General features: G+C 42.4%; 1 protein-coding gene across 2 annotated transcripts; it reads left to right on the plus strand.

The window, feature by feature from the left end:
• Positions 1-29,722: 29,722 nt before the first annotated feature.
• gal3st2 (galactose-3-O-sulfotransferase 2) lies at positions 29,723-55,386 on the plus strand. 2 transcript variants are annotated; one of them, XM_034097864.1, is made up of 5 exons: positions 29,723-29,800; positions 43,995-44,099; positions 46,489-47,131; positions 49,162-50,185; positions 55,368-55,386. In XM_034097864.1, exons 1-4 carry the CDS (start codon positions 29,745-29,747, stop codon positions 50,158-50,160), a joined length of 1,803 nt encoding a protein of 600 aa, XP_033953755.1. In that variant the 5' UTR covers positions 29,723-29,744; the 3' UTR covers positions 50,161-50,185; positions 55,368-55,386. The 2 variants fall into 2 exon arrangements, with proteins under 2 accessions (XP_033953755.1, XP_033953754.1); XM_034097863.2 differs by lacking the exon at positions 55,368-55,386 and having other exon boundaries at positions 49,162-50,857.
• The last annotated feature ends 16,703 nt before the right edge of the window (positions 55,387-72,089 follow it).

Raw genomic sequence — 72,089 nt, forward strand, 5'->3', positions numbered from 1 at the left:
TGCGATAAATGATAATATTGTCGGCACCATTGTAAGACCATTTTAGACCACTGACATAATGATAATATATAATAATAATTCAACGCCATCCTTTCAAACATAACTTTGTTATGAAATGTGAAATAATATTAAAATATATAAATGATATATAATAAATAAAACAAATACATTTAATTATAACAAATTAATTAAAATCACACACATTTCATTTCAAACCTTTATTTATACAGATAAATCCCATTGAGATCATTGATCTCTTTTTCAAGGGAGACCTGCTCAAGTAGTTCCACATGAAACATAAAAACATAAATAGAACAACAAAAGGACATCATACAGCATCATTTACATAATTATCCACATACACAGGTACCAACAGCTTTCGATTGACTAGCATCCAACCGAGCTTTAAAAACATTTAGTGGCACCAGATTGTTCAGTTTCCATTTAATTTGCAGACTATTCCAAGACAGAGGAGCTGCGCATCTAAAAGCTGTCTTCCCTAAGACAGTCCTAGCAGTTGGCACATTTAATAAAACCACAGCATTCGAGCCACTTACAATTTTCCGTGAGATCAGGGAGCAGATATAAGATGGAAGTTTCCCTAATATGGCTTTGTATATAAAAATGTACCAGTGACTGAGCCTCCGTACAGTTAGTGAAAGCAAACCAGCCCTTGCATACAGGGTACAGTGATGGGTTAATGCTTTACAGTTTGTCACAAATGTCAGTGCACTGTGATACGCAGCATCTAACTTGACCAGGCAATTGGCAGGTGCATTCATATACATCAAATCACCATAGTCCAGCACAGGTAAAACGGTCACAGTGACTAGCCTTTTCCTGGCCTCAAGCGAGAAACAGGACTTGTTCCTGTAGAAGAAACCTAGTCTAACCCTCAGCTTTTTAAGCAGGTTATTGACATGAAGTTTAAAAGTGAGACAATCATCAAGCCAGATACCAAGGTATTTGTAACAGGTAACCACTTCAAGTTTTATTCCTTGCGTAGTTACAATATCTAAAACAGGCTCTGGTGTCTTTTTAGCTTTAGAAAAGAGCATTACCTTGGTTTTATCCACATTTAAAAGAAGCTTTAGTTCAGAGAGCTGAGTCTGAAGTGTTAAAAACAGCCTGTAATTTAACACCAGCCTCCTTAATGGAGGGACCTGCACAGTACATCACAGTATCATCCGCATAAAAATGTAAAGTAGCTTCATCCACATTTTCACCTAAACTGTTGATGTAGATCGAGAATAAAAGTGGACCTAAAACAGAACCTTGGGGAACACCATTTGCAATGTTCAACCACTCAGAAGACAGCCCATCAAAATGAATACATTGGGACCTTTCAGAGAGGTAGTTTACAAACCACCCCACTGCATGGCTGGACATGCCAATACTGGCTAGCCTCTGCTTTAAGATGCGATGATCGACGGTGTCAAACACTTTTGAAAGGTCAATAAATAGAGCTGCACAACTCTGCTTATTATGTAAAATACTCGCCACATCATTCACCACTTTCATTGTGGCAGTGATGGTGCTGTGTTGCTTTCTGAAGCCTGACTGATGTTTAGACAGGATGTCATTTGTACATAAAAACACCTTTACCTGTTCACTCACTAAGCGTTCAAGAACCTTAGCCAGAACTGACAACTTAGAGATTGGCCTATAGTTATTTAATAAGGTGGCCTCCCCTCCTTTTAGCAAAGGCAGGACATACGCTGACTTCCATACTTTTGGAATTGTGTTTGAGCTGAGGGAGAGGTTAAAAAGAGTAGTGAGAGGTGGAGCAATAAAATCTGCAGCTATCTTTAAAAAGAAAGTTTCTACGTTGTCCAGGCCAGCCGGTTTCTTAGGATCTAACTTGGTTAAAGCTTCACGAACAACATCAACAGTAAAAGGGGTAAAACTAAAAGGGTTTTCTAACACACGTTTTTCAGAGTCACATACTGCAGTGTTCACAGAAGCAGAGTTAGTGACGGAATCAAATAGAGAACCACAGGACACAAAATGCTCATTAAAGCAATTTAGCATAGTAGCCCTGTCCGATATAGTGCCAGATGCTGTGGTAATGCACGGAGGTAGCTCATTACGGATATCGCCGGTGGATAACGATTTAATGGCTTTCCAACATTTTCCAGGATTATTCAGATTCTTTGTGGTTACTGACAGATAGTACTTTGATTTGCGATGTGAAGCTATTCCTTAGCTGCCTAAAACACAGCCATTCTACCTCTGAGCCTGATTTCCTAGCCTTTTCCCAGGCCTTGTTTCTCTCATGAAGGAGACTGGACAGATTAGCAGAAAACCAAGGATTGTCTCGTCCCTTTACTCTAAATTTACGCAGGGGTGCATGTCTATCAATGATCTCCATAAAACCAAGATAAAAATAAGACCATGTGGTTTCTACATCAGCACACAGATCGATTTTACCCCGATCAAAATCAAACAGATCATGCACAAAACCCTGCTCCACAAAATGTTTTTTGTCTCTCTTAATGAAAATGCAAGGTTTAACCTTTTGGACCTTAGTGTCCCTAATTGTGGCTACAACACAGTGATCGCTCAGATCATTTGCAAATACTCCCACAGATGAATATTAATGGGGAACATTAGTTAAAATTAGGTCAATTAGGGAGGATTTATTAGGGAACTTAATGTTAGGGCGAGTCGGACTGTCAACAATCTGAGTAACATTTAAAGAGATACAAAGGTTTTTAAAATCCTCTGACACTGCAGTTAACCAGTCCCAGTTAACATCTCCAAGTAGCACTATTTCCTTGTAGTCTAGTTGTGATAAAAGATTTGCAAGTGAAGACAAGGAGTCTTTGACAGCTGAGGGGGGTCTGTAACAACTCACTACCATGACCTGTTGACCCTTTGCCACTTCTATATTTATGGCTAAAAATTCAAATTGCTTACTGATAGATTTGGAAACTAATGTGGTTACACTGAACTTATTCTTAACATAAATGGCAACGCCACCACCTTTATTAGGCCGGTCGGTACGATACACATTAAAACCATTTAAGGCAATGTCAGAGGCCAAAATAGAAAACAAAAAAGACAAACATATTTTGTCAAGCAGATTGTCTGTGACAAGGCAACCGGTAATTGTTTGAGCAACACATCCGAACCTTTGCAGGGGATGCCCACTGCGGGTGGCAGAACAGACCTTAATCCAGTAGACTCCTCAGAATGACTAGAGATCTTCTCATAGTCCAAAACAGTTAACAGGCACAGCAGAATCCCGATATGGGCCATTTTCCCAGACCAGCACACAGTATCCGCAATGTTCCTGGAGCAAAATCAGCACAGCAGCAAAGGACAGGCGAAAACAGCAGCGTGGAAGCGCTCCGGTCCCTCCGTGGTATCCCCGGGGTGAAAGCAGACCTCTGCAACAGCAGAACCGGGACAGGTGGAAAGCAGGCCCCAGCCGTGGTAAAATCCTCCTCCGCACAGCAGCACACGCCCGGTGGAAGCAGGCCAAGCCCGAAGCGTGGATCCACTCCGTCTCTCCGCGACGACTCCGGGGTAAAAACCTCTCCAGTACAGCTGTATTCTACAGGTGGGAGCAGGCCTCCGTAGATCGCAGATCGAAGGCAGCAACAGGTGGAGCCGCTCCGTCTCTTCGCGACGAGCAGGCCTCCGTAAATCGCAGATCGCATGCAGCAACAGGTGGAGCCGCTCCGTCTCTTCGCGACGAGCAGGCCTCAAATCGCAGATCGCATGCAGCAACAGGTGGAGCCGCTCCGTCTCTTCGCAACGTCTCCGGAGGAAAAACACCTCAGTACAGCCGTACTCGACAGGTGGGAGTAGGCCTCCGCAGATCGCAGACAACTAAAACTACTACTTGTATAAGCAGGGATGGCTAAAAGTTTGTAAGCAGGAGAGCTAGATGCTAACAGATAAGTGCGAGCCTGTAGAAATTGCGACTGCCTCCAATGACAGCACTGCCTCCAATGTTTAGAAAAAAGGTGACACAACCAAAACAATCAATTAAATAGACTCAGGCTGGAAAACAGAGCTCTCTCTCTCATATATATATAAATACATAAATACATATGAGCACACATTGTCTCCCAAGAAAAAAAACCCTCCTTAAAACAACAGTCAAGTGTACAGTCCACTGTCCATACAAAGACCCAGATGCCTCAACAGGCCATATCCAAATCTGTATTTCAAAGATTTTGAGCCCGTGTTTGCTCCCAGCTGGGAAAACAGAATGGGTAGGTTGTGTTTCAGGTGCAGTTTAAAGTTGGTCGTATTGCTAGCTTTTGTTGCTACCTTTTTAAAACAAATGCAACACACCCATTCAAGTCTGTAGGTTCGCCTCGTTGAAATATTCCCACACCGGAGATGTGGTTTTGCAACCACTTCCATCCATCCATCCATCCATCCATCCATCCATCCATCCATCTTCTCCCGTTTATCCGTGGTCGGGTCGCGGGGGTAGCAGTTCCAGCAGAGAGCCCCAAACGTTCCTTTCCCTGGCGACATCAACCAGCTCTGACTGGGGGATCCCAAGGCGCTCCCAGGCCAGAGAAGATATATAATCCCTCCACCTGGTCCTAGGTCTACCCCTTGGTCTCTTCCCAGCTGGACGTGCCTGGAACACCTCCCTAGGGAGGCGCCCAGGTGGCATCCTAACTAGGTGCCCGAACCACCTCAACTGGCTCCTTTCGACGCGAAGGAGGAGCGGTTCAACTCCGAGTCCCTCCCGGATGACCGAACTTCTCACCTTATCCCTAAGGGAGACACCAGCCACCCTGCGGAGAAAACCCATCTCGACCGCTTGTATCCGCAATCTCGTTCTTTCGGTCATGACCCATCCTTCATGACCATAGGTGAGGGTAGGAACGAAAATGGCCCGGTAGACAGAGAGCTTTGCCTTCTGGCTCAGCTCCCTTTTCGTCACAACGGTGCGGTAAAGCGACTGCAGTACCGCTCCCGCTGCTCCGATTCTCCAGCCCATCTCACGCTCCATTGTTCCCTCACTCGAGAACAAGCCCCCGAGATACTTGAACTCCTTCACTTGGGGTAAGGACTCATTCCCTACTTGGAGTGGACAGTCCATCAGTTTCCTGCTGAGAACCATGGCCTCAGATTTGGAGGTGCTGATCCTCATCCCAGCCGCTTCACACTCGGTTGCGAACCGATTCAGTGAGTGCTGAAGGTCGCAGACCGATGAAGCCATTAGAACCACATCATCTGCAAAAAGCAGTGATGCAATCCTTAGTCCACCGAACTGCAGACCCCCTCCCCCACGACTTCGCCTAGAAATCCGATCCATGTATATTACAAACAGGATTGGTGACAAAGCGCAGCCCTGGCGGAGGCCAACCCTCACCGGAAATGGGTCCGACTTACTGCCGAGGACCCGGACACAGCTCTCGCTTTGGGAGTACAGAGATTGGATGGCCCTGAGTAGAGACCCCCTCACCCCATACTCCCGCAGCACCTCCCACAGTAACTTCCTGGGAACTCGGTCATACGCCTTCTCCAAGTCTACAAAACACATGTAGACCGGATAAGCGTACTCCCAGGCCCCCTCCCGGATCCTTGCGAGAGTAAAAAGCTGATCCGTCGTTCCACGACCAGGACGGAATCCGCATTGTTCCTCCTCAATCTGAGGTTCGACAATCGGCCTGACCCTCCTTTCGAGTACCTTAGAGTAAACTTTCCCGGGGAGGCTGAGTAGTGTGATGCCTCTATAATTGGCACACACCCTCTGATCCCCCTTTTTGAAAAGGGGAACCACCATTGCAACCACTTCCATTTAACTTCAAATTCCCCTCGAGTAAGTCACACGTTGTCTCTTGCTTGTCTCTATATTATTAATGTGGCTGCTACACTGCTGCACACGGAGTTTCCTGACTTGGCTGTGTCATGGGCTGTGTGTAAGCCCCGCCCCTCGCAGCGCGCTAGGCTGGCCAACACGTTCTCACTCCCAACCCGTCACATGTTGACGGACAGTCAGGGCCCCTCTCCGTCATTCTATTACGCACAGGGTACCCCTTGAGAGTCAGTTTTCAATGGGCAGGGCGTCCCATAGACCTTCATCGACCTCCCATAGCATTGATAATAGACGCCATGAGAACGATCCCCGGCAAATGCTCTACCACGACGGTCGGTTGTTATTGTCAATATTAATATAATAATAATTTATTTTTTAATAGTCACACTCGATTTCGCCGATTGTCTTGTTGCCCCAGCTGGTTGACACCTCTTTTAGCAGAAACAAAGGCTACATTAATGTAGGCTATTAAATCAATGTTAATCCATGTGTGTGGTTGCCAGGCAATGCAATAATTTACAAACTCTTCAACTACAACCTAATTATATTTAAAAACATTTTAGAAGGCCTCACGAAATACTTTAATGTAAATTAAAATGTAAATGTGAAGGGATGTGTGTAATGTGGTGATTGACATTATTCACCCACGGATCTATGGGTTGGGGTATTGTTCCGCACAGACATTTTAGTTAACCGGACTTCCTGTTGATGTCAAATCCGAAAACATTTAAAAAAAATAAAATAATACTTTATTCCGAGTTTGCTTGCTTTTCTCTTCAGAGGTCATCACATAACGGCATTGTAATACACGGTTCGGCTGCATTAAATATTACATATCTGCTGTAGTTCGCTATTTATAGAACCCTGCTGAGAAGACTTCTAGACAGACAGGAATAGCTGCCGCCAAAACTGAATATGTGACGTGGATCATAAATATATCAGAAATTAAACTAAATCTTCAATTTCTCTTCACAATATAAGTCTCCTTGCAGTATCAATACTAATTCAGCTGACTTTTATATTTGATCCAATCGGTATATTGGTATATTTACACCATAACGGACCACAGCTGATAGAAAGGGACACCTGGTGGTTAAAGCAAGTTATTGAAATTTATCATTTTTATTATTAGCTATTAATAGGAGACACAGACAGACAAACTAATAAGGCTTTATTTAAACATTAAAGAATACTTTAGGTTAAGGTCTTATTTTGAATAAGAAAAAAGCTTTGGGGGTATAAATATTAAGCCTGACAAAGTACTAATATATTGCTTTCCTTCAATGTTAACTACTGTATGTTTAAGCACTTATTTTTAACTGATATTATACATATGCATTATACTCTTATAAGATGTATGTAGATAGTATAAGAAATGTGCAGAATACGGCAGTTTAATGGTGGAGGTATACACATATTGATAGATGTCTTGTAATGCACTGTTGAGGAACCTGTGATCCAAGTTCTTCATCTCCAACCTTGTCAGGTATTGAATATTCAATAAATAAAGAACACAGAATTATTAAATATAAAACACAGAATTTGTGTGATTATACTAAATGATTTACAAATAAACACCACTGCATATTTACAACTGTTACACATGCTGATGTAACGCAAATGTTTCCAACTTGGGATCAATAAAGTATATCTTATCTTAAGATGATTGATGGCTACTGCCATATTTGCAAAATGTGCCTCTGAACTTTGACAAGTGCATGTTTCAGGCTTATCAATTAACAACAGGAGGGGTCACATACATAAGACCAGCTGTTAAATAAAGCTCTTCTGACCTTAGCTGGCATGTGGGTATATAGTAATGCTGCCCATTATGGGCACACGCAATTTCCACCCATTTATTAATGATATGTTTTAAATTTGAGTGTTTCCTATCCCCTAAACCTCCAGGGATGTACACAGTTTAATACTGGCAACTTCTTATTATGGGAAATACGAAAACGTCTTTTAAAACTACAACTCCCAGTAGAGACGTGCCATAGAGAACATGTTGCGAAACACAATAGCCAGCATGTGTAGTTCTGGGGACGGGGTGGGGGAGGGGGGGACAGGGTGGACCCGTTCAAATCCAGTTTTGGACAGTCTGCCGTGGTTCCATCCCATTTCAAGTGCTGTTCGACGCTCGGCGTAACCCTCGACGCAACCCTCGGCGCACACTCAAACATCCAATCACAGAGCTTGAGGACTATCACAGGGTTTGTCAAGCGAATACTTACTTCCGGGTGTAAAATTCTCTAAAGCAACTACTATGAGCTTCTCTGACCCTCGGTCCTGACGGACTCCAACTTGTGTTTATTAATCAAACAAATAAATAAACACAAGGATAATTATGTGTTATTGTTGAGTAAATAACAGTGTGTGGTTTAGAAAAGAATACAAAAAAAACAATGAAACAATACATATTTCAGTTTTCTGAGCCCCTACTCTCCCCCTAACTGACGGCAACAAAAGTCCTACATTATTCAATTAAAATAAAGAAGTAAACACAATAAGTGTGTGTAGTAACTCACAGGAGGCTTCTTGTGAGCATAGAGGAGTTTATTGGTTTCTGGTAGAACCGAACTGCGACTCAGGTTCACCACATACTTAGCATGACAAACTAGTCCACAGTTATTCTTCTATGCTTATTGAACCGCAACAACTTCAATGTCGCAGTGCCAGCTAGTGGACTGGTGAACTAACATGCAATATATATGTGACCTTACAACATCCCCTTCCCCTCAAGCAGGTTATATACATCCAACATGAACATTGTAACACTCTAACATTTTAGTTTTTTTTAAACCTAACAGGTGACTCACAACAGTATTATCTATTCCCTTCTTAGCTCAGCTGGAAGTCTTTGAGGTAATTGGGTAACTTAGTCTCTCTTTTTGACTGTCTCTTCCCTGGACTTGTATTTTCCACAGTACCATGGACCCTCTCTGCTGCTGCAGCTTCTGTAGCTGCTGGCTCTTCCAACTCGTTCCCACTGAGCACCACATTCTCAACGTCCTGCCATGTCTCTCCTTTTTCGGCTGCCTGACTTAGCTGAGTCGAGTCAGTCTGTTGTCTTTCATGGTCTTTTTCTGGTCTTTGGTGGTGAGCATGAATCTGGTCCACATGTCTCCTGACTACTCTCCCATCACCCAGCATCACTGTATATGACACTGGCCCTGTCACTGACTCTATGATTGCTGGAATCCACTTGGGTCCAAGACTGAAGTTTCTCGTCAGCACTGAGTCTCCTGTTTTGAACCACCACCCCTTTGCCTTTTTGTCATGATCTCTTATTTGTCTTTCCTGTTTTTCTTTCACCTTCATGCACATATCTGGATGAATTGAATCCAAACAGCAACGCAGCTCTGCTGGTGACAGACCTGTTGTAGCCTGAGGAGTCACACAATAACTAAATAACACTCTGGCTACCTTGGCTGTCAGTGTGCCTTCTGGAAATGTTTTCATCATCCTTTTAAATGTCTGTACCCCTCTCTCTGCTAACCCGTTACTGGAGGCATGATAGGGTGCTGAGGTCACATGACGGATACCATTTCTTTTAAGAAAATCTTTGAACTCTGTGCTGATGAAACAGGTGCCATTATCAGACACCAACAATTCAGGCAGTCCATGGTTACTGAAACTGGTACGCAGGCACTCAATTGTAGTGGCTGAAGTTGCAGAATTGACTGGAACCACATCCATCCATTTTGAGTGTGCATCGATGAGCACAAAAAACATCTTCCCCATGAATGGCCCAGCATAATCCACATGAATACGACTCCAGGGCTTATCAGGCCAATCCAAGTGGTGTAACGGAGCAGGTGCCAGAACATTTCGGTGCTCTTGACATGTTATACAGGACTTGACAGTATCCTCTACATCCTTGTCGAGCTTTGGCCACCATACATAGCTCCTATCCAGTGCTTTCATCCTGGACACCTGGGCACAATAACTCTTGCGCCCCACAACACACACCCATTTTGGATACTGAGTTCATGTTTCCTCGATGCATAAGGGCCAAACTCAATCTCTTTTAATTCTGATGACCATCCTCTGTGTACCAATTCCCGCACCCGTGAGAGTACTGGATCCTTGTCTGTCCATACTTTCACTTCGTCAGCAGTCACAAGTGTGATGTCAGAACCCTCCAGCATGAGAACCCTCTCTTCTGGCCTGCCCAGGTCAGGTTTCTCTGGTAGGGGCAGGCGGCTCAGTGCGTCTGCATTGTTGTGGTACTTCCCTTCTTTGTACACTATGGTGTATTCATAGGCTCTCAAGGTCACGGCCCAACGTTGGATCCTCGGTGATGCCATTTGGGGTACTGCTCGTATCTCACTGAAAATTGATAACAGGGGCTTGTGATCCGTCACAATAGTAAACTTCCGTCCATAGATGTACTTGTGGAAGCGTTTTATTCCAAAAATAACTTTCCTTGTCAAGTTGTGAGTAGTTTTTTTTTTCTGCAGCATTTAATGTCTGTGATGTAAATTCAATGGGTCTTGCAGTTCCATCTGGCATGCGATGTGAGAGCACAACACCTAATCCATATGGTGATGCGTCACATGATAGCACAATGTCCTTCTCTGGGTCATAATGCACCACCACTTCAGTTGACTGCATCATGTCTTTTGACTTTTCAAACGCTGTCTGTTGTGCATCTTCCCACTGCCACTTTGTGTCTTTTTTTAGCAGTTTGTGCACTGGAGCAAGGATGGTTGACAGACTGGGCAGGAACTTGTTATACTAGTTTAACAGTAGATATGCTTTGAGCTCTGTCACAGCCAACTCCCACCTGTCGAGTACGGCTGTACTGTGGTGTTTTTCCTCCGGAGACGTCGCGAAGAGACGGAGCGGCTCCACCTGTTGCTGCCTGCGATCTGCGGAGGCCTGCTCGTCGCGAAGAGACGGAGCGGCTCCACCTGTTTGCTGCCTGCGATCTGCGATCTACGGAGGCCTGCTCCCACCTGTAGAGTACGGCTGCACTGGAGAGGTTTTTACCCCGGAGTCGTCGCGGAGAGACGGAGTGGATCCACGCTTCGGGCTTGGCCTGCTTCCACCGGGCGTGTGCTGCTGTACGCAGGAGGATTTTACCACCGCTGGGGCCTGCTTTTCACCTGTCCTGGTTCTGCTGTCGCAGAGGCCTGCTTTCACCCCGGGGATACCACGCTGCTGCTTTCGTCTGTCCTTTGCTGCTGTGCTGATTTTGCTCCAGGAACATCGCGGTTTCTGTGTGCTGGTCTGGGAAAATGGCCCATATCGGGATTCTGCTGTGCCTGTTAACTGTTTTGGACTATGAGAAGATCTCTAGTCATTCTGAGGAGTCTACTGGATTCAGGTTTGTTCTGCCACCCGCAGTGGGCATCCCCTGCAAAGGTTCAGATGTGTTACACAAACAATTACCGGTTGCCTTGTCACAGACAATCTGCTCGACAAAATATGTTTGTCTTTTTTGTTTTCCTGCGATGATGGTTCTTCAGGACTGCTTCTTAAGCTCTAATCACACTCTCGCAGACTTTTCCGGTGATTCTAAATTAGATGACAATGTATGTGTGTTGCTTAAGAGGAAAAGATGCCTGTTTTTGTTGTTGTTATTACAGTCAGGAAATGTACAACCTAACTCTGGTCCGCCCAGTAGAAGTAGTCAGATCGCTACTCCTGCTGATTTTAAAGCTAGGTCTGGGTTGGGTTTCATCCACTTGAATGTGCGCAGTCTGTTAGGTAAACTAGATTTTGTCCGTATCTGGGCGAGCTCGACTGACGCTGACGTCATTGTTTTATCAGAAACATGGCTAAACAAATCTATTTTGGCCTCTGACATTGCCTTAAATGGTTCTAATGTGTATCGTACCGACCGGCCTAATAAAGGTGGTGGCGTTGCCATTTATGTTAAGAATAAGTTCAGTGTATCCTAGGGGTGTAACGGTACACGTGTGTACCGAAGTGTACCGAACGAATATAACGTTAAACGTAAAAAAATGAGAACGTGAACAACTTCTTGGAAGTAATCTCAGGTGCTGCATCGCAGCATTCAGAGTAATTTGCTCCCATTGTGTTCAACGCGTCATAGAGCGAGAAAGTCATTTCATTGGACGAGCTGGTCACAGGGATGCGTTCAAATGTAGTCAGTAATTTGAGAAACTATCAAAATGGCGAACGCAGATAAAGTTGAGCTCGAAAATCCTCCAGCATCATTGAAGTCTCCGGTTTGGGAACATTTTGGTTTCGCAGTTATGTACAAGGATGACGGACAAAGACAGGTGGACCGAACCAAAGTTGTTTGTCGGCATTGTTAAACTAAAATTGGTTACGCGGCTGGCAATACATCAAACTTGCACACTCATTTGAAAAGGCATCACCCGAACGTGAATATCACCGGTACCAAAAGACTGAAGTGCAAACCCAACTCCCACTAGCATTTAAGCCTCCACCACTCGCAAAAACTTCAGACCGAGCCAAAGTTATTACAAACGGCAAATATCCTTATGTTGCCATGTTAGCAAAGCGCTACCTGGCTGTATCTGCTACCTCTGTCCCTAGCGAGAGGGTGTTCTCCACAGCAGGAGACGTTGCTAGTGCCAGCAGATCTGCCCTTTCGGCAAGCAATGTGGACAAGTTCATCTTTCTTTAAAAAAACATGAAAATACAATGACAAACAAGTCCTAATGTCAAACTGGCTGCTTAGGTACTAGTACAGTACAGTTCAAACACAGATTATTTCAGTTCATCGAAAAGCTGCACCTTAATGTTTATTTTATTATATTTTATATTTATTTGAGTGAATATTCATAGTTTAATAATAATTAAAAACACAAAACTAATAGTTTATGTTTTGTGAGTACTAGTACAGTAAAGTTCAAATACAGATTATTTCAGTTCATCGAAATGCTGCACCTTAATGTTCATTTTATTATATTTTGTATGTATTTGAGTGAATACATTATTCACAGTTTAATAATAATTTAAAAAAAATATGTTGTGTTTTGTGATAATTTTTTCTCCTGTACCGAAAACGTACCGAACCGTGACCTAAAAAACGAGGTATGTACCGAACCGAAATGTTTGTGAACCGTTACACCCCTAGTGTATCCACATTAGTTTCCAAATCTATCAGTAAGCAGTTTGAATTTTTAGCCTTAAATATAGAAGTGGCAAAGGGTCAACAGGTTATTGTAGTGAGTTGTTACAGACCCCCCTCCGCTGTCAAAGACTCCTTGTCTTCGCTAGCAAATCTTTTATCGCAACTAGACTACAAGGAAATAGTGCTACTTGGAGATTTTAACTGGGACTGGTTAACTGCAGTGTCAGAGGATTTTAAAAACCTTTGTATCTCTTTAAATGTTACTCAGATTGTTGACAGTCCTACTCGCCCTAATATTAAGTCCCCAAATAAATCCTCCCTAATTGATCTCATTCTAACTAATATTCCCTATAAATACTCAGCTGTGGGAGTATTTGCGAATGATCTGAGTGACCACTGTGTTGTAGCCACAATTAGGGACACAAAAGTCCAAAAGGTTAAACCTCGTATTATCATCAAGAGACATAACACATTTTGTGGAGCAGGGTTTTGTACATGATCTGTTTGGGTTTGATTGGGGGAAAATCGATTTGTGTGCTGATGTTGAGACTGCATGGTCTTATTTTTATCTTGGTTTTATGGAAATTATAGATAGACATGCACCCCTGCGTACATTTAGAGTGAAGGGACGAGACAATCCTTGGTTTTCTGCTGAATTATCTAGTCTCCTTCATGAGAGAAACAAGGCCTGGGCAAAGGCTAGGAAATCAGGCTCAGAGGTAGAATGGCTGTGTTTTAGGCAGGTAAGAAATAGCTTCACTTCACATGTCAAAAGTGCTAAATCTAAGTATTAAATGTCAGTTACCACAAAGAACCTGAACAACCCGAGAAAATTCTGGAAAGCCATAAAATCGATATCCACCGTTGATATCCGTAATGAGCTACCTCCGTGCCTTCCCACAGCATCTGGCCCTATATCGGACAGGGCTACTATGTTAAATTGTTTTAATGAGCATTTTGTGTCCTGTGGCTCTCTTTTTCACTCTGTTTCTAATTCTGCTTCTGTGAACACCACAGCCGGCCCTCGAACAATGTGGTCTGGAAAACCCTTTCAGTTTTACTCCTTTTACTGTTGATGTTGTTCATGAAGTCTTAACCAAGCTAGATCCTAAAAAGCCGGCTGGTCCGGACAACGTAGAACCTTTCTTTTTAAAGATAGCTGCAGATTTTATTGATCCACCTCTTACTACTCTTTTTAACCTCTCCCTCAGCTCGAACAAAATCCCAAAAGTATGGAAGTCAGCTTATGTCCTGCCACTACTAAAAGGAGGGGAGGCCACCTTATTAAACAATTATAGACCCATCTCTAAATTGTCAGTTCTGGCTAAGGTTCTTGAATGCCTAGTGAGTGAACAAGTAAAGGAGTTTTTATGTACAAATGACATCCTGTCTAAACATCAGTCAGGCTTCAGAAAGCAACACAGCACCATCACTGCCACAATGAAAGTGGTAAATGATATTACGAGTATTTTAGATAATAAGCAGAGTTGTGCAGCTCTATTTGTTGACCTATCCAAAGCTTTTGACACCGTCGATCATCGCATTTTGAAGCAGAGGCTAGCCAGTATTGGCATATCCAGCCATGCAGTGGGGTGGTTTGTGAACTACCTCTCTGAAAGGTCCCAATGTGTTCAGTTTGATGGGCTGTCTTCTGAGTGGTTAAACATCAATAATGGTGTACCACAAGGTTCAGTTTTAGGTCCACTATTATTCTCTATCTATATTATTAGTTTAGGTGAAAATGTCGAAGGAGCAACCTTACATTTTTATGCGGACGATACCGTTATGTACTGTGCAGGTCCCTCGATTAACGAGGCTGTTGTTAAATTACAGGCTGTTTTTAACATTATTCAGACTCAGCTCTCTGAGCTTAAGCTTCTTTTAATTGTTGAGAAAACCAAGGTAATGCTCTTTTCTAAAGCTAAAGCTAAAAATACACCGGAGACTGCTTTGGATATTGTAACTACGCAAGGAATACAACTTGAAGTGGTTACCTGTTACAAATACCTGGGTATCTGGCTTGATGATTGTCTCACTTTTAAATGTCATGTAAATAACCTGCTTAAAAAGCTGAGGGTTAGGCTAGGTTTCTTCTACAGGAACAAGTCCTGTTTCTCGCTTGAGGCCAGGAAAAGGCTAGTCACTGTGACCTTTTTACCTGTGCTGGACTATGGTGATTTGTTATATATGAATGCACCTGCCAATTACCTGAGCAAGTTAGATGCTGCGTATCACAGTGCACTGAGATTTTTGACAAATTGTAAAGCACTTACGCATCACTGTACCCTGTATACCAAGGCGGTTATGCCATCACTTACCGTACGGAGGCTCAGTCACTGGTACTTTCTCATTTACAAAGCCATGTTGGATAAACTACCATCTTATATCTGCTCCCTGATCTCTCTGCGAATTGAAAGTACTTATTGCCTGAGATCGCATGCTGTGGTTTTATTAAATGTGCCAAGTGCTAGGACTGTCTTAGGGAAGAAAGCTTTTAGATGTGCAGCTCCACTAACATGGAACAGTCTGCAAAAAGAATGGAAAATGACCAAGCTATTACCACTACATGTTTTGAAAGCTCGGTTGGATGCCACAAAATCAGATGCTGTTGGTACCTGCACATGTGGTTAGATATGTAAATTGTAATCCCTGTACATTTTGCTGTATGATGTCCTTTTGTTGTTCTGTTGTTTATGTTTTTATGTCTTCTTGTGGAACCTACTGCTGCAGGTCTCCCTTGAAAAAGAGATCATACGATTATACTGGAGCACCAACTAACGTTCATGACTTCAGCATGGGACTTCAAACAACAACAAACCACGGTGAACAATAGTCAAACATGAATGAACAAGCTGATGAGACCGCTTTGGTCGGCCCCGTGGATGGGACATTTTGTTTTAAAAGAGCACGGTTGTGTGCAAATTATGCAAAAAAGAATTTGCATATCACCGCAGCACATCAAGCCTAACGTATCCCCTACAATTTATGCAAAGCATGTAGCAGCTAGCGTGGACGTTAGCCCGACTCCGAGTGCAAGGAACCACACTCTGACCCAACCCACACTCAACCAGATGACTGGTTTCAGGGCCAGGATAAGTCAGTCCACGTCTGAGAAAATAACCAACTCACTGGATTGCACTCGACTGTAGACCACTTGGAGTAGAATCCATGTGAAAATTGCTTCTCACTGTTCTCAGGTGAAATATGTATATTTGATTAAAAATGCGATTAATTTCGAAGTCTCTAATTAATTAGATTAATTTTTTTAATCGAGTCCCGGCTCTAATTATAATATACAGTATATGCATCATGTCAGGGCAACAGACTTTATCCAATCCACTGCTCTGAGTAAGCCTACTTTGCTCAAGTTTCTTATGTTGTGGGTGAATATAAAATATTAGAATATCCCATCTAACGGTTTTAAATGATTGTTAATACATACATTTTAAATCCAAATTTCAGTATGGTATTTGTTGCTTGCACCTGCCCCAGTAAGAAGTAAACAATTGTACCAAGACTGAAAACCCGGAGTTAACCCTGAATTTACTTCACTAACACAAATAATATATGACAAATAAAACCAAAAGGTATAGGCAGGAGAACTTATCATATATTTTTGTAATTCGTTTTAAGCTGAAGGTGATTGCAATTAAATTCGGAGGATACAGTATAGGTTTAATCCTAAACAGTAAAACCCTGTTTAGCCAAAACACCACCTGCCTCACTGTGTTCCCATGCGTCTACAAACACACACACACACACACACACACACACACACACACACACACACACACACACACACACACACACACACACACACACACACACACACACACACACACACACACACACACACACACACACACACACACACACACACACACACACACACACACACACACACACACACACACACACACACACACACACACACACACACACACACACACACACACCTCACCTACGTTCTCTGCCTTACGGTTGTACACAATGCCATCCTCTTTGGGCAAGAGTGGAAAGAAGTGAGTGTGTGTGTTTGGAGGATTTACACAATGCCATGTTCACCCTTTTGAGGGTGACTGGTGCAGGCTCGTTTTACCTCTCTGTTCACTGAGACAAAGAAGCTTTTGTGGCCCAAAACCCCCTGAAACCTCACAGTCTCCGAGTCTTTACCCAGCCCCCCTTACAACAGCACAAGGGAGGCACAGACAGCAGATTATATGGGTGGGCTTGGCACCAGGAAAAACATCTTATACAAAAAGGCTATACTGCTCTGCACAGAAAGGGGCACTTTCTATGACCAGGACTCAAATACCATGGGAGCACTGGCCTGAGACTCCACTGCTGCATTGTTTCAGACTGTGTATCGGACAGGTTGAGGATCAAGTTGGTGTTAATGGAGGATTTATGAACATGTCAATATTCATTGTCATTTATATATCTTCTTAATGGCAAATAAGAGCGCACATCCTTTTAAAAATGTATTTGAGACATTTAGAAGAGCAGAATCCTCTAGGCAGTCCTTCTTTATACCCAATATTTGGGACATCATTTACAGTTTTGGTGGCCAATCTTTTTCTATAAACTGACCACCTCACATCTCCTAAACTCTATAGATTATTAACACACCATTTAAACCATGTTAATTACTCTGGTGAAGTGTTCCATAGCCCTGTTAACATGCTTAGTTCCTTGGGGCTTACATTAATGATGGAATCATGCTGGGACCCTATTATTCCCTCATTCCTTTCCTTTTTTTGTGCATCATGTGCAGGTTTTTTTTGCTGTAAAACAACCTGGCCACAGATTAACTTGATGTTCATTGATTACTGCACAGTTGGTACACTTGCATTGCATTCCTATGGCCTTTCCGATCAAGCTATTTTGGCACTGGCTCCCTAGAGCTCAAATCAAGTAAAGACAATGGTTCTGGTCTACGGGCAGTGGAGGCAAGTACAAGCTATTGCCATAGCTTTGTTACATTACATTTTATTTGGCTGATGCTTTCATTCAAAGCAATTTACAGTAAGTGCAATAAACCACTTAGATACAACTTCAGAACAACAACAAATAGGCAGGTATTTTCTGTTAAGCCAAACTGTTGTAAGTGTTGGCAATTCAGTTTCAAAGTGATAAACCTTTTAAGTTTGTTCATTCTGAGTTGTGTTAGGTTTACTGGCCAAGCTACAAGCGAAAAAAAATCCCTCAGGATCATGTGGCCATCGCGGTCATCTTTCTTTTATGTTCCAATCCCATTATGTTGCAACTCCCCACTGAAGTCAGAACAGCACATCTTCAGGCTGCACTTCCTCACCCCATCTGTTTCTGAGATGTTTTACATTCTGTCTTATTTACGCTGTTATCAGTACCAATTAGTGTTGCACGGTGTACCGATAATTGAAAGGTACCGCGATACCCTGCCATTAAAAACGTTACGATTCCTCCGTTTCATTAGTATCGGTACTTTAAGAATGACGGGGAAAAGTACTCCGGTGAAAAAGCGCCGTTCTCATTCATAACACTCCGTTCGATGTCTCACTATGGGATGCGCCTCATCGCGGAGCAAACAGAAGCATCAATCTCATTACGCCAATCCTGATTGGCTGGTGATCTTGACGTCAGAGTCAGGGGAAATCACCCCCTATAAGTAGCTTGCGCCACAACGCATGCGTCATTCAAACACCTCTTCTCGCTTCAGAGCACATCTCTACAGTAGCCGGGCAAGCTTCACTGTCCACAGACTGAACCCAAATACTTTTTCGGTCGACGGGCGCTCGCCGGCTACTCCTTCTGCTTCGCAGGAAGACGGTAGTACTAACGCTGTTAGTACTTGGAAATAAATCGACCTCGCCCTTCTCTACGAGAAAGTAAGGTAGGTCCGATTTTTTCAAGCTAGCAACACACCTGTTGCTAGCTCGCTCCCTCTCTACTGACACCACGGTAGCGAGGACGTTTTTTCTTTTTTCTTCCCCACGGAGGGGAAAAGGATTAAAAGAGGAGCATACTGCCACACCAGTCAGTATTCTCCGGGATTAAAAGACCCACACCGTCCTCTTTCCCCGGATTAAGGACAAGGTGGTAATACCTTTTTTTCCCGTCCCACCTGTCGAGAGCGGGCCCTCTCCACGCCACGAGGCGACAAAGATGGACGCCCCTCTCCCTCACACCAGAGGAGTCAGGGACTCGGTGGCTCGACTCTGCGGCTGCGGGTTGAAGATCTCGGGCACAGACACACACCGGGTCTGTTCGTCCTGCCTCGGGCTGGAACACGCCCGAGGCGCTATCGACAACCCCGGCTTCACCGTCAAGAGCCTCCGCCGACGGCTAGCGAGACAAGCTAGCCTGTCGGAACAGGACTCCCCCATGTCCATGGACCCGCCTGCCGGCAGTCAAGACACGGGGGCGTCTGCCACAGAGAGCGAACTCCTCTCCGTGTCGGTCTGGGGCTCATCGTCAGCGATGGCATCAGAACCGGGATCCCGAGCCCTGACAGGCCGGGACCCGGTGACGACAAGACACGCGGTTCCCGCGCTTTACCAAGCTGGGGCTCCCGGTTGGACCTCACCATGGTCTCACCCGCGGAGGATGTCCTCGAGTTGGACTATGAGGAGGACGAGGAGGGGGATGCCCTGGCGTTCCTCCTGTCCGAGTCGGATGACCAAGAAGAGGACACCTTCATGTCATCGGCCCAGGCTGCAAAGTCCAGTCCGGGCTTTACACACATATATGGACAGATCAAAAGAGCTTCGTCTTAATGACCAACTCTTCGTGTCTTGGGCTAACCCTCACAAGGGTAAGCCTGTTACTAAGCAACGGCTCTCCCACTGGATTGTGGAGGCAATTGCTTTGGCCTATACGAGTCAGAATTTGCAAGCACCTTCGGGTCTGCGGGCTCACTCGACTCGGGGCCTGGCTACATCCTGGGCTTTGTTCAAGGGTGTTTCCATCCAAGACATCTGTGCAGCGGCAAGCTGGTCTTCGCCGCTCACTTTTGTCCGCTTTTATAGGCTAGACGTCTCCGCTCCAAGCGTGGCCCGAGCAGTGCTGGGCACCTTGTTGAGTCGGGACTCCACCTGTTAAATTCTGAGATCTGGGGTTACGTAAGTGACCTATAGTTTTAATAAGAGCCATGTGTGTTCAGCGCTCTGCTTCCACTCCCTGCACTGCAGCCGTGCCTGCAGTGCCTCCCCTCTCTCGTGCACGCGCTAGCTGCCAGAGCATGTGAGAAAAGGAGAAGCATGGCTGCAAGTGGGAGTGCAACTGCCGCTGCGCCTCGGCTTGTTGACAAAAAAGACGCCAGAAGCGAAATTTGGAAGTATTTGAGCTATATCTCTGACAGTGAGGGCAAGCCTACGGACACCACGAGGCCTGTCTGTTAGACATGTTTTAGATCCCTGTACACCAAGGGAGCCAACACATCAGACTTGGCTAAGCACCTCGCCGACCGGCATTCAGAGCTGTTTAAAGAATTTAAAGACAGACAGGTTATCGAATGTGATAGATAACATAATTACATCATGCTCAAGCCCATGCCCTCAAATCTAAGTCAAACAAGTGTAATTTATTTTGTGACAAACGAACGTTTTCGTAGTTTGTCACAAGGCAATTAATGGCAATGATATGGCAATGATAATATGGCTATCTTTTTAGCTAACTTACCAATGTGGCTAACATCTGCAATGTACATTTTGTCAATAATTTTAATATTACCGTACTATTACATGTTAATAAAATATAAAGTTAACTATCAAAGAAATCACATAAAATCAAGTATAAGACCATGTTGTAAGAAAACACTTACAGATAAACTACAATTCTATTCATCATGAAAATAATAAAAGCAAATGAACCAGCAAAAAAAGTGTTAACTGTTAAGATAAATACTAGGGCCGGGACTTTAACGCATTCATTAAGATTAATTAATTACACAAAAATTAACGCGTTAAAAAAATTAACGCATTTTAATCGCACTTTAATCGCATTTATTTTTGCACAGCGGAACGTTTCTCACTGGATGAGTTTCAGGCGTACCGATTATACTGGAGCACCAACTAACGTTCATGACTTCAGCATGGGACTTCAAACAACAACAAACCACGGTGAACAATAGTCAAATATGAACGAACAAGCTGATGAGACCGCTTTGGTCGGCCCCGTGGATGGGAAATTTTGTTTTAAAAAACGGACGGATGGAAGCGTCGATAAGAGCACGGTTGCGTGCAAATTATGCAAAAAAGAATTTGCATATCACCGCAGCACATCAAGCCTAAAGTATCACCTAAATGCAATGCATGTAGCAGCTAGCGTGGACGTTAGCCCGACTCCGAGTGCAAGGAACCACACCCTGACCCAACCCACACTCAACTAGATGACTGGTTTCAGGGCCAGGATAAGTAAGTCCACGTCTGAGAAAATAACCAACTCCCTGGCTCACTGGATTGCACTCGACTGTAGACCACTTGGAGTCAAATCCATGTGAAAATTGCTTCTCACTGTTCTCAGGTCAAATATGTATATTTGATTAAAAATGCGATTAATTTCGATTAATTAATTACAAAGCCTCTAATTAATTAGATTAATTTTTTTAATAGAGTCCCGGCTCTAATAAATACTGAATCATTTATTCATTTTTTACTGTACCAACCCTACAACCCAAAATATCTTTAATAGTAAGTATTGGTTCCAAGTAAACAGTTATTTTACATTCTATGATAGTTTCTAAATGTGTTAGTTTTTTCCTACTAAATGTCCCATTTCCTAAATATCCACTGGCCCTCACTGCTCCTAATCTGGGTGGTTGGTTGACATACATTGCATTTATTTAAGTGTTATCATTCAGCCAGCAACCTATTTGCATTTATCCATGTGAAAGTAAAATAAGTCAAACTTTAGGAAGTCTGTATACAGTCTGCTTTACTGCTGAGCAGACTGCTTAGTGAAGCTAAATTCAGTAATTAGTCATGACTGAAAAAAAAAGGCTATTTCTGGGGAATGAGCCTACAGGGACACATTTATTTTGAAAATGGTTTTCACTGACTATCACAAAGAGGATGTATCACTGGGTGCCACAGACACATCCAAACAATACATCCAGGGTACTACGGTTTATAAACTAACCACAACAATGTATTTATTCTAAAGCAGGACATGCTCTTAAAAGCCAAGAGGGTAAAATAAGATTGTATACGCTAGTATTGAAGAGTCATGGAGGCTAACCATCAAACAACTCTTATACTGTACAGACCCTAGCAGACTACAATCTCTATTGTCACTGTGTAACACTTTAACTGACAGCAGAGTAGATGAGAACTCTATGTATTAAAGGTCTCCTAATATACTATTTGTAGGCATAGATTATAGGTCTCAGTACATAGGACAAAAAACATGTCTATGAAGTGTTTTGCTCAAAATACCAAACAGATCACCCATCCTAGCCATCATACCCCTATATTTCAGCCCTGATAGAGAAGTGCTAATTCTGGGTCCGTAGCTTTAAAAATAATGGAATACAAAAATAAAAGAGGGGGGGAGGGAGCTTATGTAGGATAATTATACCCAGATACTCAGCTAAATGCTGCCATGATTAAACGCCATATTATGTTAAAAACCACATCAAGGATTATTTCTGAAACAGTATGGAGCTCAAATGCTTTTCTCGCAGGTTTACCACAAGGTGAGTACCTTTTTATATCCTGCTTTTTTACACATAGGCCTAATCTCTGAGATTCCACAGATTCCAATGGTATAAGTATCATCACTGTGCGCCCAAGACTTACGGCAGCGAAAGCCAGCAAAGACAACACACAACTTCACTTTACGGGGCCAAAACGGCAAATACGTCTTACCTTTGCTGTTTTCAATGGCACTAAAATGCTGAAGGTTAATCCAATGTTTTAGCGTCCCTTTGAAATGATTGCTGATAATCCATCATAACATTTATGGCAATAAGAGTAGTTTTCATATAGAGCGCAACAAAGCTTTCGGTTTGGGCAAACTGCGTGCGCATCAATCTCAATCCTCAATGGAAATGTTTAGATGGATTTAGGAACTTCCCCTCAGTTCTATTGGCTCTAACGGTTCAAAAGAGATGCCAATCACCAACATCGACCAATGAGTTCCAGAGATATGGCAAATACACCCAAATGACCCCAGAGGTTGTTTTTTTTCTAAACCTCTCTAAAAAGGACACATTTCACATGTTTTGCATCAATCTTGATACAGGGTACTTATTATATGTTATAGTTTGGATTTCTGAAGCTTTTAGTCTACTAAACCATCATTCAAGGCTGGTTTTCACTATAAGTAATGGGTTTTTTTTGGACGGAAACTATAATTTAAATGTTTCTACTATGTTCAATCTGAATTTACTTTAAAATAAAAACATCTATGTTGATTCTGACTCCTCTACATCCAACTCACAGGTGTATCATTGCTTTGAGAAAAAAGATTATTAATTTACCCCTTTTAGAATTGAAGATATAGTCATTTGTTCTGGGAATGTCATTTTCGAGCCTGAGACCTGAAAAACAGGCTCAGGGCTTAACAGGTTAATGTAAACAAAGACCATATTACTTCCAAAACATGTCGTGCATTGTTTCTGATAGCAACGTTTCTGATAGGGCTGGGGGTGTAAAGCCAGCCCACATTTCCGATATTACGTCAAATCGGCAGAACATCTGGATCAGCTCCGTTGTTCCCCCGTTTTTACAGATTTGGGTACGGAGGAAAACGAGGGGTTACGTATGGTAACCTATGTTATATAAGCACAGCGGAGCCCTCTACTGGACTCTATGGGTACTCCCCCGTATCCTATCTATGCACGCATTCCTTCACTGAGACTTCACTATACGTAGCCGGCCCCCTGGGCGGGCCTACCTGAATGAGCATAAGAGGCGGCCTCGCCCCTCACTGCTATCCCTTTACTTTCTCTTCAGCTGAGCAGCATAGGGCAGCAGTGCTCCATGAGTAGAGGGCTCCACTGTGCTTATATAACATGGGTTACCATACGTAATAGTGTTGTCACGATACCAACATTTTGGTTTCGATACCGATACCAAGTCAAGAATTGCGATTCCGATTCTTTTTCGATACTTTTCTTAAAAAAAGGGAAACGGTCTTAAATGTAATTATTGTGCTTTATTTCACACCAGAACCATAACCATAACACCAACTTTTAAACAATGAGAACAATAAACAAAATAAATGACAATAATTCATATTAAATAAAATTAAGCATCATCTCAAAAAACTTTTTTGTTTTATAAAATATAATTTTTTTTATATTTTTTTATATTTTATTAACATGTACAGTAATATACATAATTATTGACAAAATATATATTGCAGATGTTAGCCACATTGGTAAGTTAGCTAAAAAGATAGCCATATTAGACAGTTATCATTGCCATTAATTGCCTCGTCAAACTACCAAAACGTTCGTTTCTCACAAAATAAATGACACTTATTTGACTTAGATTTGAGGGCATGGGCTTGAGCATGATGTAATTATGTTATCTATCACAGGGGTTCCCAACCCCCGGTCGCGGCCCGGTGTTACTGCCGGGCCGCGAAATAGCTGTGAGGTTATCGTAATATTTGCAGAATTGTATATAAAAATATTTTATCATAATATTTTTTTCAAAAAGTGTTTAATGTTCGCACCTATAGCCTACCAGTCATATTATTTCATCCAGTAGCCTAGTTAATCTTTCACCAGATAACCGTTGAAAATGGCTTTTATGATGTTCCGAGGGATTCGGCGGCTGGTCTCAGCCTCTTGTGCGCACGAGAAAGTTACCGGTGCGCCAAGTAGGAAGAGGAGCGCACAGGAGACAACCATTGAATTGCAGACTGTTATGTTTATGTGGGGAAATGGCAGTGCATACATTATTTGAGATATATTTCAAACTCGGACTTCATTTTAAGGACATGTCAGCCAGGGGTGTAGAGCTATATGTTTATTTTATTAGCTTTTCTTTTTAATGACTGATTTTAAATGCCATTTTCTTAATGTCTTTCATTTTTTTGTAAAGCACTTTGAATTGCCTTGTGTTGAAAAGTACTATATAAATAAACTTGCCTTGCCTTTGTTTAAGCACCGGATTGGCAAAACAGGAGAGTAGACCAGTCTGCCTTGATCTATGAATTCATGTCGGGGACTCTCACGGTATCTGCTGCCCGCAGCTGTTTTATAGAAGGAAAACCTCCTTCACTTCATGAAATGGCTGCAGGCAGCATCAGGAGGCAGCGGGACGTGTAATTCCGAGAAGTGCAGCACCAGCGCACCGAGAGCTGGTCCTTTTTACGCACCGCCTTCGCTGTGTTTACCTTCATCAGAACAGCGAGTGACTGCAGGCTGCGTGTTAACCACACACACACACACACACACACACACACACACACACACACACACACACACACACACACACACACACACACACACACACACACACACACACACACACACACACACACACACACACACACACACACACACACACACACACACACACACACACACCTCGTTTTCCCATCACTGGATTATCCGTAAATGATACAAACAAAACCAAAACGTTTTGGTTTAAAAACTGAATCACGTCGGTTTTTTTGGTTTTCCGTTTTTCCGAAAAACGACAGCGGTTCTTTTTTAAACGTTGTTAATATGTTTTGGATGCATTGTTCTATTATTTGTTCAGGCTGTTACATAGGCTACAATTAGCCTCTGTTGCTACCGGCTGGTGAGTAAATATTAAAATCAGTTAAAATTGACAACCGGTTCGCGATTTTTTTTTTAATGTAGCCTATCTGTCGGTCCTTGGCACACTAACGGCCCCTACACACGGCGGCGTGCGTTGCCGCTTGGCAGTGGGCGTGTCTTGAGCTTGGGGAGTCAACGCGAGCAACCCGACCAACAACCAACCACATGAATGTCCCGCCCCGGACATACAAAGCAAAGCATTCATGCTACATCCATGCTGGCTAAATATACTGTCTATGCTTGCTAGCTGTCCATTCAAACGAAGTACACTGGATATAAACTCCCCAAACAAGCGAAAACCTACCAGTTTCCCCCACTGTCTTTGCCACCTCCCCCCATGCCTGGCTCCTCCGGTTTGTATCCCTGTATGTAAAGAGGGACTGGTCATAGAGTACCGGGTGATTCCCTACCGCCACGATCATTTTCTCCTCCTTTTGTTGACATATGGGAAATACCTGCGGTCTGGCTCTCCCAACATACACCCGGTTTGATTGGCTAGCAGCTTGGACTGTCAGATTTACATACGAGGGATTTGATTGGCTGACGCCTCCGTCGAGGCGGCAAAAGTAGAACATTGCTCTACTTTTGCACCGAGCACCGCGAGAGAAGCTACGCTTTGCTCCCACAATGCAGTTCGGCGAATCGTGACGTCACCCCATTCAAAGTGAATGGGCAGAAGCGTTGAAGTGGCAACGCACGCCACCGTGTGTAGGGGCCGTAAAGGTTGGGAACCCCTAATCTATCACATTTGCTAACCTGTTTGTCTTTAAATTATTTAAACAGCTTTGGATGCCGGTCGGCGAGGTGCTTAGCCAAGTCTGATGTGTTGGCTCCCTTGGTTTGCAGGGATCTAAAACATTTCTCACAGACAGGCCTCGTGGTGTCCGTAGGCTTGCCCTCACTGTCAGAGATATCGCTCAAATACTTCCAAATGTTGCTTCTGGCGTCTTTTTTGTCAACAAGCCGAGGCGCAGCGGCAGCTGCACTCCCACTTGCAGCCATGCTTCTCGTTTTCTCACATGCTCTGGCAGCTAGCGTGTGGCCGCGTGCACGAGAGAGGGGAGGGACTTAGAACGTGCTTGAGAGGGGACGGCTGCAGTGCAGGGAATGGAAGCAGAGCGCTGAACACACACGGCTCTTATTATTAAAACGGCGCTTTCTCACCGGAGTACTTTTCCCCGTCATTCTTAAAGTACCGATACTAATAAAACGGAGGAATCGTACCGTTTTTAACGGCAGGGTATCGCGGTACCTTTCAAGTATCGGTACACCGTGCAACACTAATACGTAACCCTACATTATATCTCTCACAGGCTCTGTACTGTACTCTATGTCTATAAAATTAAATCAAGTTATTTTGGTAAAACTAATTAATCATATAACTAAAAAAATATTTTAAAAAAACATTTTTTTTTTTTTAATGTTTTTAAATATTATTTTTAGAATATCTTAGGCCCTCAGAGAGGCTCGCCACTGCAGTATACTAGGAGAGGCCTATTTCTCTTGGGATTCTCTTTTTTTGTGGGGTGCAATAGGGGTCTATCATGGTCTCTTTTTATTGACTGAATACATGCTACCAATAGCGATTTACATTGCTACGCAAATGCTACGAATCTTTAGCATACTAGTATACTTTTGAGCATTTAGTAAACTAGTAAAGGGCTGAAATACTTCGGAAGGCCGATTTTGATCAAATTATCTGAATAAAATGTAAAATCTTACTTTTTGGATGCTCTGTTTTAGCACTGCATCTGTACACATAACGGATCAATGTTATACACATATTAACAGGAAAATAGTTGGGGCGGTGCTCTTGGATTTTGTTGCAGTTTTTTATGTCATTGACCACAACATTCTTATTGCCAAGCTTAAAGTAATGATTTTCCACATGTAGCTCTTGCTTGGGTTTTATCTTTGGTAGAACACAAAGAGTATTTTTCAATGGCAGTTTTTTCAGAGGGCAAACCTATTTCTTGATGTTTTCCTAAAGAAAGCTCAATACTGCCACATCTTGAGTACAAACAAGTCATTGTTCGAATACAGCTAAGAAAGGTAATAAAATCTTCAAATCGCACCAAAGAGTGCACCCAGATGAGTTATTTAATGTTTTTTCTGTTCTAATATGTGAGATGAACAATATCATATCATACAAAAGTATGGGCATATATTAGTAGGACCCTAATTGATGACACCTGACAGTTTGAGTGCTATTGTGATGATAAAAACCTGATTTAGTTAAATGTTAGATGAATTGAGCCCAACTTTCTTGCAGTGTACAGTGCGCTGCTGTGTAGTGTTTTGATGTCTGATAAAACCTCACAGATCTATATCCTGGATCGTATTTCACACCCAAACTGAGTGGGTTTACTACTGACAGAGACAGAGCAACACTTCACAAGTTTTTCACCCAAATACCACAAATTGGACACACTCAGACCAAAATCAAATCTGTAAACTTTGAGGGAAAACTGACATTAATATGGAAGCAGAATCTGTCAGAGCATGCCAAAGCCTGAGGGGAAAACTCAATGCAAGCAACTCCAGAGCTCCTTCAAAGCTGCACTTGTCCTATTGCTATCACAACCACATATTTCTATAAGTCCCTATAGATTCAAAGATAAAAAGGTTTTATTGTCATATGCACAAAAACTACAGCATAGTTATTGGCAGTGAAATCATAAGTCCTGGGTACAGACAACAATTCAACAGACAATATACTTAAAGAGGACATATCATTCTCCTCAGAATCATATTTGTATTTTTTACTTCCATCTCCATGCTTTAATGTTCAAGAAGCTCTTTATTTCTCTCATACCTCAGCACCTCTTTTCACCCTCTGTCTGAAACCAGAGCCCAGTCTGCTCTGATTGGTTAGCTGGCTGACTCTGTTGGTCAACTGCAGAGATGTGCCTGAAATGTACCCCCCCTTAGCATATCAGGGACAATGTGTTGGAGCGCTAGCCAATAGAAATGCAAGTTCTTATTTCCTTACGTTACTGAAGAATAAAAAGGATTACAATCAAGGCGTTTCAGGGAGGGCGGGGGAGTGTGTGGGAGAGAAATGGCCGACTGGTGCAAACACACTACAACAGCCCAACACATTTACATAAGGAGAAACACGGTGCACCTCCTAAAACGATGCAAATGTTAAAAACACAAATGTGCCAAAATTAAGAAACACCTTCACCAACTTATCAACACATGCGCAGCATTTCTAAAACGTTTACTAAAATGTAAAATGCTGCAAATAAGAAATGCTGAAAACACAACGGAAACCATGGGACGCTAAAAAGTGATGCATAGCTGGGACTGCATTGTTGATGTTGGGGAATATTAGGTTGGCGATAATATTGGAATAATCATGCAATCACCTTGTTAAAATAAGCCAATAAAATGTACATGTTAGGAAACTTTTTAACAACAGTGACAGTTGGCCAACTTTATAAAACTTCAACAACCGCTTTGGTCCCAACTGTGTTCATCCCTTCCTGGTGTCTCCTGGTTTGAGTTGTTTTAAGCTTCTTGCAGTGCTTTATTATTTGCAACGTTCATTTATGCAGAATTCTGGGATTTTATCCTCTGCAAACAACAAAAACAAAAAATTATGTAGGCTACTATAATGATATATAAATATGGATATTTGGAATAAACAGACATACAGATGAACATTGTAGTTTATAGTGTTGAGCTCACGAGTTCAACAGTAGGCCTAGTATTGCCTGTGGGATAAAGCTGTCACTGAGTCTGGTCGTTATAACACGTAGCATTACCTCCTATAAACTAGTTAATCTTGCCTTCTGAGGTCAGTGGTAAAATCTGATAGCGGGGTGAAGTGACTTCGGTTCAGTAGGAGGAGTCAGGAGAGTTAGACAGAGAGAGAGAGGAGTGGAGGAGAGTTAGACAGAGAGAGAGAGAGAGAGAGAGAGAGAGAGAGAGAGAGAGAGAGAGAGAGAGAGAGAGAGAGAGAGAGAGAGAGAGAGAGAGAGAGAGAGAGAGAGAGAGAGAGAGAGAGAGAGAGAGAGAGAGAGAGAGAGAGAGAGAGAGAGAGAGACGCACACATCCACAGAAGGGGCTCGGGAGACAGTCGCAGCGGGAGTTTACCGGGTGTTTTTGGGGAGATGCTGTCCCCACCGAGGCGATGGATCAGGGACCAGTCTCCGGGCTCTGTCACCTCGTAAGTCCGCTCCTCTTCTGCTCGCTCTCCTGCTTCCCGCTCTCTGATTGTTTAACATTCCAGAAACAGCCTCAGCGGTTTGTAGGACGAATACAGAATATATTAGTTATCATTTGCTAGTAAAAAAAGACCCTCTCTCCTCCTTCAGACGGTTGGTCCAAAGTGAACTCATGCAGGCTGTCTGTAGAAGGAGTGCAACACTTAAGAACGCTTAAAGTCTATCTCTATTTCTGCTGTAAAACTGAATGTTAAACACAATATAAAGGAACGATTTGGTAGAAAGTTCCAGAGGTTTACACGAGCTTTTGAACCGGTCATACCATGGCTGAATTGAGTTAAAGATGTTTCTTATCACACTTACATTATGTGACCGAGGCTCTTTTTGAATTGTTTCCAAATGTGTGCAAGTTACCTTAAAATTAGCGACGTAAATAGTGCTACATTGATTAGTTGCTTTATCAATTAGTAAAGTATGGAGTCCCTAAAAGGACATGGAAAACACATTTTTTTTCATTAATTATAAATAAACGGTGAACTTTAATGCTACGATGTATGTGATGTCAGATAGTAATATAGTAATAAAATAGTAATAAATGAAAAACATGAAATGAAATAGCCTACTATATGACAGTAAAACAAGAATAGAGTTAAAGTGTGATTTGTAAAATATCCATAAAGAAAAAGTAAATCTGTTTACAGTTATATTTCATATGGATGTTGAGAGATGTATCCATAGCTCTCTTCATGTTGCTCTCAAAGTGCACCAGACTGATGCTTTTAACTTCAATATTAAAAAAAAAACTTCCCTGGGGAGCATGCCCCCCCCTAGAGGAGGTTCTGTCCACCCCCCACTTAAAATGTTTTTTTACACCTGCTTACACCTATATGCCGTGAGCTGATTATCGAGCCTTCATTGTCAATGCTTCTTCCCATTCACTTTGAATGGGGTGATGCCAAACTGCATTGTGGTTCCGTCGCTTCGCTCGCGTTGCTCGCTTCAAAAGTTGAGAAAAGTTCAACTTCTGAAGCTTCAACGGAAGCGTCAGCCAATCAAATCATATGCCAGTATTGTCATACTGATATTCTGTACACACTGTGAAGACCACTGAGACAAATGTAACATTTGTGATATTGGGCTATATAAATAAACATTGATTGATTGATTGAAGCTCTAGCCAATCAAACCGTGTGCTTGTGTGTCCAGTAGGGCTGTGCATCTTCACTGGTCTCACGATTCGATTCGATTACGATTATCCTGTCAACGATTCGATTCAATTCGATATCCCGATGCATCATGATTCATACCAATGCGTTGCATCCTCAATTTTCTATATTACTGCACATGGCTTATTTTTCATCAATACAGTATGTATTTACTGCATACATGCATACATGCAGTAAATACATATGAACTCTCTTTTTATTATTTAGAAAGTGCTTCAGAAATCAATAACATAAATGTCTTGACATTAATTTATAAACCTAAATAAATTAATTGTATAGGTCTAGCCTCCGTGTGTGAAGTTGTTCCATCCTCAAAAACAAAAAAATAATGCTTCTGCAGTCTAGCTGCAGCTTCTAGCAACGGCCTTCTGTTAAGAAAGGACACTGAATGTCCTGAATGTGGCATCACACACAGGACTTGAGTCTGAACACAGCAGACAACAGGAGTATTTACAACAGCATATACAAACACAAATAGTGCATGTGGGTGCACACTTACATTCTCTGTCTCACTGTTACATAAATCCCATGAATGTATGAGATTAAATTAGCTTCATTATATCTCCGTGATTAAGTGAATAATAAAGTTTCAATCGGGTCACTATCAGCCTGTCACTCATTATTTTCAGGGAGGGGGCGGGGTTTGGATGAACGGAGAGGAGATGGTAATCGCGGAAGCTTTTTTCCTCCTGCCTTCACAAACTTTACACACGTATATATCGTCTGAAAATTGCTAGAGGGCATTCATACTTTGCAATCCAAGACTTAATTAAATCCACCAAAAACCTGACATGATTGTAACGCAATTATTTTTGAAAAACATAAATCCCTGTGTCTCTGAGCCGCAGCGACACGGAGTGATTCAGAGCGGGTCCTTCTGCTGTTGGTTCTGGACTGGTGGTGTTGTGTTGGTGGATAAAGCAGACTGCTCTGTGTTTGGTGTTGCTGTGCCGCTGTCACGTCTGTTCCCTGATCTCTGCGTCACCGACCGATTTGATATTAAAGTGACAGAAAAAAAAAACGTTATAGTAAAGCCGCGGCCGGAAAATCAGGAAGCAACGTTACTACGCTATAACCGATTATCTTCCGTCACTGCATCGATACCGAATCGTCTACGTCCGCATCGCAATGCATCGCAGAAACGATTATTTTCAACACCCCTAGTGTCCAGGGCGAGAGATTCATGTGATTGGTTGTTGGTCGAGTTTCAGACACGCCCACCGGCAAGCTTCAACGCACGCATGTGCAATTCGTGGCACAATTCAAACGGGATCGAAAGATAATCTTTCTCTCCCCATTGACTTCAAAACATAATTTTTCCGAAATAAGGTCCCATGTGTCGGAAGTAGATGGGCGGGACTTCGCCTCTCTATTGTGATCTCCACTACACACCTGTACCAGTTTTATGATCAGATCTAGCAAGGTTGTGAATCAATCACTGTAAAAGAAAAATCAGACCTTAGAGAGACAGGAAGAAATATAGACACCTCTACAGTGGATTGCACTACAGTCGGTGCACCCAGGAGCTCATTTTGCCCTGCTGACACACAAGGTTAGACTAAAACCAGCTTCACTTTTGTGGATGGTCGTCACAACCATACCACAGTGATCGAAGTGTACTGAGTGTATATATATATATATATATATGTACAAATACGGCCTCATTAATTCTAATTTAAAGGGGACCTATCATGCAAAAAGTCAAGCTCTAAAAAATACATAACAAAAAAAAGTATTTTATACATCAATATGTGTCCCCGGTGTGTCAGGGAACTCACCAAGTGTCAGAAATGATACAGATTTGAAATATCTCTGACGTCAGAAACAAGGAGCTCCACCTATATGGGCAACTCTCCATCTATCAGGGGAATGAGAGGTTGCCGTGGCATGGTAACAGTATGGTAACTGTAGTGGAAACTTCTGTGTAGCAATGTTTGAGGAGTCACCGACTCAGGAAGGAGACAAGGTAGAGCAGGAGTTTTGATGTCAGAGCACTGATGATTTATTAAGAGGTACGGCCGGAGAATTCACATCACAAGTCACAGCAGTCACGGTCTGACTGCACGGGTGGTTGCCACGTCAATTCTGCAGCGCCTCTCTCTTGTCAGCCCATTTAACTGGTTTCAGAGAGAGTCGTCAGCATGTTTTGATAAGATAGCTTTAGACAGTTTGGGCACACTGAGTCACCTGCGTCCGCCACTTATGGCCTCGAATATGTCATACCCTGGAGTCCACAAACAACAAAGAAGGAAGTGTCCCAGTGCATCCACAACAAAGACCATCTGTAACCTAGTATTGACCGGTCACAGAATGGGAACAATAACATTATTGGCTGAAGCAGCCTGTGTCCTTAAAGGACAACAATAACATTATTGGCTGAAGCAGCCTGTGTCCTTAAAGGACATAAATAGACGTCAAGGTTGGTCCTGTATGTCACATCTAGGAGTCTGAGATAATTATTTCCCTAAGAGTAACAACATGGTAACAGCATGGTAACATGACGCTCGTGCCTCACCCCCCTCCTTTGCAGGGGGGCGTGGTCAGCTGCAGCTCATTTGCCACAGAATCAGCCCTTGCAAAAACAGGGCTGGAATACAGCAAATAGAGCGAAATGAGGCATGGCTAAAATGCATGATCTGTTTGGTATTTTGAAAAAAAAACTTCACAGACATGTTTTATATAGGTATGGCGCTACAATATATTATTCAAATATAGCATGATAGGTCCACTTTAAAATTAGTGATTTTGTTACTGCTGCAGTTCAGTGCAATGTTACATTTTCTTGGACAAAGTTATGTTGTTTCCAGATTCTATCACAATTCAAAATGTATTAAAGACTGTTCTGGGGGCGTGTGGTGCAGTGGTTAGAGCCTTGGTGTTGGGATCAGGGGGTCACAGGTTCAAACCCCACTGCAGTCAGCATCTCGTTGTGTCCCTGAGACACTTCACCGCAAATTGCTCCCATGGGGATTGTCCACAGTATTGAGTATGTAAGTCGCTTTGGATAAAAGCGTCTAACATGTAATGTACTTGTGATAATTAACAATTATTTCGGATGATTCACTCTTTTATATTCTGCATTGAGTGTATTGTTTATTTGACTATGTTGTGACTCATAGAGAGTCACTAAAGTCCCTTCTCAGATTTTGTGATATATCATGATAATCACGGAAAAAGTATGTGTTTTTTAAGGCAGATGGAGAGTATTTAGCAAAAAGTGCAGAAAGAAATGACATGTTATACTGCTCTTGTTAGTCTGAATATGATATACTGTATCTATCCAAAACTGTGGACCTGTAACTGATATCCCAACCTCCACTGAGCCACAGTGACTCGGCCTTGGTCCTTTATTCCCCTGACAATAAATTCCAACTCAATTAGAATAAGTGTAATTTCCTGTGAATCAAAATGACAGGAAGGGTCAGGAAGTGTTTCAGAGTTAAATATATGCTACCTGTGTTTGTGTACATATACTCTGTTGAAATATTCTCAGCGTTCTTGGTTATGAAAACCATTATTTAAGGAACAACAAACTGTCAGGTGAAAGGAAAACAAATCAAAAGTCCCAATCGGCATCTCTTGGCTGACTCAGCGAGGTGCTGATATCCTATCGGCATCAGGTTCCTGCCAGTGCGAAATATAAGCTTATCAGCATCAGATTACAGTCTTAAAGACTCCTGTTTCGGAGCCTTTAATTATGTCGCATGATCTTCAGTATGGATTGTATGGAGACATGGAGAAGAAAAAAAAATTACAACACCACAACAATGGAGCGGTTCATCGATTTTACTTTGAGCTTGGCCTTAAATATAAAGATATAACATCAGTGCTTGGCAATAGGCACGGGTTTCACATAAGTGAAAGACACCTCAAGAGAACACTCAGAGCGAGGGGACATGCACGTCCCTCTGAGCTGAGTTATTGACAGATTCGAATTTCGCGGATCAATAATTCATGAACATAACGTTGTAAAAATACAAACAACATGACTTTACAATCATAGCAAGGTAGACAATGAGCTACAGAGTCGTTTTAATCAGAACAGTTCGATACGCACCGTCATCCGAGCAAAACATCAATAATTGGTCACAATCTGCAGCTGGAGGAGGGAGAGGAGTGCTTAGGGACCGTCTACAAACTGCAACAGGGTTTTGCGAGATTTCGCAAAATGTTTTTTTTTTTTAGGGGGCTCCGTAGGATTTGGACCTGTTTTCGTGCAGTAGTATGTGTTTAAATGTCAAGATCACTGACCAATTCAAGGACCCATAGTCTATATTCATTTAAAAGTGTAGATTAAATCACAAATAATATCTTTTACTTTGTTTTCCGGATCACTTCTACATGCTTTTTCTTGGATTGTTGGTTAGCTATCGTCAACAGAGGCATTACAAGTCCCAGAGGAGCTCAAAACACATATGTCCTCTCTTTCCCGGTAGTTTAATGTGAAATATCTGCAGCATTGAGCTAAATTGAGTCATTGGAAATAATTAGCAAGTGAAAATGGGAAAGTATCCTAAACTGTTGCCTGTGCTATTAATCCCCTTCTGTTCCTCTAACTGCTCCAAAGTCAATTGACCGTGCTGCTATCACATTCTGCCAGGCTTCATATGAACAGCCTGGTGTTTGGTTTACAGACTAAATGGAAATGCTTTTCTCATGGTGACCTAGCTGGGAGAAAACCTCCACAGTGAGTTAGGAGGACACATTGACCTGCTGTCTGGCTGGCTCTGCGTCTGCCTGAGCTCCAGCCCACGCTGGCAGAGAGATGCCTGGAATTCTTAGAAAGGACAAGAATTGCCTACCTGAAGCTACATTTTAACTTACACACAGAGGTTAACAGTTCATGAGTGTTTGTGAGGGCTGCAAAGGGAGGCCTGGAGGAGATGTATGCCTGGCTCCAGATGTTCCCGTAGCCCGGGGAAACCTGTGGCTTTTTTCTCCCCTCTTATTAAGACCTGATGTCTGCAAACTCTTTGCTCCCATACTTTTACAACAGGGTCTGTCACAATAGAGTCTCACTTTACACCACTGCTGGATACTTTAAACATAGGGTTTCACTAATGTGCCTGTGGTTCACTTAATTTCCATCCAATATTAAAATCACCTGGCAATTTCAATCCAGGCTTTAGATCAAAACAGTGTATAAAACGTCACAATTGAAGACGTATTCAATACAAAAACTAGAATTGAACACCTTAATAACACGATAAAACAGCATGCAATAAAAACTGGATTAATAACAATAAAATAGAATGTAAATGGATTGGATTTACTTATTCTCTGATTTAACTTTGCAGAAACAGTTTTGGTTTCCATTCCAGAGGAGGCCAGCCTCTGGGCCTCACGATGAAGCTCAAATCATGATGTGACACGTCAAAGTCCTCCACTCCACATCAATCTCCTCCCTTTGACTTCTGTGGTGGAGACACTATGTTCCCTTAAAAATACATATAAAAAGTAAATTAGTATGCAAGCAACATACTTTCTGGAGGACAGGGTTGAACATGCAGATTGGTGTTAAATTCTGCCACAGTGTAAACTGTTTTTCTTGATAATGATCAAGTTCTAGCAGCATAACTTTCTTTCAGACCCACCAAGAACCAACACATACATACATAAGGCAGAGAGAGGAAATTGTATTGTGTGTGTGTGACAGTAGCGTAGGCAGAATTGTACTTTAGGGTGGGCCAGTAAAAAATAGGGTGGGCCAGATTTTTCTTCTGCGCATCAGAAGCTAACAACAATCCCCACCGGTACCGGTGGCAGATTACTTGAATACTTTTGGAATACTTTCCATCACCCGGACTGCATTCTTTGTACTGCCTTAAAACCTTTCCTTGGAATATGTTATGAATTGTAAGGTGTCCTTGGGTGCTTTGAAAGTCGCCCCTAAATAGAATGAATTATCATTATTATTATTATCTGAAACGATGTAATAACGTTTACAACTTTTTCCAGTCACTTGCCCCATGCCTTCAGCAGCAGCAGGCCATTCACTTTGATTTTATCCCGTTATAAATGTCATCATTTCGACATAAAGAAATGCTACATAAACTTTATCTTGCACATTTTATCCAACCATCTCCATTTCTAACTTTCAATATATTTAAAAAGAGATCTCTCTCTCATCTGCGTGCGGGGGCGGGGCCTCACAGACACGCTGCATCTCTCTCTCGCTCACAGACATGCTGCAGCGCCGTGCAGTGTGCACACAGTTCTGCCGGTAATGAGTATTACATTTTGTGAGGAAACTTTTCCACCAATAATTCCAATAAGTATTCCAAAATGTATTCACTTCAGGTTTACGAAAGTAACTGTAATCAGATTACTCATTTTTCAAATGTAACGCCAGCTGAATACACTTGATTTGTGTATTTTGATTACGTAACGCCGTTACATGTGTTCCGTCACAACCCAACCCTGTGTATATCTCCGGACTGTCCACCAGCAGATGAAAGACACCCACCTCTCCGCCTCTTCCAAGGGACGAGGGAACCGTGCGGCAGAGTTTCCGTTAACATTTGTTTTCTTCTGACAGCACAGCAGCAGGAGAGGTGGGGAGAGGGAGACGTGGGGAGAGGGAGACGTGGGGAGAGGGAGGCGGGGCAATTTCATCGTTATCAGAAAATGATAATGATGACGCTGCTAGATGAGGGCAGTGGGGGCTCTTCTTGGAGTCTGGCTTTTTTTTAAAAACCAAAGTTCATTAGTGAACTTTGAGCCATCATTTACTTTGCAGGCAGCTCTCTGCCTCTCTCATGTTATTATGGCGCGCGCCGGAACCTATGACCGGAACCAACAATCAGTTTGTACCGTAAATGAGTTCGGTTCAGAGGATAAAGCACATACAACATTAATTATACTCGATATTTGTTCACTTGAATTTCACTTTGAATTATTGGATATTCTCAATGGGTGAATAATTTCTTTTATTATTAATAATAATAAAAAAATTAAAAATAAATAAATAACACCGAAGCTTTCTCATGGTGGGCCAATGAGTAAACTGGGTGGGCCTGGGCCCACCCTGGCCCTATGGTGGCTACGCCACTGGTGTGTGAGTGTGTCGATGTCTGGGTAAACCCTGACATCAGACACATGCACACACATCAATTGCTTATTTTTTAATTGCATACCCTCTCCTGCTCCTGCAAAAGTTTAATAGAGTACCAGCTTTTGAATTAAACTAGTTTTAAACTTATAAACTACTAGACGAGCTGTTATAGGAAATAACTAAGCCTCATTAGAATGGTATATCACACTAGTGAAACTCTATATATCTGAGCTGTCTATAAAGACTCAGGCCACAGACAGTTTGGCTCAGAGCCACAGACAGTGTTTATTTTCCATCTGGAGCTGTGGTTGGAGATGTGGTTGCCTGCTGAACTCTGTTTATAGAAAGCTCTGGCTGCGCTAACACATCCAACCAACAGAACATGACGAGGCCAATTGCCACTTCTCTGCTGTGTGGAAACATGAACCAGGTCCCAGTATCTCTTCCTTTTTAGGATTGTCTTTGCTATTGAAGGCTGATATACATACCTTAGTCTGCTGGTCTGACATGCTAAAACGCAACTTCCATTGTGCTGAGGTGGGGGTTTTGTCATTTTCACAACAGCTGGAGTTGGTTGGGCTGCACATGATGAGGCTGTTTCTATAAAACCCAAAACCTGTTCAATGTGAGTCCGTAACCTTTGACCTAGGGGTTAATAGGCCAGGGAAAGTCTCCTGAAGGCAGAACTGTTATATGGTTGGGTTCAAACTAGCAAGCTCATGTGCCCCAATGGCAAACTAAAACCTAACTGGCCATAGTGACAGCGGCTGATCAAAGCCCACCACGGGAAATCAGAAGCTCAAATAAGTGTTATCTCTGGAAGTCAGTCTTTGAGGCTGGAACACCATGTTTGAAACCACAAGAGAAGCTCATGTCATTACAGAGACGTAAAGTTACAACCTGGACATCCTTTGTGTCAACCAGAAGTTGAGGGATTGGCTCTGGTCACAAAGTATCTCCAACATTTAAAACGTTCTTTAGTTAAGGAAGATGAAGTTCACTTCTGTAATGGGAACCCATTAGTGACAGACTCATCAGGAAGATTAGCAAATTGGACTCAAATCCCTGCAAGCTCATCATACTACTATGCTGTGCCCCAATATATGACTGAGGGACAAAAGTACAGGCAGGCCGAAAACAGACATGACATGCAATCAGGGGCGGACTGGGACTACAAATCAGCCCGGGACTCTCGACCGGCCCACTTCGGTACCGCCGGCCCACCGCGGTACCGCAAGTAAATTGTCGACCGGGTGGGGGGGTAGACAATTTACTAGCGGTAGACATTAAGGGTAAATAATGTCTACCGGGCCCGGAGCATTCGTCCAAAAAAAAAAAAATCGACTAATAATGAAGAAAATTAACACATTTGTTGCAATAGTAATGTATGCACTAACTACATTACTACTTGTACTACAACATTTGAATCATCAGTTATTCCTCATTTTCCTCAATTGTTCATATTTGGTTTATTAAAATAATGATATTGTGGTCATTGTTAAAAAATGTCTGCTATTATTATTATTTGTATAATGCACTTTCTGCCTTCCTGTCATTAGGAGTTATACATGTAATGGCTATGTAATTTATTTGATTAGAACCTTCATTATCCTAAACTGCTGGGACATTTTGCCAATACCTTTATATTGTCTACTCTTCACTTACTTTTCAGCATAGGTCGGCATTAGTGTTGTCACGATACCAACATTTTGGTTTCGATACCGAGTCAAGAATTGCGATTCCGATTCTTTTTCGATACTTTTCTTAAAAAAAGGGAAACATGGAATATCGGCTTTAAAATTAGGAATAACAGATGATTTTAGCAGTCAGAACAACTAAAGCAGCAGTGTTACTAAGAAGAACAGAAACGCCAAAGAGTCACATCTAATATAAATATATATAAAAGCATTTATTTTAATTGTGTAGCAGTGAGTTTAACATTTTGGCAGCACTGTTGAGCATTTTGAAAATGTATTTTCATGCCTCTGTGCAAGGCTTAGTCTTTCTATCTTTATAGCCACTGGTGTAAAAGTAAAAAAAACTAAATTCATAAACTCAAGTACTACTTGGGTACAATTTTGAGATACTTGTACTTTATTTAAGTATTTCAATGTTTCTTTTGCTACTTTGTACTTCTAATCCACTACAGTTCAGAAATAATGGTGTACTTTTCCTCCACTACATGTATTTAATCCCTTTAGTTACTTCACAGATCTGGATGAATGATGTGAAATATAATCAAGTGTTAAATCAGACTTTAGTTCCACCTGGAGTAAATCCACCAGCTACCCTGCAGTCTACAAAGTCATTCAAACTAGCTGCACATTTACCAGCTTTGAGAACACTTTCATGATCAATCATTATAAAACATATCATATATATTATTCTGAAATGGACCAATCTGCACAATGACTACTTTTACTGTCGCTACTTTAATACTTTTACTTGAGGAACATTTTGAATGCAGTACTTTTACTGTAACAGAGTATTCCTACACTCTGGTGCTTCTAGTACAAGACCTGAGCACTTCTACTTTTACTGTCGCTACTATAACTATATTTTGATGATAATACTTTTGTACTTTTATTTGAGGAACATTTTGATTGCAGGATTGTTCCTACATTCTGGTACTTCTACTTTAACTCAAGTACAAGACCTGGGTACTTCTACTTTTACTCAAGTACAAGATATATAGGCTACTTATACCACCTCCGTTTATAGCCTATGAAAAAAACTAATAGAAAACGAAGGCTAAAGCTAACGTTAGCAGATAGTGATGCTAGTTTGCTAGTTAAGTTTGCTCAACGATAATATTGCGACAGAAAAACTTTTCAGTGCACATCACGTTCTGCTGCTCCGACAGGAAGCTCTGCTCTGAACACCTGAACGGCCCGTTCACAGACTTCTGGCGTCTTTTTTGTCAACAAGCCGAGGCGCAGCGGCAGTTGCACTACCACTTGCAGCCATGCTTCTCGTTTTCTCACATGCTCTGGCAGCTAGCGCGTGGCCGCGTGCACGAGAGAGGGGAGGGACTTAGAACGTGCTTGAGAGGAGCGGGACTGCAGGCACGGCTGCAGTGCAAGGAGTGGAAGCAGAGCGCTGAACACACACGGCTCTTATTAAACGGCGTTTTTTCACGGGAGTACTTTCCCCCGTCATTCTTAAAGTACCGATACTAATGAAACGGAGGAATCGTACCGTTTTTAACGGCAGGGTATCGCGGTACCTTTCAAGTATCGGTACACCGTGCAACACTAGTCGGCATTGATGTACAGAGCCGACAGAAGACCTTGTTTATATTGGCATCATATTGAGAGGTGCAGCCAGTGACGCGTCCTGAAACCAGGAAGTAAGCTGCTTGTTCCCTCGACAAGGGTTTTGGAAAATAGCTGGAAATAAGGTCTGTGGAAAACAAACCTGTTTGATAAATGCACGTTTTGTTCAGCCGGATAATCTCCACATGTCTACCCTACTTTTATAATTTTCGAATCATAAATCTAATCGATAGATACAGATTATAAAAGGGTTTTAGGACGCATCACTGCAGCCAACTCCATCGATCAAGCTGGCTGAAACTTTCTCTCCCTCTTCTTCTCATACTCCCTGTCACTCTCCTTTAACTCCTCCGGTGACTTTCTTTTATTTGAAGATTGTTTTTTGCCCGGCGCTTGGCCGGTTACCGCTGGTATTAAAAACATTTGGCGAATGGTTAGGTGGCGCGATAGTCTGTAGTGAAGGAGCGCGATCCCGCTGCGCTCCGCAGCAAACAGCTGTTTGCTTTTCACCCAACAACGACAACCGACTCACGGAACGCTATGTTGTAGCGTTGATAAACGCAACAATTTAAGTAAATTGCTAGTCAAAATACCAATACCACAGGACAATTACTTTAAAGCAATATTTTTAGTGGCCCGAGCGGGCAAGTGGAAAGTACGTTATGCTGGCCCGGGGTGTCTAAATAGTGCTTCCGGGCCAGCGGGCCATTTAATGTCGAGCCCTGCCGGTTACCGGCCGGCCCACATCGTCCGACCGGCCCACTTCAGTACCGGCCCATCGGGATTCGTCCCGAACGTCCCGATGGCCAGTCCGCCCCTGCATGCAATGCACAAGACCACAGTGAGTGTCAGGGTCCAATCCCTTGCACTGAAACAGGGAGGAAACTAACCCTAACCATGACATAAACCTGAGGAGTGCCTACTGGGTTCAATTACGGCTTTGGGACCTTTGTTACATTTCATAACCCTCTCTCAAGCCACATTTCTACACTGTTTTCTGTCTGTAAAACCAATCCCAATGTACCAAGGTAGCCCACACAACGAACTGGAGTTTCCCTCATCCAAGGCATTTTACAGCAAACTCTACCATCCCAACCTTAGTCCTCGGGCAGTTACCGATGGGCTATACCTAATGTCCAGAAAGTCCATTTTGAATTATCCTCAGTAAGCCACAGACCTGTTCCCGAGCAGTCTTTAAGACATGAGGCTGCCAAAGGAACCCCCCTAAAACTGACATAAGCTCCTTCCCAGATTTGTTGCAAACAAGCTATGCAGTATGCAATTTTGACCATAGTTACCTCAAAGCTAAGACTGAAAGTATCCAGAATGGTTAAGAAGCAATTTAACAGATTGTTTATTTTACATAAATGGGGCGAAGCCTGCGAGCTAGTTCAGGCAGTCAACTCGAGCACCAATGATACATTAACACGTGACGCACCTCGTCCCTCTGACAACCAACCAAACACATTCTCCTAAACATGCCGCTCTATTGAAGCTGCCAGGTCTTCCTGCCTCGCTATGCTGCTGCTGCCGCTGCCGTGTTCACTTGCTACTGCTGCGTTCATGTTCCTGCTGCTGTGTTTCATGTTGCTGCTGCTCGCCTGCCCCACCACCCCAGCTTCCACCTGTAGGCTCGGGGATAGTTATCTAATCATCACTCAATGTTCTTTGTAAATCTGTGTGTGATGAGGCCCGAGCCTAGACGCCAAACTCAAACGATATGCTGCTTATAATAAACATATCAAAGAGAAACACGTGAGTTGTCTGACTGAACTAGTGAAGTGTGTGTAATTATTAAACTAAATGTAGGGAGGCGTGTGGCACAGTGGATAGAGCCTTGGTGTTGGGATCAGAGGGTCACAGGTTCTAACCCCACTGCAGTCAGCATGTCATTGTGTCCCTGGGCAAGAGTATGTAAGTCGCTTTGGATAAAAGCGTCTTAACATGTTATGTAAAAACATTTTACCAAACCAAACAAGATAGAAGCCAGGTGAGGAAGGACTAAGAAGCTATACATCTTTTTATTTTTCGTATTTGAGAATAATAACAAACAACTCCTGCTCGTAAACACAGTTGCAATCGATGGTTATTGTGGATATATCTAATTCCAAAAACTTTAATTTAATTGGCATTGACATTTCAAAAGCTTTGTCAGTGAAAATACATAAGTAAATGGAAACATTTTTAACTTGAATGCTCATGGTGAGTGAGCATTTTCCACAGAGCATTCAAGAGTGCCTGATGTAGGCGCTCTACAAGAGCTATAATGTGTATCTCCTAAATTGTGGATCTGTACAGAAGTAGTTCCATTTATGTGCAGATGCTTGACACATGTATTATAACTTCTGACCAGTAAATAGCTCTAAAGAACAACATTGTAGCTTCTAATAGATAATGTTAGTATTATCATTTAAAAAAATATACTTGAATTGTTCAGGTTGTAATCATTCAGGAACTCTATTCACTAAAGGTTAAATGAAACAAAAGAAAAAGAAAACACATTTAAGGAACAGCTCTTTGTTTATTTGAGGCAAAGTGCTTCTAAGTGTAGTGATAAAAAAAAACGATAATAAGTATTGTAGAAAATCATGAAAGAGAAATGTTATGATATAAATGTCTATTGTGTGTGTGCTTCCTGCAGGTGTGTGAGGAGGGGGCTGTGCAGCAGGCGGCACTCCCTGTGGATTCTACTCATCCTGCTCGTGGTCTGCATCACCATTCAGACCTTTGTTGCCCGCCAGGCCAGGTAAAGTATGTAGCCAACCCCCCCACCATTACTGCTGTGCACATATATTCACATGGCTGACTGAAATAATAATACGTCTCAAATATCATGTCCTCTGCAGAGGCGGTTCTACGGGGTGGCACGGGGTGGCAGCTGCCACCTCAGAAAAATGCCTTGCCACCCCAGTTGGCAGCTTTGTTTTGAAAGAAAAGTTGTGGCTCATCGGACATTTATGAGATGAAACTCTAATGTCCGAGTGCAAGTGAATGCAGCACAAGACGCGAGCCTTGTAACCCCTCCCCCCCCGGCCCTGGCGCGAGCGTGGAAATATGATTGGCGGCGATTTCATGTGAGCGGGGACGGGGGGGACGGCGCAAAACGAGAAGCATTCGGACCCAAGCAGACGGAAATAATTAGGTATTTGCGGTCTACAATGACAGAGAAGTGACTGTGAAGTTTGGCTGTACTCAGCATCGAATCAAAACGCTCTAAAGCTGTTGATCTTAATCAGTTTGTGAGGCGTTTTGCTGAACAAGATGGTAATCGCCACATTCAGCTGTAAAAGGCATGCCAACTTGATGCTCTGCTCACGGATGACTCGATGAGCATAATAAACTGTTAAGATGATGACCTTGTGTGTATAACATTTTCTTTGTGGGGGTCTGCCCCCAAAAAACAGTTTTAATTCCTGAGAAAGTCAAATAAGACGGTGTGTAAAACTACACTGCCCATCCAAAAAAAAGTAACCACTTTGATTTAACTAGGCCAGTAGGTAAGGGCTTTCCACTGGATAATAACTGCAGCGATCTATATGTTTGAGCTGAATCAGATGTTGCGCTAGACTTTTTCGCTGCCCGTCATTTTGACGGACAGGATCGTAAAACTTCCGTCAAAATCCAGAATTACCCGTCGGCCTTCACACAACCCTGGGGGGGGGGGGGGGGGAAGCATGCTCGTGAACTGTCAACGGGGGGGGGGGGGCAGTTCACATGCGCCGTGTTATGCATGGCTGCTGCACCTCGCGGGAGCGTGCACAGCATAAAGCCATAACTCACAGACATCTCAATGATCTGTACGGCACAGTTAGGTTTGGAAACGGTATGATTTCCTTTTTGGAGGGCATGCATAACACGGCATAACACCGGAGCCTCGCTGCGGGGAAGCTTTGGCGCTGTTCCGAGTTTGTTCTAATCTGTCAAAATGACGGACTGCTTTCAGATTTGTCCGTCATTGTTAAAAAAAATCCGTCATAGACGGAAAACATTCGGTTAACGCGACCTCTGAGCTGAATACACGTTGTAACTAACTAACTGATGCAGTTAGTCACTTCATTAATGTTTGTTCTTTCTGATGTAAAGTCAGAAAGTTGTGGGGCGCTGAACTGTTCCTTTGATTCTTTTGATTTATGATAGTAATTACTTGTCTTTCAAATTTGAAGGAGGGTGAGCAAGCATCTTGAGGAACATTCATCATTAACTCCTCCAAAAATATATAGTTTATTTAATAATAACACTGAATATGTGAATCATAACAGTGATTGACAGCTGATAATAATATATAATATATAATCATATATAATAATATGATTATTATCATATTCATACAGACACACATCGATGAGACAGTTAATTAATGTACTTATTGCAGCAGTCTGCATATATTTGGTATCCCTGCTGGTCTAAGAGTGAGACAAACAAACTCAGTTATTGTTCAGTTAAAATTCATTCAATTATATTTAAGGCTTTCCTGATGTGCCACAATAATGTCACCAAATGTTATTGAGTTAAAATATAAATATTGTGGCTTTCCAAGTTAACATTAATTGATATGACTGCGATTAAATCAGCATATACTTCTGTCAGGGGATGCCACCCCTCATAATCTCCTGCCACCCTCTTGCCCCCCCATGAATATTTTTCTAGATCCACCCCTGGTCCTCTATATCATATCATACCAATGGAGATTTAAACCCATGGGTCATGAATATGGCTAAAGCTTGGAAATGTGATCCCAATATTTTCAGGCCAATACATTCTTGCAAAAATATGTTTTCATTTCCAGGAATGTATACTTTTATAAATCTATATATAAGACAAATGTGTTACTACCACATTATTTAATGATGTAACATATAACATCAGAAAATGTTTGTGGGAAAAAATCCTTCTATGACTAATTATCCTCATTTTACAGTTTAAAAGCTCATTTCTTTACGCCAAGAATTCCCAGGAATCTTATGGGTGATAAATGAAGGGCAAGTCAGGATACTGGGTTTATGATATATCACCTTGTTTGCAAACATGTTTACAATTTACATAGCAACCTAGCAATATGAAATGTTAATTTGACAGTGTAATGAGTATTTGTGAACCTGATAAATGTTGTAACATATTTTAATGACTTCTCACAGGAATGACAAGCTGACAGGACTCCCACAACTGAGATCTGTCAACAAACAGCACCTGTTTCCTACAGTGCTAAATGTCTGGGAAAGCATCCAATCACTTACTGCAAAGACGGACGTGAAGTCACCTCAGGCAGACAGAACTGGAGATGTTCATCAACAGAATGAGGGAAACCGAAAACAACTGGATTATATTCTGTCAAAACATGTGGACAACCTTGCTATAGACTCTCAGACGGAGGCAAGGAAAGTCTCTGCTGGGAAGCCTCTTCTACCAAAACACGGAGCAAGCCTTGGACTTCAGGTTCCTCTGGCCCTCAACAGCACTAGGAAAAGTTTTATTTCAGACACTCCCAATCCACCTAGTCTTTTAAAGGCTCACATAAACAGTGTCCCTACTAAAGAAACCTGCCACCCAAAGTCTCACATTGTTTTCCTGAAGACACACAAAACAGCAAGCAGCACCATCTTAAACATACTGTATCGCTATGGAGAAAGCAGGAACTTGACTTTTGCTCTCCCTCTGAACAAACACAGCCAGCTGTTTTACCCGTTCTCCTTTGCTTCACATTTTGTGGAAGGTGTCAGCAGCCGAAGTTTGAGGGAGTTTCACATTATGTGCAACCACATGAGGTTCAGAAAATATGAGGTGAGTGTCATCAGAAAACCAATCAAGTTCAGTTGTGGAACTGTTTTCATGCCTGAGCTGTACTGTATGTCTAAATGGACTCCTGTGGGCTGTATGTGGAAAAAACTATTGTAGAGGGCCTTAGGGGTAAATGTGGGTACTGTGGTGATGGATATTTAGCGTGGGTCTAGACTAATTTTAAATTTATATACCATTTATATAAGGATGGTATATAATGGATGGTCAATAATGACAAAGGAAAAACCCAGAAGTAATCTTTCCCTTTGAGACCCACCATTGGTGAATGGATGTTATTTAGGCAAGCCCGGTACATTTTACCCACTTTGGCCCCAGTAGCTATGGTGGGTTTAGAGTTTGGCAACATAATATTTACCAGTTTCTTGAGATATAATTTCTCTTAATTATAAACATTTTTTATGGTTGGTAATAAGCTTAAGAAGCTAGCAAGAGTACAGTGGATTTTGAAATTATACCAACTTAAGAAACCCAGCCCAGTGTCATAAAACCTTTTCCAATTAAAGTAGCTGGAACCACTAACTCCAATAGTAGCTACATTTAGAGAGACTTTTCCCCAACATTGGCGTCACTGTTCAGCTCAAAACAGCCACTACCCCCAGTTCCCCTCATAAGAGACCTAAATGAACGTAAACCGTACGAACGTAAGGGCACAGGCCAAATGAAATGATTGGAGATACTTGCAACGGCCACAGATACCAAGAGTATAATTTAAAGTGGACATATCATGCTACATTTGAACAATATATTGTAGGGCCATACCTATATAAAGTATATAAATATAGTTTTTTTTCAAAATACCAAACAGATCCTGCAGGAGAGGGGAGCGTGCTCTGAGATCAGCTTCTGGGCTGTCAGAAGAGGGGGAGAAAAAGAGATCTCCGTCCTCCGTGTTTTATTCTTATAGAAGTAAGAAGAGAAGTAATGGGGCAGAAACCCTCCTTTTTACGCAACGGTCCAGACATAGACATCAAACGGCGACACATATTCAGTTACCAGTTACTTTGGCATTAGGGCAGGGATATCTAGATACTTTCCAAGGGTTGACATAATGAATTGTGCTACTTTTAAAACAAGCAACGATGTTTTCAAATCTGTAATCAAAAAGCTCCTCAAAAACACTATCGAAGCAGTTCCTGCCGTTGCGACGTTAGTTCAAACAGTAACAACGGACTACTTTTCTTAGCGGATGCATGTCAGTTTATATCAATACAACTATTTTGTAATCAATAAAATCATTTTCTAAATCCATAAAAGCATTTCAATTAATATTGGGAGTCATATCGTTACTTTGTTGAGAATGTGGCCATGTAATAAGCGGGACCCAAGCAGACGGATGCCGATCTAGATCCCTCTGCTTCGCGTTGGGCTCCTGATCAGCCTGTCGGTGTTCTTTTCCCCATAATGACCACGTCGCTGCACATTATCCCTTACATTATGATTATATAGAGTCATTATTCATTTGTTTTAAAACAGGAGGCGCAAACGCTTGACTCGGGGAGGGAGAAAAAGAGCCACAGCGGAGAATATACAGAAGGGCAACCATGGCAACCATGCAAGGGATGTCTTCTTTGCTGCTTTTGTGGCAGACTACAGCGCCACTTACAGGCCTGGCATATGTACTACAGCGTCTCCAGCGCTTTCGAGCGGCAATGGCCGGCCGTGGCCCAACCTCTCATTCCCCTGACAGGTGGAGAATTGACCACTAAGCGGAGCAGTCTGTATCAGATCTGTTGCAGCCCCATTTTTAGAGATTTGGGTATAGAGGAAAAGAGAGGGTTGTATTTTCGGACACTTGGTGAGTTCCCTGACACACCGGGGACACATTCATGTATAAAAGACGTACAAGAGTGCATTTTGCATGCATGATAGGTCCCCTTTAAAGACTACTTTCAGGATATAGAGAGAGATTTAAATTGTACAATTAAAATGCTTTGGGAGAAGATTACCAAACATAATTTTTCTTGAATTTTTCAGCACTCCGTCTCTAAACGTCTTCCTATATTTTGTCCCAGGTTGCCAAAGTGATGCCTAGGGATACCTTCTACTTTTCCATCCTGAGGAACCCTGTGGCCATGATGGAGTCCATCTTCATCTATTACAGAAGCATCCCGGCCTTCCACAAGACTCACAGCTTGGACAACTTCCTCGACAACAGTTGGAAAAACTACAACTCATCGGTGACCAACAACCACTACGCTCACAATATCTTGGCTTTTGACTTTGGCTTCGACAACAACGTTGCACCTGGTGCTGATGACCTGAATGAGAGAACCAGCATGGCCATTGCAGCCATTGAACGAGACTTCCACCTTATTCTCATCTCTGAATACTTTGATGAGTCCATGATCCTGCTCAAGCATGCTCTATGCTGGTCCCTGGAAGATATTGTTTCTTTTAAGCTCAACAGTCGCAGTGAAAAATCCCGTCACCCACTTTTACCAGAAACTGCAGAGAAAATAAAGAGGTGGAATGCTTTGGACTGGAGGATCTACCTGCACTTTAACACCTCATTCTGGCTCAAAGTGGATAGTCTCGTTGGGCAAGAGCAGATGAAGAGAGAAGTCTCTCAGTTGAGAGAGCTACAGACTATGCTGGCAAACAGCTGCCTGAAAGATGGGGGGGCAGTTGACCCGTCCAAGATAAAAGACGTGGGGCTAAAGCCCTTCCAGTATGGAGCAGCTGTAATTCAGGGATATAACTTAAACCCAGACTTAGACACACAGACCAAAATTAAATGTCAAAGACTTATAACTCCAGAACTGCAGTACACTGACCGTTTATACACCCAGCAGTTCCCAGAGCTGGCCGCTAAGCACAAACAAGAAACTAAGGGGGTGTCTCCACGGCGACAGCGCTCTGACAGGACTGGTATGACTGGAAGAGCCTGGGCAAGGGACGCCCATTACAGACAGATGATGAGTCGCAAATTCTCTAATCAAAAGAACCAAAAGGCCTTGACAAGTGCCCTGTTACCACACACTGACGCTAACAACAATACACGTTTGTCATGATTGGTCACTGCGACTAATTGTCATGGTAAATGTTTGTTTTAATGGGAGCAGCTCAGTTTTGTCTCATACTATATTTCTAGAATTACCCTGGCATGGTATTATCCATCATATCCAACAAAATTAAAATGTTAAGATGGACCAAACTAAATATTATTTTGCATTTGTTATCGCCTTATAAATACTGAAGTTAAAAATGTAAAGGTGTTCTTTAAGGTGATGATACGGGAGTTTTTACATGTGTTAAGTTAAATTAAGTTAATTTGAGTTAGGTTATACTTACGTTTATTGTCAATTTTACTTACAGGTTTATAACCTGCTAACTAACAGTTCAAATCTATGATAAAAGCAATCCACTTTTACCGGTTGCTCTTTCCATCTCAAGTAAATATAATATCCCTTATTGTCTTGTCTATTCCAAATAATGGTAACTGTCCAGCCTAATCAGTCATTTGACCAACTATCATAAAAAGGAAAACACCATGAGGCGACGTTAACATTAACCTTTCTGTTGGTCGCTTGTTAGCAGACCCTTCATGCGATGGTACAGGCAGGGCCCTGATAGCCATATAGTTTAAATCTACTACCCAAAAATAAACATATGGACATGGGTTACTATTTCAAAAAATGGTAAATGTATTTAGGAACCTATCAATGTGATTTTAAGTGGGGGTGGACTCAAATCCTCTAGGGGAGTCCAGGGGCATGCTCCCCCGGTAAGATTTTTTTTTTTAAATGTTGGAGTTAAATGCATCAATCTGGTGCACTTTGAGGGGGGAAATAAATAGACTAGATCTATCGGAACACCTATATGAAACAGAACTGTATACATTTCAATAATCATAAAATCATAAGAACATGGCCATAACCAATAACATCCCATTTCCAATATGAAAAACACTGAAACTTGTTTATTTATTTATTTTTGGTTCATTTATAGTTGTGAGTGTGTCTCTGCTCCTGAATCAGCCTCAATTGTCTCCCTCCTCTCCTCCCTTCTCCTCTTTGAGGCAGCAGCAAAGACTAGTTTTAGCTCTCAACAAGTTTTAAAAGTGTATCTTGCCTTTTTTCACCTAGTTAACTTTGTATTTATTTATTCATGCATATTTGACTAATCACTACCCTCTCAAATGGAAATATGTGTTTACATAAATGGTGACCAAACCGTTTGAGACCCACTGAGAACTTAGACTAAGTTAACTATCTAAACACTCAGAGAGTCCTTTGCCTCACCTGAGGTTATCCCGAGCTTGAATGACACACAGAGACCAATCAAGGGCTTTGATTTATGATCTGTATGACAGTGGCCATGTCGGCAGGCCACATCATGTAGACAGCCAGTCACCCTGTGTGAGGCAGGCCACTTAACAGGCCAGGCCATCGGGAAACCCCCCGGTCCTCCCGATGGCCAGTCCGGGACTGGGTACAGGAGGTGTAAAGTGAGGGATCATTGTCCACAAGTTAATCGATCGCAGATAACGTCGTGGTCACGGACCAAAAAAAAACCTAAACAGGTCGCAAAATATACTTAGGCGGCCGTTACTATACCTGGGCGGCCCACCCAAGTATAGTCTATGTGTGGGAAACCCTGGCACAAAGTAGCTTAAGTTTGCTGACCTAACCAGTCTTTTTGTGAAAACGGGTAAAATGATCTGCGGATACAAATATGTGATGCATAATAATACAGGGTTTGGACCAGGTGCATGTCATAAGACTGGCAGTTTCACACAACCTGATGCACTATTTACCAGTTGTCAGAATATTAAGTTAAAGCCAGCAGTCTAAACGCTGCTAACATGTTCAGATGCACCACACATTAGTCTCTGTGAGACCAGCCTGGTGATGTGCAGGATAATCCTCTGGGGATATTGTGGGGGAGGATCAGGTTCAGACCTCCAGCCGTCTGTCCTCCTCAGGCTTAGACCTTCCAAGAAGGCAGAGTCTGATGTGGAGTTGATTCATAAAGAGGGAATATTATTTTTGTGGTCTACTCATTGGTGGTCTATATTTGATTTCACTTCTTGGTTTTGTTTCCAATGGTGCAGAATAAATGATTGTACTGAAACCGTTTCTCTAGATCTTTCTTGTTAATGTTTTATATACCGAGTGTGATATTCAGAGGAATATGAGAAGGAACCTTACTAGATTTATGGTGGAAGCGTCCATTTAGTGTCACTGTCACACTGTAGCCTTTAAAACATTACCGTAAAATGTTAACTTTGTGTTAAGCTAAAGTGGATTCCCAAAGAGACTAATCCTATAGTGAAGGAAAAATAAAACTTGTGTAGAAACATTCATCTGTAGGGTAAATTAACAAAATATAGAGAATACATTTAAAACAACGAAACCAGAATCTGAATCAAAACCACACCCAATATTAGACACATTATGGCTGTGTTTTGCTGCTTTAAATGTTCCTGTTTCCAGTTTTATAACGTGAAAACTTTATAATTTTATTAACATATATTCTGGTAAGAAACCATATTATTAATTTTTCCTAGTTATGATAATGTTATTTGATCTTGTTAAATCAGTATAATCAGAACACAATCAATATAACGCGATCTGTTGATCTAATATAAGGTTTCTCATTAAAAACAGGTTATTTGTTATTTACTCATATTTTCATTTATGAGCCAGGTTTTTCTTTGTTCCAATAAGTGCAGTAATGCATAAAGAACAGTATTTAAACTCTTCCAGTGTTAAGACATTGTCCCTTTTTATCCAAATCAGTTCTCATATTCTAAAATGACTTGGAGGCTAGGCAAATTCAAAAGGACTTGAGATGAGTCATTTGCCCCCGTCATGTACCCACCACTTTTTAAAAAACGTATAAATGTTCTGAAAAATAGTGTGCACACAGAAATATAATAAACAAGAACACTGGCTGTGTCGAGATGTGCAATTTGGACACATCAGTCAACTTTTAATAGAAAAATCATTTCTCCCACTGTGCAGCAGCTGAGGAGAACAGTTGGTTCAAGACTAAAAAAGACGGAGATCATTGGCTTCCTCAATGAGTGTCCCCCCCCCACAAATATATAATGGTTCCTAGGAAAACAGTCTGTAGCCTGACTCTGTGAATCCTGTCTAGGTGTTGCCAGCAAATAGTAATTAAACTAGTGTGTACAAAAAAAAGTGTGGCGCGCAATACAGTTTTATTTTGATCTGAAAAAAGTGTCCCATCACTTTTGAAAACAAAGTGAGGCCCAGGATCAGAGTCAGCAGTCATACACTCTGTGATGCTGTACTTCCTCAGGGATCTGTGTTTGAGGACACCCTCAGTGGTTTTGGCTCCATTTCCTCTCACATTTTCCCGAAAGATGTCCATGAAACCTCCTCAAACTTCCCCTTTTAAGTGAACTAACACTTTAAAACCTATAATATACTGTGGGTTTTCCATCTGGCAATTTTATTTATATAGCACCTTTCAGACAATTCAAAGTGCTTTACAAAATAAAAACAACAGAAATTTAAGAATAAATACAGCATAAACACATTATTAAATGGCCTTTAAAAACAGGCATAAAACAAGCAAAGATAAACACAGCAGGTACAAAAGACATGACTAAAAGGCATAGCCTTATACTGCAGTGTGCGTATGAACAGTTCAATTAAAAGCAGCGGCAAATAGATATGTTTTTAGTCTGGATTTGAAAATAGGAAGTGTTTCAGCGGACGTGCACGATTCGGGCAGTTTTTTCCAGATTATCGGGGCATAATAGCTAAACGCTGCTTTTCCATGTTTAGTTCTTATTCTTGGAACCGAGAGCAGACCCGACCCAGAGGACCTGAGACTCCTGGATGGTTCATAGTTATGCAGGAGATCATCTATATACCTCGGTCCTAAGCCATTTAGTGATTTAAAAACTAGCAATAGTATTTTCAAATCAATTCTTTGGTCGACTGGAAGCCAGTGTAATGATCTCAGAACCGGACAGATGTTCCACTCTTTTAGTGTTTGTGAGGACTCGAGCAGCAGCGTTCTGAATCAGCTGCAGCTTTCTGATGGATTTTGTTGGGAGCCCTGTGAATACACTATTGCAGTAGTCAAGTCTACTGAAAATAAAAGCATGGACAAGTTTTTCTAAATCCTGTTGCGACATTAGTTTGATATATTCTTCAGGTGTTAGTATGCAGACCTAATAACTGTTGTAATGTGACTCTTAAAATTCAGGTCTGAATCCATTACTACACCTAGATTCCTCGCTTTATGAGTTACTTTGTTGTCTGCCGACTGAAGCTCTGCGATTACTTTTAATCGGTCCTTCTTTGCTCCAAAAACAATGATCTCAGTTTTTTGTTTGTTCAATTGGAGAAAGTTCTGAGTCATCCAGTCATTGATGTGCTCAATGCACTTGCTCAGTGTTCTAATCAGAGAGTAGTCTCCCGGTGAAATTTAAAAATAAATCTGGGTGTCGTCTGCATACTGTAGATGTGATACTGTAGCTTAGATCGCTGTTTTTAGTAATTTGAGTGGGAGCATATAGATATTAAAAAGAAAAGGTCCTAAGGTGGAGCCTTGAGGAACCCCGCATGCAGTGGCGGCTGGTGGGAAATATTTTGGTGATGCTCCCCCGGAAGAACATTTTGAGAAATGACCCCTTCAATTATGACTTCTGGTGATGTTAGAGGGGGGGGGGGGGGGGGGATGACAAATTGAGGCTTAAAAATATGAGATAATCCATAATCTTCAGTGTGGTTAGCTATGAATCTTCCAAAACTTCCAAATACCTTGTCCTGGACATAGTTTCTACAGTATAAACTGTGCAAGTTGAGGGTTTTTTACATGCAAAAAGTTACATTTAGATGTTAACAAGCACTATGATTTTGTCAGCTTTCTAATTTAATGTATTGAAGGCAAAGCTATTTAACACATTGTGAGAACTGCTACTATTTATCTCTCAATATTGTCTGTAAAAAACGTGGTAAAAGTTATTCTTTCAGTGAGACAACAGAGCAAGCTTCTGCAGTTGCACTACGTTTTGATAACAGTTCAATATTATTTTGATAATAACATATATTTCAATGTTGATGAACTTCATACTGTTCATTCATAATCTGATCGTCTTTGTAGCTCACTGTTGAAATAAAAAAAAAACATTACAATTACAAAATAATTATATCTACAGCCCCTAAACACACCACTTTCATAAATAACACACTTGTTCTGCAATAATATGTTTTATATTTCCTGTAATTTTTGTTAGGAAAGGACATGCCTGAAAGACACAACATTTCTCCTTCTCTGAGGGTCAAGAAGAACATCCAAGAGGAAAATTAAAAGCTGATGTTATGAGATTTTAAGACCAGTACACTTTTACAGTACTACTTTTATTGTAAAAACAGTCAGCTGATCGAATGCACCTATTTCCACATCTACACTCCATCAGCTGATTATTTCTATTTGCCTCACTTTATGAGCTTCACATCACTTGTGCCTTGTACCGCAGAGTTTGCAACGTTACAAATAAATGGGGCCAATCTTCAGTCAGATGTGAATGTGTAATCTAACATTTTCAGTAAGAATAATGGACAAAAGGAGTGCAAATACAAATACAATTTATTGAAATGTGAACCAAAAGTTAATCAAATGTTTTAAATAAAAAGCACATACGGACAGAAGGTGTAAACCTATTAAATGTATAAGTAAACACATTTAGTCAAATAAAGTGACAGACTAGGCCTGTGCAGTTGGTATCAGCTTTGCCCAGCATGGGCTCCTCCATCAGGCCTGGTCCTCCTCGCTGAGGAAAGACCCTGAGTCCTCTCCAAACCAACAGACAGGACTTCTATCACACGGAGGTTTCTCCCTGAAGTCTCTGCAGCCCTCTGGACACCACGCTGTCTCAATCCGTCCACACTGAATATGAGAGGGGGAAAATGAAAATAATAAATGCTTTGGACAATAAGAAACATAAAGTTGACAGTTGAGTTGCTCAGTTTTTTTAGATTGTCAATACTATTACTGTATAACTAATATATCAGGTTAAGATGCACATTCAAATAAAGATTGGTCTTTAAATACATGTTGTCTTTTGAATTGTTTGTCTAAAGTCAAGGATCTAGAACTGGTACTTAGTTTTAATGATACAGTCTGGTTATTATGCTGTTTGGAGGAGGCCTCACAGGTAAGAGCACTAACTAGCTACCATCACATGTACCTTAGCTTGACTTAAATGTATTAAACGTATAGTTAAGTGATATCAAAATATAATTAACTAATGTCATGCAAACATATTAATATTTGCTTGATTCCAGTGTTGAAGTTAGCACAATTGCATACAACATTAAGGGATTTTAAGATTCTGAAGTATTATGCTAAAAACTCAATAACTTAGATTATTATTTATAGTTTTGCTGAATAGTTTCACGTCAGCTTACCTTAGAAACGTAAAATGCCTCGGCAGTGTGCAGATGGGGAGCATGTTAGCTTAGCTTGGTAGCTTCAGCTAGCTCTGGAACTTCCAGCTCAGTGGCAGTAGGTCCCGCCTCGGCCCCGCCTCTTTGCCCTTATTTGGAGCAGGCTGGAACAGGCGGGAGTTGAACTCTGACATCACTGTCGTGCCGTTAGTGGCCTACTCCGCCTACTAAGGGCTTCTCGGCAACTCTGCAAAATCCTATGGGTGACGTCACGGACTCTACATTCATTTATATACAGTCTATGGTAATGATACACGCTGCGGCTAGGCACACATAGGCATGTGATTTATAACTTTAGACATCGTAAAACAATTTTAAACGAGATTTTATTGTAGATTATACATTTTACTGATACCAAGTATATAATATTTACCTTGTTCATTACAAATAAAAATAAAATATATATATTTTTTAAATATATTTTTTAATTTATTTTTAATGACAATGTGGGAAGAGGGTGGGCGGCGCCCCTAGCGCCCCTATGGGCCGGCCGCCACTGCCCGCATGACATATTTGTCAGGGTTGATTTGTAATTGCCTATTGAGACAAAGTTTGTTCTTTAAAGGTGGGGTAGGTAAGTTTGAGAAACCGGCTCGAGATCGCTATAATTTGAAAATACACAACCGGAGAAAATCTCCCACTTCCTTATAGAGCCCCTCCTCCAACACACACGAACGCGCACATGACCAATGAGGGCACGAGATAATGTTGTGCCCCGATGGAAGGCTGACAGGCAGGGAGGTTGTACTTTTTACAGTATTACGGCTTCTACAGATGACATTTTTTAATGGATTTTTTGTCAAAGCACTTAAGATATTCATTGCTATCGGGATGTTAAGAGCATTCCATGGAATATAACAAAAAGTGTATCTCGAGCCGGTTTCTGAAACTTACCTACCCCACCTTTAAGTAGGAACTAAACCAATTTAGAGATGTTGCTGAAACTCCCACCCAGTTTTCTAGACGGTCTAGCAATATGTTGTGGTCAACAGTATCAAATGCAGCGCTGAGATCTAATAATACTAACACTGATTTTCTGCCACTGTCTGTGTTTAAATGGATGTCATTTAAGACCTTAACAAGAGAAGTCTCAGTGCTGTGGTTTGGTCGAAAGCCCGACTGAAACACATCAAAACCGTCATTTAAAAATATGAAATTACTCAACTGTTGAAAAACAACTTTTTCAATCAATTTGCTTAAAAAGGGAAGGTTTGATATTGGCCTGTAACTATTCATTACGGTTGCGTCTAGGTAATGCTTTTTTAGGAGCGGTTTAATTACTGCAGTTTTCAGGGCCTGTGGAAATACACCCGAGTGGAGAGACTTGGTTACTATGTGTAGTATATCTGAGGCCAAGCAATGAACAACCGTTTTGAAAAATCCTGTCGAGATAATATCGAGGCTACAGGAGGAGGATTTCAGATGTTGAATAATGTCTTCCAGGTCTTTAGCATTTATCAGACAGAATTGTGTCATGATGTCTGAATTGACTTTAGGTGAACACAGGGACAGTACATTTGCTGTACCTGATACAGAGGCACTGACTGCCTGTCTAATTTGCATGATTTTGTCAGTGAAGAAGGAGGCACAATCATTGCAGGCCCTGGTGGAGAGAAGAACGATTGCCGTGCCTTTTTTATTTCCTGATTATAGACGCAGAGTCTCTCTTTATATATTTCCAAGTGAACCTGGAGATTTGTTTTTCTCCACCTGCATTCAGCTTTTCTGCACTCTGAAATTTAACAACATGGTGCAGAGCAAAAAAGGGTTCCCTATAATCTCAAGTATTTACATGAACAGCAAAATGTAGACAAATATATTTACAATATAAAATAATATGTTCATACAAAACAAAATATATATGTTTATATTACTTAGAAAAATCTTTATTCACTTTCAACATTTAAAACTGTTTTTTCTCGGTATTATAGGATATTTATATTTTTCGCTGTTTATATATTTTAATTACTTTCTGAAATGTCCCCTTTTTCTATTTTCTAAATTGTCAAGTAATTCATCAAACGAAATATTAATATTATTAATAATAATAATAGTGATGATACATTTTGCCTTTGGTTTTTATAATGTCTCTCTCTGTCTTTTATTTAGATATTTGTTTAATCAAATTCAGAGTTGTATTTGCATGAACGTCTAACATCCAGGGTTTTAAATGATGTTTATGGCACACTGTATTAAAGAGGATGAGGACAGAGTGAACTGAGATGAACATATGCATATTAAGTGTCCCCCCCTCTGGTTCTCAGGGTCACAGAGACTACAACACAGAGCACCAGCAGCAGAACACTGAGCGCTGAGCATCTCACTGTGTAGAAGGTGGAGTGAACCCCAAAGGGGTCTCTGTGCTTCAGGAGGGTTTTGGTTGAAAACATACACAGAGAATGTTGGTCCCTAACTGCACACCAATACTCTCCTGTGTCTTGCAGTGATACATTATATATGACCAGTCTCCCATCAGGGTAACCGTGCACAATGCTACTGTTCTGATTAAATTGACTGAAGGTTCTTCCTTTGGTTTGTTTCGATTTCAAGAACCAAACATGAAACAAACCCTTTTCCCTATATTTGCATCTGAAAGTGACTTATTCTCCCTCTAAGAAGAGCTCTACAGCAGGGAGGGGAGTTGGGGCACACCAACAGCCCATATATGTTCATAGTAGTTAAGGTACTACAAGAGTACCAACCTGTGTGATTTAACGTTACCGATGTCAACACCAGAGAGTAGTTTTGGTCAACAACAGATTGGTTATGTTGTGGTGAATTTTGAACAAGTTAGTGTTCCAATATGGAGGCTTGTCTTCACTGAAATCAGTGACAGGGCACTGCAACACAGCTGTTAGATCAACTCTTCTTCCAGATCATAGACTACAGGGTGACTGCTAACACACTGCTGTTGGTTCATCACTAGACATGTGTATAATTCGAGGTCAGTTGTTGAGAAGTTGGATATAAGTAGAGCTGATGTGTTTTTCACCACTTGGTATCTTCATGTGAATCCAAGATGGCAGCACGTCTGTACCTGTCCCTGTCCGCTGTGCTTTCATGTCTGTTCTAGTATTGTCTACGTGATATTTGTCATCTTTGTAAAACACCAGTCAATATCTGTGAGCTGTTTTGAACAGTACAACCAGGGCGAGCGCTGTTGATGCCGTAACATTACGGCTAAACATTACTGCCGTTCCTGGGACTGGGATCACTCTATCCGCTTGGACTGCGGAGCCTGGAGCCTGGAGGAGCCTTATTTCTCTCTGCATTATGAACGCGCATCTAACCCACGGGACCGCGCCGCCCGGCACGTTCATGTGATGCGACGTGTTCAGTACTCCATGAGTTTTACCGGATGCACAATAAGAACATACCCATATCGCCTTACTGCCACACGGAGCTGTAATCATGGATATATTCCACATGTTTGCTGTAATTCATCATTTGTAAAATATTATACTACATGGGCCGTATGATGTAAATCTTGTATTAAATAAAGTTAATATTACCGACGTAGATTAACTTCCCTGTAGCTTCTTAATGCACTTGCAATATACCATTAAAGGAGTTGAACGTTGCTGTTTGCTATTACTATAATACCACGCAGGGATAAGCCAGAGTTTACAACCTTTGCATGTGGGCACAACACGTTTTGACCCAGATTAATTAGCTATACCATATGATATCGCACAAGTAAGTTGTCACTTATACATATATAAATAAAGACATACTGTATGTGTCAAAGCTCAAATCAAATTAACAGTTGTATTAATATACTTGTATATGTATATATATTATATATATGTATTAGTGTTGCACGGTGTACCGATACTTGAAAGGTACCGCGATACCCTGCCGTTAAAAACGGTACGATTCCTCCGTTTCATTAGTATCGGTACTTTAAGAATGACGGGGAAAAGTACTCCCGTGAAAAAGCGCCGTTTTAATAAGAGCCGTGTGTATTCAGCGCTCTGCTTCCACTCCCTGTAGCCGTGCCTGCAGTCCCGCTCCTCTCAAGCACGTTCTAAGTCCCTCCCCTCGCTCGTGCACGCGGCCACGCGCTAGCTGCCAGAGCATGATGTGAGAAAACGAGAAGCATGGCTGAAAGAGGGAGTGCAACTGCCGCTGCGCCTCGGCTTGTTGACAAAAAAGACGCCAGAAGTCTGTGAACGGGCCGTTCAGGTGTTCAGAGCAGAGCTCCCTGTCGGAGCGGCAAAGCGTGATGTGCACTGAAAAGTGTTTCTGTCGCAATATTATCGTTGAGCAAACTTAACTAGCAAACTAGCATCACTATCTGCTAACGTTAGCTTTAGCCTTCGTTTTCTATTCGTTTTTTTAATGGGCTATAAACGGAGGTGGTATAAGTATATATCTTGTACTTGAGTAAAAGTAGAAGTACCCGGGTCTTGTACTTGAGTTAAAGTAGAAGTACCAGAATGTAGGAACAATCCTGCAATCAAAATGTTCCTCAAATAAAAGTACAAAAGTATTATCATCAAAATATAGTTAAAGTAGCGACAGTAAAAGTAGAAGTACTCAGGTCTTGTACTAGAAGCACCAGAGTGTAGGAATACTCTGTTACAGTAAAAGTACTGCATTCAAAATGTTCCTCAAGTAAAAGTATTAAAGTAGCGACAGTAAAAGTAGTCATTGTGCAGATTGGTCCATTTCAGAATAATATATATGATGTGTTTTATAATGATTGATCATGAAAGTGTTCTCAAAGCTGGTGAAGGTGCAGCTAGTTTGAATCTTGTGGATTTACTCCAGGTGGAACTAAAGTCTTATTTAACACTTGATTATATTTCACATCATTCATCCACATCTGTGAAGTAACTAAAGGGATTAATACATGTAGTGGAGTAAAAGTACACCATGTACCTCTGAACTGTAGTGGATTAGAAGAACAAAGTAGCAAAAGAAACATTGAAATACTTAAATAAAGTACAAGTATCTCAAAATTGTACCCAAGTAGTACTTGAGTTTATGAACTTAGTTACTTTACACCAGTGGCTATGTGCCTTGCACAGAGGCATGAAAATACATTTTCAAAATGCTCAACAGTGCTGCCAAAATGTTAAACTCACTGCTACACAATTAAAATAAATGCTTTTATATATATTTATATTAGATGTGACTCTTTGGTGTTTCTGTTCTTAGTAACACTGCTGCTTTAGTTGTTCTGACTGCTAAAATCATCTCTTATTCCTAATTTTAAAGCCGATATTCCGTGTTTCCCTTTTTTTTAAGAAAAGTATCGAAAAAGAATCGGAATCGCAATTCTTGACTTGGTATCGGTATCGAAACCAAAATGTTGGTATCGTGACAACACTAATATGTATATAGCCTGTGTTGTAAATGTATACACACAAATGAACAACCTTGTGTGTGTCAAATAACAAGTTGTATTGTAGTGTTTATTTTAGTGTTGTTTTATGCTTATCCACATTTTTATTTCAGAGCACAGGAGAAAGCTGGGCACAACATAAAGCTCAACAGTGAAGCTGGCAATGCTGAACAAAACCATCACTAGATCCTGTTACATCAGCGTAATATAAAAGTACAGAACGATTGATGGAACATTAGCATAATTACTAATTGCTTGGACGTTACACTAGCTAGCCGCTAGCTGCTATCTGCTAACTGCCGCGGCCGCCTCGTTATTCGTTAATATAAAATCCATCATAAGAATCCAGAACGCGCGGTGCTGTTACGTGTACGCAAATTGACGTGCTTGATGTGAACGAGCCTTTTGGGGGGCATGGTTAAAGTTACGCATGCTATATGAGCGCACATACGGGTACTTCTCTGATGTTTCACTCTCTCAAAAGTTGAGCCATTTTGTCATCCATGCGCCAATGAGCAACTCTCATAGGAATGAATGAGGCCCCGCCTTCCACGCTGTATCCAGTTCTTATTATACATCCATGGTTCGTTGAGCTAAAGCATATCATGACTGGGCTTGTGTTCCTGTTTACATGAGACGTCAAACAACGTCATCTTCTTTCTCGGGAGGACTGAAAATCCTGACCGAATTCTCACCTCGCTGATCTGGCATTTCTCAACTTCAGCAGGACGGAAAACGCGGACGGGTTTCCTGTGCTGATTTCTGGATTTCTTCAGCAGGCCCTCTCTACCTCCTGACACATGTCACACAGCATGTTTCTCCTAATACCTATTTTTCTCCTACTGACTATTCTCCATCCATATGAGGTGCGTGAAGGGTATGAAAACCAAAATGTGCCTCATCTTCCTTAGACTTAAGCCCTGTATGCGTTGCGCCCGGGTGTAACTTTTACGCCTAGTATGGAGCAGGCGTAAATCGGAAAGACAGACTAGTATCCATAGTAACGTAAAACAGGCAAGAAGGATATTAACGATGGCAGGGCGTCTTTTTTACATGTTTAACAATGAATGGGCATTAAGAAGAGAAAGAGTCGTCCGTGATCGAACAAACCCACTGGACATCTATTCAGACAGTGAACTGATAGAGGTTTAGTTTCGGCAGACAAGCCCTTTTTGATTTAATCGAGGAGATCTCCCCTAAACTCCAGCACGGATCAGACCGAAACGCTGCGCTCTCCCCAACCTTGCAAGTGCTGATTGCGCTCAGATTCTACGCGAACGGGGCCTTTCAAAAATACTGTGGGAGACATGATTAATGTTCATCGCACAACTGCATGTCGGGCTATAAGACAAGTTTCATTGGCCCTCCAACACCGATTTCTTTCTCCGTCAGTTCCCGCTGTAGCTCTGACAAATCCCTCTTTCTCTTTCGGGGTGTGGCCATTTGGGATGCCCCTTGAGTCATCGCTGACGCTATGGGTGTGGGAATTCCCTCTTCTCTGCGGTCCTCTGAGTCTGTAAAATGGTAAAATGGTGTTGCTTGGCAACAATTACTGTTTTGCGTGTATTCACGTGGACGCGCATCTTAAAACCAGGCGCAGCTACGCCCGAGACTAGTCAGGCTTGGTGCACTCGGTGTAAATTCGAATCACTACGTCGGACGTAGCTAAGCCCGACGTTAGAGTTAAGCCCTACTTTTTTACGCCCATCTGGTGCACTCCACTCCAGGACCATAACCCTTCCAGTCAACCAGTAGCTGTCGCCCTCTACCCCTTTTCCGACTAGCCAATATTGTCTTGACTGTGTAAACCGGACCTCCATCGATCATCCAGGGGGGCGGGGGGGTTTGGCGGTGGGAACCATAGTGCTCTCCTTCAATGGTTTTAGTTTCCCTACATGGAAGGTGGGATGTACCTTCATGGACCTGGGAAGCTGTAGTCTCACTGAAACCGGGTTGATGACCTTGGTGATGGGAAAAGGACCCACAAACCGGGGAGCCAACTTACGGGAGAGTACGTGGAGGGGAAGGTCTCATGTAGAAAGCCAGACTTTTTGGTCTGGCTGGTATACAGGGGCTGGTCGGCGTTTTCGGTCTGCTGCTGTTTTAACTAGTTGTGAATTCCTGCAGAGGATCTTCCTAGCCGCAGCCCACACGCGCCGACAACGCCTGACCGGAGCGTGGGCAGACGGGACCGTGACCTCTCTCTCCTTGGCTGGGAACAGTGGCGGCTGGTAGCCATAAACAGGTCATAGGTCAGGACTCCCTGGAAGAAGAGATCTTGTATCTCAATGGGACATTCCTGGATAAATAAAGGATAAATAAAAATTAAAAAAAACACAGTGAAACGGGGACAGGCCCGTGGCAGAAGTAGGGAGGATGTTGTGCGCATACTCAACCCAGGTGAGGTGCTCGCTCCAGGAGGATGGATTCTGGGACACCAGGCAGCGCAGGCAGGTCTCCAGTTCTTGATTTAGGCGCTCTGTCTGGCCGTTAGACTCCGGATGGTATCCAGACGAGAGACTGACCGTGGCACCGATGAGGCTGCAGAACTCCTTCCAGAAGCGTGGCACAAACTGGGGAACCCGGTCGGAGACAATATCCTTTAGGAAACCATGAAGCCGAAAAACATTGTGCATCATGACCTCAGCCGTTTCCTTAGCTGAGGGCATCTTGGGCAGAGCAATGAAATGAGTCATTTTAGAAAACCGGTCCACTACCGTTACAACTGTGGTGGCCTGGCCTGAGGGGCAGGCCAGTGACGAAGTCCATGGAGATCTCTGACCAGGGTCTGTTGGGAATAGGGAGTGGTTGTAATAGTCCTATTCGCGCCCTGGAAGAGGTCGTGTTTCAAGCGCAGACAGGGCACGCCTCCATATACTCCCTCACCTCCTTCTCCATGGATGTCCACCATAAACGTTGTTTTATAATGAACATAGTTCTCTTGACTCCGGGGTGACAGGTGAGCAGCGAAGTGTGAGCCCAGTGGATCACCTGTGGTCGCTCGGCCTCCTGAACGAAAAGCCGGTTAGGCGGGCAACCTCTTGGTGCAGGAGCTCCAGCATTGGCTCGTATTACCTCCTTCTCTACTGACCAAGTCAGCGCTCCTACCACCCGGTTTAATGGGATGATGGGTTCCGGCTCCTTGACTGTAGGCACAGGGTCAAACAGACGGGACAGAGCGTCAGGCTTGACATTCTGAGACCCCGGCCTGTAGGAAAGAACAAAGTCAAAACGGTTAAAAAACAAGGTCCACCTAGCCTGGCGGAAGTTAAGTCTTTTGGCTTTTCTTATGTATTCCAGGTTTTTGTGGTCGGTTCAGACCACAAAAGGATGCTCGGCTCCCTCCAACCAATGCCACTCTTCCAGTGCCAGCTTCACGGGCAGCAACTCACACGTCGTAATTTCTCTCTGCTGGAGAGCAGGAGAGCTTCCTGGACAGAAAAGCGCAGGGGTGAAGGTTGTTGTCCTTCTGTAGTCGCTGGGAGAGGACCGCTCCCACCCCTTCGTTGGAGGCATCCACTTCTACCACAAACTGACGAGTGGTGTCCGGCAAGGTGAATATGGGAGCAGAGGTGAACATTCCTTTAAGCTGAGAAAAAGCCTCCTCAGCCTGAGGAGACCACAAAAAAGGCACTTGAGGGGACGTGAGGACATGAAGAGGGGCTGCAATAGCACTGAAACTCCACACAAAACGTCTGTAAAAATGTGCAAAGCCTAAAAACTGCTGCACTTTCTTACGAGAGTCAGGGGTAGGCCAACAAGCTACTGCGCTAACTGTCTCTGGGTCCATTCTAACCTGACCTGGAGAAATGATGAAGCCCAAAAAAGTGACTGTCTCTGCATGGAATTCGCATTTTTCTGCTTTGACAAACAACCTATTCTGGAGCAGCTCTTGTAGGACCTGGCGGACATGTTTATGGGTATCAAGGTCAGGGGAGCAGATCAGAATGTCGTCAATATATACAAAAATGAAACGGTTCAGAAACTCCCTCAACACGTTGTTGATCATAGCCTGGAAAACAGCAGGAGCGTTTGATAAACCAAAGGGCATTACGAGGTATTCATAGTGGCCTGAAGGGGTGTTAAAACCTGTCTTCCATTCATCGCCCTCCCTGATCCTGACTAAATGATAAGCGTTACGCAGGTCTAACTTGGTGAAAACCTTGGCTCCCTGAAGCTGCTCGAAGGCTGACGAGATGAGAGGAAGGGGGTACCGGTTTTTAACCGTAATGTCATTGAGAGGTGAGTAGTCAATACATGGCCTAAGAGACCCATCCTTTTTGCTCACAAAAAAAAAACCCACTCCTGCTGGTGATGAGGAAGGGCGAATAAGGCCTGTTTTGAGGGAGGCATCAATATAGTCCTTCATGGGCTCTTTCTCAGGTCCTGAAATAGCATATAGTCAACCCTTAGGAATTGGAGACCCAGCAATTAGGTCAATAGCACAGTCATAGGAGGAGGAAGAGTCAGAGCCTTGGATTTACTGAATACTTCACTTAAAGAGCCTGTGACACCATCCCAACAACTGTTGTGCAATGAAATATTTGGCTACTAGTAATCTCGAACCGTCAGTTTAAAAAAGAAAAAGCGATACCGTTTCGTTAAATATCAATAATTTCGAACATCGCGGGGAAATTCCTTCACTCATTTTGAAGTTTTGGGGGAAGCCGGAAGTGACGTCAATGCGGGAACGCTCCGAGAGCCAAACACGGACAAAGTGTGTTGTGTCATGCGTAGAAATGGTGAATTACTGAGTTTAGGCACGTTAATAACGTTTTAATGAAGTTGACTACAGTATATTCATATTTGTCAGTGCTTTCATGTCAATTCGGCGACATAAACATAAATGATCGTGGTGAAGATGATGATTACATTAGGATTAAAAATCGGGAGTGAGAGCTGCTGAATTTCCTCCCGTCGGATGTGATATAAAAACAAATCGATTATTTTTGTGGTTATAAACTCAAGTGGATGAAATTACATTTATTAGTGCTTTCATGTCAATTCGGCGAACATATGATACATTAAATGATGAGTGAGGATGATGATTAAAAATCGTTTGTTTGAGCCGGTCTACATTTCCTGATGAGAAAACAAACCGATGCTTTTTGTAGTTGTAGTACACCAACAACGTGGATTAAACGTGTGGTTTTTTACCACAATGTTGGGGAAATTAATGGATAAAATGCACGGATTATTATTATTATTCCCACTCCGATCGGGACACTAGGTCCACCGTTTCCCCGCAGCGAGGCTCCCCCCGTTGACAGTTTACGTGGGCTGGGTGCAGTGGCGGACTGTGGGTGCAGTGGCGGACTGGCCATCGGGACGAATCCCGATGGGCCGGTACCGAAGTGGGCCGGTCGGATAAGTAACTAGCACATCCCCCATAGGCGGCGCGTGAGGCTCAGGTTTGAGGAGGCTAAATAACTTCTTTTACCTGACGCTGCCCGCCTCCGGCGTCTATAGAAAAGAGATCCACTCAGTGTGCGGAGTTTAAATCTCTCAAGTCATATTACAGGATAAAGGAAATACAGTTTAAACTGCCGTATGCAGAGAAGACGCCGACGTGTCGCACTTATCATTCATATTACATCATCAATCAGATCATCGATCAGATAATATCATAATATATCATATATTTCCTTATCTGAGTCAGCTTCTCCAGCCTCATCTGGCCGTGCAACACTCACAGTGTCACAGACTGTATGCAGAAGTATTATTTAACACATTATGTTGACGAAACACTCGAGACAAATGTAATTAAAGTCAGATCCACTCGTTTCTTAGACGTGAACGCGCTCTCAGCTGGAGAGAGAAACCCTGGCTTGATTTACCGAGTTGATAACCAGCGTCGTAGGACCGCTTAGCGAGATCTCGTTTGTTAGTTTGTTGTTGTTAGTTTGTTTGTTACTCAAACATATCCAGGGTCTGTTGAACTGGCTTCGTAGTACAGGGCACAGGTGGCTAGCAGCGCTAATGTCAAAGACACAGACATTATACATTATATTTGTATTTTACATCCCCCACTTGACAGTGGGCCGGTCGAGAGTCCCGGGATGATTTGTAGTCCCAGTCCACCACTGGCTACATGACCATATGATCGCCCATATTGACGCACCTCATTCCTAAACTTCTAACAGATACAACATAAACCGATCCTTCAGCCTCATATGAGCTCTCAGACGCGTTCACCATTAACCTGTCATCGCTGTCTGAGCTTGCTGCTGTGTGCGCCGTCGTGCGTTTACATCTGACTGTATATATATAAAGGTTTACATGCAGATGCTGGGATCCTGGACGGTGCAGCTGGAGCGCTGTGCCCGCAATGACGTCACCCATCATTTGGCGGGACTTGAAGAATCCGCGAGAAGATCCAGAAAATTGTCAACATTGAAGGCAGATTAATGGTTATCAAAGTACAAATATCCAAAATCAGTTCAGTAACGGTTTAAGGGGACAATATGTACTCAAATTGATGGGTTTGGATGATGGGGGAAAACCGTGTCACAGGCTCTTTAAATCGTGGTAGCAGGAAGGGACTGAAAGTACATCAGGAAAATAGATTTCTGGGATAGTTCCCTGCCTAACACTCCCAGTGTTACCTCCGCTACCTGCTTAACACAGTGATCTATGCAATTCTTTCCCCACCCCTCCACCCTCCCAGATTGCCAATCTATGTGAGGGTTATAAAGTTTCAACCAGGGAAACCCCAAAATGAGTGGATGTTGGGCTGAGTTAAATAAGTGAAATGACATTGTCTCGTGATGGTTATCATTGCATCTTATTTCTAAAGGCTCTGTTTGGTGAGTCACTTTAAACAGCCGCCCATCGAGAGCACTCGCTTCAAGAGGCTGAGGTAGAGGTTTAGTTTTTATGTCCAATTTTTTAACTAAACCCCAATCCATAAGACTTTCGTCTGCCCCTGAGTCAATGAGAGCACCATGAGTAACCACATTGTCTCTGATCTTTACCTTGATGCGGGTCAGGGTGTGAGGAGGAAAATCAGAGGAAGAGATCCGGCTCACCAACGTACTCCTCATTATTGGTGAGCCTCCTCTTTTACCGGACAAGCCGCTTGTGGATGTCCGTGCTGCCCGCAGTAGAAACACAGACCCTCCTTTAATCGACGCTGACGTTCTGCCATCAAAAGCTTGGCGCGACCCAACTGCATTGGCTCCTCCACGGAGCCAGAGGGCGCTGTTGTCCGGAACGCAGGTGGTGAGGGGTGACGGGGCCTCCAAGAAGAAGTAGTATCCAGCGGCGAGCGTCTCCTATGGAGAGGCGGGTCAACCGCATCCTTGGATTTATTCCTTCTCCTCTCCGTTAAACGATTGTCTATCCTTATTGCCATGGATATGACAGAGTCCAAGTCAGCGGGCAGATCGAGAGGCGCCATCTGGTCTTGTAGGGGATCCGAGAGACCGCTGACGAAAGCGTCCAACAATGCAGCGGAGTTCCAGCCGTCGGCTGCCATAGTCCGGAACTCGATGGCGTAGTCAGCCACACTCCGCTGATGTTGTCGCAGCTTAATCAGAGCCCGAGCTGCTTCCCTGCCCGGCGTGGTTTGATCGAAGATCTTTCTCATAGTGTCTATGAAGTTTTCCAGAGACCCGCAAATGGGGGAGCCTCAGGACCACTGTGCCGTAGCCCACGCTGCTGCTCGGCCGGAGAGATGGGAGATCATGAAAGCCACCTTGGAATTGTCCGTGGAAAAGGCAGCCGGTTGGTGGTGATAGTGTTGCTCACACTGCACGATGAACGGCCGGCAGCCTTCCGAGTCTCCGGAGTACTTTTCGGGTGGAGCCAGACGTATGGAAGTACTGTGCGGCTCAGTAGCCCGGTTGGGATCGGATCCGGTCGCCGCTGGAACCGGAGGAGTCGTAGGAAGAGAAACAGCCTGCAGGTGAGTGAGCATACGCTGAATCTCTGCTGCCAATAGATTTACTTGGGTCGTCACCGAGGTTTGTAGTTCCCCATGGCTGTTGGTTAGATTCTGCACTCCCTGCTGCATGGTGGCCATATGCTCCTCATGTTGCCCAAGACGTTGGCCCTGAGAACGGATGGCGTTCTTTATCTGATCTGAGTTCATTTTGTTGGTCAGTTCGTACTGTCAAGGAGTGAACTCTGAGGCATGAACTCAATTGCACGACTCAAACTCAGACTCGGATAGTGTTTCAAAATAAAGACTTTACTGGGATTTGCACAGTAATGAAAACAAGGAAAACAAAAACACTCTTTCGAGGAAAACTAGAACAGTGATCAATAACATAGATCTGTGAGAAGTCCGTGAGGTAAGCAGTAACGTAGGTCATAGAGAGACAACGAACTGACAATGAACAGGAGGGAGCTAACACAATATATACTGTGAAGCTGAGCATTGAGCGGCCCATACCAAGCAAGGAGGCAGAGGCAGAACGTCCAAAAATATAACCCGGCGTGGGCATTTATTAAAAACATGGGCACAAAGTTCACAGTCTCAATCCTGCTGTTCTCTTTGTCCACATCCTGCAGCCACAAGGATCTCACACACACACCCAGCCTCTCAACAGACAGGGCAACAGAGCCTAAATACCCACACTCCAATCATCACAACAAGACACAGGTGAGGGGGGAGGAGACAACACAGGACACCAGGTGCACACAATCATCAGCCACAGACAACATATACTGTGCAATCACGCCAACAAAGTGCCCTATTACCCGGCCTGAAGCCGTCAGTCCATAGTGACGAAGCCACCTTGGTCACATATACACAGGTAAAGGGGACACAGGTGGAAACAATCAGGGCGGGGAAAACAATCAAGGACGCAGGAGACAGAAAGGGGCGGGGAGCGTGGAGGCCTGAAATGAGAGGGAGAATTAATTAAGAAAATAAACATAAAGCACAGGGCAAAGGGACATGACAAAACTAACATAAAGAATACACTTTGACTATAAGTGTCTTGGACATGACATCAGCTGTTAATAATTATAGGCCAATTTCAAAATTATGTGTTGTAGCGAAGGTCCTTGAAAAGCTTCTCAGTGAACAACTTAAATTATTCTAGGACACAAATTATATTTTGTCAAAGCACCAATCCGGTTTTAGAAAACAACACAGCACAACAACTGCTGCTATTAAAGTGGTGAACAACATAATTGAGGCATTGGACTGTAAAAAATATTGTGCAGCTCTATTTATTGATTTTTCAAAGGCGTTTGACACAGTTGATCATATCATCCTGGCGGAAAGACTTCACAGTATCGGCTTATCTAGGCTGTAGGTTGGTTTTTAAATTATTTATCAGCGAGAACCCAATGGGTCCAATTTTCTGGGTCCTCTTCTTCCTTCCTCCCGATAGCAAAAGGTGTGCCACAAGGTTCCATATTAGGACCGATTATTTTTACCATATATGTAAATCATCTATGTAATAATTTAGCAAATGCTTCTTACCATTTGTATGCAGATGATACTGTTATTTATTCTTCCTCCGCTTCTATAGAGAAAAGTCTAGATTTCCTCCAGTGTGCCTTTGATGTCATACAAACCCATTTATATCAACTAAAGTTGGTATTAAATGCTGAAAAATCCAAAGTGATGATATTTTCGAATGGCAAAAAGTTACCATCTATTCTACCCAAGGTTTGTACTGCACAAGGGACTGACATTGAGAGGGTCACTACTTACAAACATCTGGGATTTCTTATTGAACAGAACTTGTCTTTCAAGTTACACACGGAAAATGTTGTTTCAAAGCTAAAAATAAAATTAGGTTTCTTTTACAGAAATAAATCCTGTTTCTCTTTTCAGACAAGGAAACATCTGATATCTGCAACGTTTTTACCTGTATTAGATTATGGTGACCTGCTATACATGAATGCCTCTGACCAGTGCCTAAAGAGCTTGGATACTGTGTACCATTGTGCCTTACAATTTATTACTGGATGTGGATATCGAGTGCACCATTGCACTTTATATGCTGCTGCTAATTGGCCATCTTTGTCTGCTCGCAGACTTTCCCATTGGTTGGTTTTATTTATAAATATCTGCTTGGGTTGGTTCCCTCCTACATTTGCACATATATGTGTCAAAGAGAAAGTCTATATGGCCTGCGCTCCCGAGATTTTATTCAGATGCTGGTTCCTACAGTGAGAACAAAACTGGGTAAAACAGCTT

The sequence above is a fragment of the Pseudochaenichthys georgianus genome, chromosome 13, assembly GCF_902827115.2.
Source record: "Pseudochaenichthys georgianus chromosome 13, fPseGeo1.2, whole genome shotgun sequence".
In the NCBI taxonomy this organism is placed as follows: domain Eukaryota; kingdom Metazoa; phylum Chordata; class Actinopteri; order Perciformes; family Channichthyidae; genus Pseudochaenichthys; species Pseudochaenichthys georgianus.

Coding starts and splice junctions, on each gene's coding strand:
- gal3st2 (XM_034097864.1), top strand. CDS start 29,745: ATGCTGTCCCCACCGAGGCGATGGATCAGGGACCAGTCTCCGGGCTCT. Junction 29,801..43,994: donor TCTCCGGGCTCTGTCACCTC/GTAAGTCCGCTC, acceptor TGCTTCCTGCAG/GTGTGTGAGGAGGGGGCTGT. Junction 44,100..46,488: donor TTTGTTGCCCGCCAGGCCAG/GTAAAGTATGTA, acceptor GACTTCTCACAG/GAATGACAAGCTGACAGGAC.